Source organism: Saccopteryx bilineata, unplaced genomic scaffold, assembly GCF_036850765.1.
Source record: "Saccopteryx bilineata isolate mSacBil1 unplaced genomic scaffold, mSacBil1_pri_phased_curated manual_scaffold_38, whole genome shotgun sequence".
NCBI lineage: Eukaryota > Metazoa > Chordata > Mammalia > Chiroptera > Emballonuridae > Saccopteryx > Saccopteryx bilineata.
In genome coordinates, this window is record NW_027095464.1 from 30890 (window position 1) to 102978 (window position 72089).

The 72089-nt window shown below is 44.7% G+C and overlaps 1 protein-coding gene across 1 annotated transcript; it reads left to right on the top strand.

The window, feature by feature from the left end:
• Positions 1-30402: 30402 nt before the first annotated feature.
• LOC136318327 (phosphatidylinositol N-acetylglucosaminyltransferase subunit A-like) lies at positions 30403-43242 on the top strand. The gene is made up of 5 exons (XM_066250685.1): positions 30403-31627; positions 36136-36268; positions 37083-37215; positions 37367-37573; positions 42667-43242. Exons 1-5 carry the CDS (start codon positions 30451-30453, stop codon positions 42919-42921), a joined length of 1905 nt encoding a protein of 634 aa, XP_066106782.1. The 5' UTR covers positions 30403-30450; the 3' UTR covers positions 42922-43242.
• Positions 43243-72089: the final 28847 nt, after the last annotated feature.

The window sequence follows — 72089 nt, forward strand, 5'->3', positions numbered from 1 at the left end:
TCCTCGGTCATCATTTTGTAATGCCGAACAGGTCACTGCGGGGCACGGCCCACTGTCTGCCTCTCCGGGGATGGCATGCTCTCTGTGCCAATGGACAGCTCCTTTTCCTGGTCCCAGCTGATCTCGGCGTGTATTTAAATGTGTGTTAACAATAAATCCTTGTTCGTCTGAAATGGATGTATTTGTTCTGGGATGATTTGGTCATGGCTGGCTTTGTGCCAGTTTTTGCAATTAAAAAAAGGTTTTTTTATTGATTGATTTTAAAGAGAGAGGAAGGGGGAGAGAAAGAGAGAGAAGCATCAGTCTGTTCCTGTATGTGCCCTGACTGGGGATCGAACTCATGACCTTTGAGTATCGGGATGATGCTCTAACCAATGCAACTCTTAGACCATGACCAGTTCTTGTGATTTTAATGGTAGCAAGAGAGAGAGGAGCAGCTGAGCATCAATCATCTCAAAGAGTGCCCCGAAGGGAGGGGACAAGGGAGGGACACAAAGCCCCAAACCTCCTGCTGGGGACAGAGGACCTTGGGCTTTCTCCTGTGGGGTGATGACAGAATCTGGGGGCTGCACCTGCCTGCTGCAGGTCAGGGAGGTGACATCTCAGCCAGGGACAGGGATGAAGAGGAGGTTTCCAGAGTTCAGATGAAGGCGCCTTGGGCTAAGAGGGTGACCTCCTAGGACATGTCTGGGAAACAGGTTTTTTGGTGCAGCTAGGACATGGGAAGATGCCCAGGGGTCAGGGGCTGGCCTGGAGCACAGGACAGGAACCAGCTAGCTTATTTATTAATGACTCAGATCAGCCCGACCTGTGGTGGCGCAGTGGATGAAGCGTCGACCTAGCACACTGAGGTCACTGGGTTGAAACCCTGGGCTTGCCTGGTCAAGGCACAAATGGGAATTGATGCATTGATGCTTCCTGCTCCTCCCCTCATCTCTCTCTCTCTCTCTCTCCCTCTCCCTCTCTCTTCTCCCTAAAATGAATGAATAAATAAATGACTCAAATCAAGTCACTTGGTCACTGGGTCCCCTGAGGAACAGCTACGATGATATTTTGAATGGGAATAGAAACTAAATTTTCCGTGATTTTTCCAGCATTTTTATTGCTGGCTCCTGTTTCCGTCTTCTGGTTCCCGCTTTTTACCGAGTAGCCTGTGACTTCTCGACGGCTCTGGTTCCCAGTGGCTCTCTGTCCCCAGACCGCCTTCGTTTATTGCCATGTGTCCACTCCACAGCTGCCCCCTGGGCACCTTCGCCCGGCTCACTAAGGGTGTTGTAAGTAAGTGACATCAGTCGTGTCCCGGGTCTTGTGGTCGGCTGTGGCTTTTTATACGTGGGACATCCGACCCTCGTTAGCTGTATGATAATTAGGGAAATCTTGACCCTTGGGGGTCGTTATTTTATGGCTGTTCAAAGAGAGGACCCAGGAATTATGACAACTCTCACGTCCAATCACATATTCATTTCTTTTTTAATTGTGATAAAGTAGACGTAATGACATTTTAACCGTTTGTGAGCACACACACAGTTCAGTGGCATTAAGCACAGTCACGCTGTTACACAACTGTCTACACCTCAGACGTTGTCATCTTCTGCACCCAGAAAACTGACCCCATTAAACAATAATTCCCACTTGAAAGAGGAACCCACCTCTGACTCGGACTCGCCCACGTCCCCTCCCCCAGCCCCTGGTAACCTCTGTTCTGCTTGTCATCTCAGTGAGTTTCCTGTTGTAGGTCCCCTGTATATGTAGATTCATGCTGTATTTTTCCTTCTGTGTCTGGCTTATATCCCTAAGCATAATGTTTATCAGGGCTGTCCATGTTGTAGCATATATCCAAATTTCAGTCCTTTTCAGGGCCAATAGTCCATTATGTGGTCGTATAGATTTTTTAGAGAGAGAGGAGTGAGAGAGAGAGAAGGGGGAGGAGCAGGAAGCATCAACTCCCATATGTGCCTTGACCAGGCAAGCCCAAGGTTTCTATCCGGCGACCTCAGTGTTCCAGGTCGACGCTTTATCCCACTGCGCCACCACAGGTCAGGCCATATAGATTTTTTAGAATAGTGGTAGGTACTGTGCCCATGTCGGGATGGTGGAGGGGTATGGTGTCCACACTGGATCTGTTTGATGTGATGTACCATGTGGGGGCGTGGCACTTTGTCCCTTTGGGGGCCATCCGATCGTTCCCGTCCAGCCAAATGAATGACCGAGTGAAGGCATTCATTCATTGACCCGTTATCAGCTATCGTTTACTGTTACCAGCTAACGTTTACTGAGCGTGTACTGGGAGTCAGGCCCGGGGTGGGTGCTGGGTGTGCACAGCGGACGGAACAGGGCCAGTCTCCCGGCTGGACTCGCCTCGCCCACCTTGCCGGTCACTAAACTCAGCTGCATTCCCTTCCTGCACTGGGTGCTGGGCATCTGCCTTTCCTTACCAGGACGTGGTAACAGTCCTGAGTTCAGCTACAGGGGTCTGATACTTGCTTCTGTGTCTCTTACCCGGCACCCCTCTGCAAACCCCCGTTTCCTGTCCTCTCTCTGACAAGAGAGCCGCCACAGCCGTGAGAAGAGATCGTTTGGAGAGCGATTCATCGCCAGCATTCGGAGCTCCTTTTTAAGTGGGATTTGTCTGCTTCCCTGATGGTTGTGATGCAATCAACACAAATCCTCCACTGGAGGCGGGAAATCAACGCGTGTGTCTCTGGTGCCAGGTGGGTGGGCATCTTCTTGGTTTCCGGGGGTCAGTAGCCACTACACACCCCATCCTGGTGTTGTTCATGTGTGACTGGGAAATGAAGACACGTCTCTCAGAAAAGTGGTGATGGATGAAGCTGTGATATATCTATTTCAATGTTCTGTGTTGTAGAGCAATCAAGTGCATTTTTAGTCTAAATGGTTGGTACGTAGGCAACAGGATGGTGGGTGAGTGCTCAGCGGCTGAGCTCAGGAGAGCACACAGCTCTTCCTGGGGTCTCCTGAGTCCTGCTCAGTGCCTGGAACCCGGACCCCACCTCTGAAGCCCAGCTCTGTCCGCGGGTCGGGGGGATAGACCTGCATGGTGCAGCCTGGGTTCCCGTCTCCATGTGTGCTGAAGCCCTCTCGAACACCGTGGAGTGTGTTCAGATATACTCTGCCTGTAAGATGTTCAGGATGCGTGGATGGAAGGGGTGCTGGGTAATCATGCTCCCTTGTGGGAGCCATCACCCAGATGGACATTCATTGAGCAGATGGACCCGCCTGTGACTGCAGGCATCACCTGCCTTGACTTGGCCCTGAGGTCTGGGGAGAGGAGGTGTGGAGCCATGTGGGGTCCATGGCACATGCGCACCCTTGGTCTACACTAGGGCTTGATGGGTAGGTCCTGCAGCTGCCGGGCTAGCGGTCTCTCCTACTGCTTCCCGGCCCACCTCCTTCCTCTCACCAGTCCCGCCCACCAGCACCCATTCCCCACCTGTGCACTCCTCCCTCCGCCCCCACATCCAGTGTCCTGTCCTGTCCCTTCATACCCACCCTGTGCCCAACTCCACCATCTGTCTCCCTCCATACGCCCCGTAGTCCCCTCTCTGCCCCCCCCCGCCTGCCCCGTGCGGGAGATGGTGGCTTTGTGGAGCCCCTTCCCACACGGGGCAGTCTCTCTGCAATTTCCCACCCACGCCCCGTGGTGCAAAGCAGGCTCTGGCTGGCCCGACGTCACCAGGGACATGGTTTTCGGAGGGGGAGGCAGATAAGCAGGAACAGACGTCCAGTTACAGAGCAAGTCCCAGTGATGTGATCGTGTTCACGTCGTCAGAACTTTGCAGGGTGGCTGGTGGTCATTGCATGGTGAGGGGCAGAAATGTGGGATTGCTGTTGTGCACCTGGAAGTAACCTCATGTTGTGTGTCCACTCTCTCTGTGAGGGAGACAGGCACCATTTCTGGGGGTCGAGCTGTGCTGAAGGTGCTGTCCTGTGCCCTGAAGCACCAGGGAGGAGCTGTTCCCTTGGTGAGCAGGGCAGCTTCTGGCACGGACTTGTTCATGATTCCTGTCAAAAAACCTTAAAACAATTTGTTATGTCGGTGCATGACATTGTAATCACCTTCCCACTCTAAGTTGTCTTTCTTTTCAAAGGAGCACAGTCGGACCTGACCAGGCGGTGGCACAGTGGATAGAGCGTCAACCTGGGATGCTGAGGTCCCGGGTTCTAAACCCCGAGGTCACCGGCTTGAGTGTGCGGTTGTCAGCTTGATTGTGGGATTTTTTTTGTTTTTTTCTTTTTACAGAGACAGAGAGAGAGATAGGGACAGACAGACAGGAACGGAGAGATGAGAAGCATCAATCATTAGTTTTTCGTTGCATGTTGCAACACCTTAGTTGTTCATTGATTGCTTTCTCATATGTGCCTTGACTGCAGACCTTCAGCAGACCGAGTAACCCCTTGCTTGAGCCAGCGACCTTGGGCTCAAGCTGGTGAGCTTTTTGCTCAAACCAGATGAGCCTGCACTCAAGCAACAACCTCGGAGTCTCGAACCTGGGTCTTCCGCATCCCAGTCCGATGCTTTATCCACTGTGCCACCGCCTGGTCAGGCATTTGTGGGATTATTGACATGATTTCAGGTTTGCTGGCTTGAGCAAGGGGTCACTGCCTCGGCTGGAGCCCCAGGTCAAGGCACATATGAGAAAGCAATCAGTGAACAACTAAAGTGATGCAACTATGAGTTGATTCTTCTCATCTCTCTCCCTTCCTGTCTCTCTCATTTAAAAAAGGAAAAAAAAAAACAAGCTTTCTCGCCTCCTTAAGTCACAAATTTCCTAAACTAAATCAGATATACTTAGGATTTACATAGTAAATTGACAATATTAGGTAGGAACTTTCTTTTCCTCTAAAATGAAAACAAGAATCACTGTTTGTACCATTTGGCCATGGGACGGTTTAGCCAAGCGGAGCCGTGGTATTTGCTGGGGGTTTCCGGGAAAAACACCAGCCTACTTTCCAAAGCTGCTTGAGTCTGGGAGGTAAATGATTTACCCCACAGACCCAGCTCTTACTGGAAGAGAACGATTTGGTGGTGGCAAGAGAGATCTGTGTGGGTTGCTGGGCGTCTTGCTTGTTGGCACGCCTGCTTTAGAGAAAGGTGGTAATCTGATAAGTTCCAGTGAATGGCCTCCACCTGGTGGCTGAGGCTGATTTTTGGATGAATTGAGATTTGCAGCGGGGAAAACTCGCTCCCGGGTGGTTTGACGACAATCACAGCTGTCGACCCAGACAGGGTTGGTTTTTCTACCCAGGGAAGTGAGTCACCACGTATGTTTTGTGACCCTGGACGTCTGAAGGAGTCCCGGTCGTGAATTTTGTCCACCGCCTTTGTTTGGGCTGATGTTTGCACAGGGTCAGACTGCGGGGAAGAGTTCTCGGGACGGAGACCGCAGAGGTCGCAGGCCCTGCTGATCATGTCACGTTGGGGTGTGTGCTGTCAGTGGGACGTGTCGCTCACGAGCTATACCCCATCGCTGACGTGCAGCCATGAGCTGTGGGTTTCACCGATGTCAAGGTGGTGGTTTTGCCTTTCCACGCGCTCCTCCCTCAAAGCGGGTGCTCGGGATGGTGGGGACATGCCAGTTTTCTCCTCCCGGACATTGATTCTGTTTTCCCCTAGAGGGCATCAGGGCAGGTGACCTGACCAAGAGCTCTTCCTTGGAAGAGGGTCCGATTGTCCTAGGCGGGACCAGCTTGCCTCTTCTTCCCCACCCACAGTGCACCCTCTGCGATTCCCGGTGTTGGTTTCGGGAAAGGGGAGTGGGAATTTAAACATTTGTGAGGCCATCTTAGGGTGGAATCGTAAGTGTAATGACAGTTTACATAAGCTTGGCACGGGCAGGTTTGGGACCCGTGGACACCTTGCATACCAAAGTACGCAGATGACCAGATCGAGCAGAAAGCACCTCAGCTCACCGGGAAGGGAGGAGGCACCAGCCCATTGAGCCCGGGGCCCAGTAGGCAGCTGTCAGCACACCCACAAAATAGACAGGCTGTTAATTCAGCGAGAAGGTCAGGTGGAGGCCTTGTTAAGAGACACCCCCACACACATGTATTTTTAGAAGCAGCAAATCCCAACCATAGATATTGAGTGTTGTGTTTATGGATGTGAGCATCATAAAAGTCCCGACAGGTGATGCGGAGGAGGAGGCTGGTGAGCGCCTGCTACCTAGAGGAGGGAAGAACTTCCCAACACGTCGCCCCGTGCAAGGGGCACCGTCCTGGGCATCCTTAGAGAAAAGCACAAATATGTAGGTAAACGGCTTTCTTCGTGATCCTGTTACCACTCAGCAGAGGACGAATGCCTGATTGATTCTTTGCTTGCTGGGGTTTTCGTGACTTTCCTGGTTTTAAAAATAATGTGCCGTGAGCAGTTTGAAAAAAATAACAGGAAGCATGAATAGCAAATAAACAGCTGTACACCGACCCATAGAAATTCCCCATTGGTGTTTTGGTATATTTAGTGTGTGTATGTATGAGACATATACGGTATGTTCATCTTTGTGACACGTGTGTTGCACTTAACCTCACAGAGTCTGCATATTATCACCCGCCAGCGTGTATGGAGGTGTTTCTGAGCACCCACCCCATGATTCATGTAATGTTATTGGAGGGTTAGACAGCTTCCTGTTTCTGCCTTAGGCTGGATTGTTGGGAATCAAGATTGATGGCCACAAAGGGTGTTCCTGAAAGGGGGGGGGGCAGTGGCATAGAATCCCTGGGGCTGGTGGGGCAGATTGGGGAAGAGAGGACAGCCCCTGCAAATAGCTCCTGAGACTGTGCCTGGTGGAGCTGAGACGCTGGGCGTCTTTCGTGCCCCGGGTCTTTGGTCACTAACGAGATAGACTATTTCTTCTCCTCAATCATTCACATTTCTTTTTCTGTGAATCAGACCTACCTCTGCTGGTTTCGCCAAAATGCTGGTTGTTTTGAGGATGGCCGTGCCGGAGTTTCCAGGGGCGTTGACCTCCTGAGGCTGGCCACGCTGGGGCTGCGTATCAAACCAGGACTAGCTCCAGACACAGGGAGGTGGGTTTGCAGAGGGACGGCTCAGACTGCTCTCACACCTGACCTGCTGTTCACTCTCCACCCGCCGGTCCTTGCAGGCACCGTGGGCATTCAGAGCCGCGGTGGGCTTGTTAAGGAGAGTTGGCGTGTGTGTTTGTCAGGAGGCTGCGTGGGGTGGGCTCATGTCATCTTTTCTAGGATGCTTCTCAAAAGATGGTGTTTTTCTATAATGAACCACTGTCAGGAAGGCACAGATTCCTGTGTTGGCCAATAAAAGATTGTTTTCCCCAAAAACTGTATAAATTAGTGTGTTTCTCCTTGTCAGTAGCCAGAGTTCAGTGTTTCCTAAGGATGTGTGTACGTGTGTGAATGGATGTGTGTGTGTGAAACATGTTTTACTGTGCAATGAATATCTGTTGTGTGATAAGCATGGAGCTATCTCTGAAGTGGGGGGGCTGTTATGTAACCCCCCCCCTGACAGGAGGGAGCTGTTTGTGGTCTTTCTTGCTCTGAGGTTGTCACTCAGACGTCTCTGTCTTAACCGCCACCTCTCCCTCCCTCACTGTTTCCTAACATGGCTCAGAACCAATTCCACGTCCTTTCTTACAGTGTTCCGGTATTGCTTTTAATTTTTTTATTATTCTCTAAAGGACGCTTTCCAAACTTGGAAATGAAAGGAGTAGGGGAAATGATGCAGAAGTTATTGACAGTTGCTAAAAAACAAAGAGCGCCGTCACCTGGGGGCGGAGCCGTCGATTATTTTACAACGTAACAGATGTGGCTTCCTCACGGTGCGGTGCGTGTATATTTTTGCTCAGAAGCCTGTGGACGCGGTTGGTCGGAGTCTAGGCAGCACTGAACTGAATCATTCCCGGCCAGATATCGGGAGATGAGCTAATCCGCGGAGGGATGGCCGTATTTCTTCCATACCAGGCATCGTCTCGGGACCCAGGGTTCGTTTTGCCCCGCACACTGGGCGTTCTCTTGGGTCTGCCCCATGCCGGGTGCGCAGAAAATGGGGCAGAGGAGCAGCGGCGCCCGCTGCCAAGTTCATTTCTGAGTTGCAGCTCTGGTGCAGTGGTGTCAATTTCAACTCCATTCCATGAGGTGCTGGGGTACCCACATGGCTCCAAATTCTTTTTCCTTTTCTTTTGTATCTATTAGGGCGACCGGTGCCAGTTTCCACGCTGGACAAACAGAATCTGTATTCTCTCCGCCTTAATCATAAGAGAAGTTAAAAAGTGCTCTTGCCATGTTACATAAGATGAGTGGCTGCCTCTAAATGACAACCCATCTTATGGGTGGCTTGTCAGTTAGTTCAAGATAGAACTTAAATTGGCCATAAACTCTCTCTTGGTCAAACAAGGACACAGTCAGGCACTGCATTTATCATCGTTGGTGAGATGCACGTAGGTGTTGAGGCTCTGGTGCTTATCATGGGCAAGGCTCAGTTAAATCTTAGTGACAGCCGAAATGGCCAGGTGGGATGTCATCGCTACAAGGAGATGTTCCCTCACAACAGTGGCAAGCGTCACCCGGAGCAGTCCTGGCTGAGATACCTGTTCAGGGTCACCCAGTCCCCATGAGAGGCACACTGGGGTTTGAGCTGTACTGTTGAGCATCGCATGAAGCCCGTCGGTGGTGTTATCACCTTTGAGGTCCCGCGGCAACTGGCAAGGAAGGGTGGCCCAGCTATGGTAATGCCACCCGGTTTTCCAGATGGGGCAGTGTCACCCGGAGCTCCGCAGCGAGCACCATGAGTCCACGGGCCACCCTGCTGCCTCAGAACATGGAAATCGCACAGAGGGGACCGGTGGGGTGTTCGCTCCCCACGTGGGCTCTCTGATGATCTATCACCTTGGCATTCGGAGACCCACACACATTCACCTGGGCCTCGCCCATGTGTCTAACGGAACTTCTGATAGTTCACTACAACAGAAAAATAACCTCCGCCCAGGCCAGATAGCTAGCTCAGTTGGTTAGAGCATGGTCCCAAAGCAGAGGTTGCCGGTTCGATTCCCAGTCAGGGCACATACGGGAACAGCTCAATGTTCCTCTTTCTCTCTCTCTGAGTGCAGCACGTGAGCCCTGAGTGAGGGGCGGTGTCGCTTCCTGGAGGAGTGACGTGTCTGTGTGGGAAGATGAGTGAAGGGCTCCAGTGTTGGCATTCGTGATTGAAGTGCCGGCTGCATCTCCAGATGGACACGTCCTGCAGGCTGGTCCAGGGAGGAGTGTGCAGCTGGGAGGAGTGGGCTGAGCTCACCGGGCAGGTGCATGGCACAGTGGTCCTGCCCACAGACACACTGCCGTCCCCGGGATGTGCCCTGCAGCCACCAAGATGCCTCTCAGGCACCTTAAGGTGCCCCAAAGTTTCCAAAGTCATTTGATAACAGCTTGTATTTTCTTTTTTTCTTTTTCTGAAGCTGGAAACGGGGGAGACAGACAGACTCCTGCATGCGCCCGACCGGGATCCATCCGGCACACCCACCAGGGGGCGATGCTCTGCCCCTCCGGGGCGCAGAAGCCAAGGAGCCATCCCCAGCGCCCGGGCCATCTTTGCTCCAGTGGAGCCTTGGCTGCGGGAGGGGAAGAGACAGACAGAGAGGAAGGAGAGGGGGAGGGGTGGAGAAGCAAATGGGTGCTTCTCCTGTGTGCCCTGGCAGGAATCGAACCCAGGACTTCCGCACACCAGGCCAACGCTCTACCGCTGAGCCAACCAGCCAGGGCCAGCTTGTATTTTCAAAGGGATTTACACACCTCTAGGTCAGAATTCAGTGAGCCTGCCGTGTGGATAATTTGGGGGAGAAAATGCATTAATGTGTTGTTAAACACCACCCCACTTCTGCCAAGAATGACGCTTAGATTTCCTTCCTTTCTGACTCTGTGGCTTTGGCCTGTGGTGACTCAGCCTCGAGCCGGTCACCTGTCATCTTTCTCGGGCTTGCAGGGTTCGTGCTGACAGTCCCAGCTCCAGTCCTGAACATCCTGTAACAGTATAACGTGTTCACTTTGTGAACAACTTGTTTGATTAACTTTGATTCAGCAGGAACATCCGACCCGCTTCCCAGCCGCCGAGATTAATGTGGAGGGAACGAACCGAAATGTGTCCTCCTGCCGCCGTGCAGCAGGATTCTCCAAGGTCAGGAGCTGGTCTGGGTTTGACTCACCCTCAGATACTCCAGAAGCGGCCAGGATTCTGGGCTTGCTTCTCGGGGAGGCCTCTGCTCCACGGAGAAGATTCTCAGACCCTCTCCCATGGGGTAGGAATATTTCAGATGCTGGCTCATGGAAGGACAGTGGCCATTTATTCTTGACTTGCTAGCTGCAAAGTGAATGGCAGACACCCTTGTGAACTTCACAACCAGTTTCATCTTTCTGGGTTCTTTTTGTTTAAAAAAATAGTATTATTATTTTGCATATTGATTTTAGAGGCAGAGAGGGAGGGGGAGAGAGACAAAGAGAGATCAGTCTGTTGTTCCACATCAGTTATGCATTCATTGGTTGATCCTTACCTGTGTCCTTACAGGCTATCGAACCTGTAACCTTGCTGTATTGGGACAATGTTGTAACTTATTAGCTACCTGGCCAGGGGTCTGAGTTTTTCTTTAACCAACAGCAGGATCTTTGGGGGGAAATGCATCTGTATTAAAAGTTCATTTGAATTCTTTGTTTTGATTATAGTAAAATATACATAACGTGAACTTTACCATTCTTCACCATCTTTTACTGTACAGTTCAGGGGCATTGAGTACATTTGCCAACCATTTCCAGAACTTTTTCATCTTCCCTAATAAAAAGTCTGTACTTTTTCAGTAGTAACCCTCTTGTGGACGACTGTAGGAATGTTGTATAACCGGGGTCTTACGAGATTGGTCCCTGCCCTGGCTGGATTGCTTAGTTGATTAGAGTAGTGGTCCCCAACCCCCCAGGCGCGGACTGGTACTGGTCCGCAGAGAAAGAATAAATAACTTACATTATTTCCGTTTTATTTATATTTAAGTCTGAACGATGTTTTATTTTTAAAAAATGACCAGATTCCCTCTGTTATATCCATCTAAGACTCACTCTTGACGCTTGTCTCGGTCACGTGATACGTTTATCCGTCCCATCCTAAAGGCCGGTCCGTGAAAATATTTTCTGACATTAAACCAGTCCGTGACCCCAAAAAGGTTGGGGACCACTGGATTAGAGCATCATTCTGAAGCACAGAGGTTGCTGGTTTGATCCCTGGTCAGGGCATGTACAGGAGCAGATCAAAGTTTCTGTCCCTCTCTCCCTCTCTCCCTTCCTGTCTCTCTAAAATCAATATAATAAATACTTTTTGAAAATAAAAGATAATGCCCTGGCCGGTTGGCTCAGCGGTAGAGCGTCGGCCTAGCATGCGGGGGACCCGGGTTCGATTCCCGGCCAGGGCACATAGGAGAATCACCCATTTGCTTCTCCACCCCCTCCCCTCCTTCCTCTCTGTCTCTCTCTTCCCCTGCCGCAGCCAAGGCTCCATTGGAGCAAAGATGGCCCGGGTGCTGGGTATGGCTCCTTGGCCTCTGCCCCAGGTGCTAGAGTGGCTCTGGTCGCGGCAGAGCGACGCCCCGGAGGGGCAGAGCATCGCCCCCTGGTGGGCAGAGCGTCGCCCCTGGTGGGCGTGCCGGGTGGATCCCGGTCGGGCACATGCGGGAGTCTGACTGTCTCTCCCTGTTTCCAGCTTCAGAAAAATACAATAAATAAATAAATAAATAAATAAATAAATAGATAAATAGATAAATAGATAAAAGATAATGTTGGTCCTTTGTGTCTGGTTTACTTCACTCAGAACAATGCCCTTGAGGTTGGTCCCCGTGGTAGCAGGTGTCAGAATTTCATTCCTAAAGGCTGAAGAGTATGTCACACGCGCACACCACACTTTGTGTATCCCTTCACCCGTCGGCGGACACCTGGGTTGCTCCCATCATTGACTATTGTGAATGATGTTACTGTGGACCTTGGGTGCACCTGTGTGGTATTTGCACCTGTTTGACTCTTCTTTCAATTCCTTGGGCTCTATACTAGAACTGTGATGGATGGATCACACGGGAATTCTGTGTGTAATTTCTTGAGGGACAGTCGGGGTCCCTGTTAAGCAGCCTTTGTGAGCTACGTTAGGAATGGAACCTGACCCGACTCAAGTTCTCTAACACAGGCATTTGCAGACTGTGGCCCACAGGCTCGTACACTGGCAAGTGCCCACCTCCCTCTCCTTTGTGGGCCGAGGAGCTGGACCATGAGCTTCTGTGTCCCCAGGTCCCTGTCTTCTCAGATCACAGCTTGTTCTGGGTTGGAAAACACCCCCCCACCTGTCCTGTTTGAGTCCTTCAGTGCTGGAGAAGGAGCTCAAGGCACACGATGCAGTCCTCCCCCCCAAGATGTTACCCCAAGGGGTGGAAAATGGGCTCCAATGCCAACTGGTTCACAAGTGACCATAGGTAGCAGCGCCACTCACTGTAGCCGGACGGTGGTCACGAACCAAATGCCCATTGACTGGTGCTGGATAAACAAAGTGGTCTGTCTATACAATAGAATATTACTCAGCCATGAAAAAGGGGTGAAGTGCTGATCTATGCCACATCGCGGATGAGTGCCCGAAAGAGACAAGCACATAGAGACGGAATGCAGAGGGGTGGTTGCCGGGGCTGAGGCGGAGGGGTAGGGAGTAACTGCTTCATGGGTACGGGTTCCCTTTTGGAACAACGGGAATGTTTCCCACCTTGACACGGGGGATAACCGCAGAACCGTGTCAAGGTACTAAGGAGTCTATAGTCTCGACGTGGAAGGATTGTTAGTATATATTCGTACCACGCCATGCCAAGACCTGATGGCAACCAGAAAATCAGTCCCTCTTACATTTAATATGCTTACACATAAAGGATGTATTACATCTGTGCAAGTTATTTGTGTTTCACACAAATATTTTGCAAACACGTAAATTTATTGCCAGGGCTGTTTGGGAACTAATAGCAGGGAAATCGGTGATGACTGATTGGAACGTCATATTGCTTATTTTAACTTATTATTTCTAGCAACAAACTAATTAATTTTGATGTGTTGCGTAACCGGATGCATGTTATTAACCAAAGTCACATTCCCCCACCCTCCTTCTTTCTGTTTGGTGTTTATAAAACACGGGTGATGTTAATTACCCTGAATGAGTTTAACAACATATATAAAAGATAATCAACTCCAAGACTCTTCATTTGTGAGTTACCATTTGTTTTGGGGCCAGAGAATAAGAACTTGATTCCATAGCCCTTTTTTTTTTTTTTTTAGTTTTATTTATTTATTTATTTATTTATTTATTTATTTATTTATTTAGAGAGGAGAGGGAGAGACAGAGAGAGAGAGAGAGGAGAGGGAGAGACGGCGAGAGAGAAGGGGGGGAGGAGCTGGAAGCATCAACTCCCATATGTGCCTTGACCAGGCAAGCCCAGGGTTTCGAACTGGCGACCTCAGCATTTCCAGGTCGACGCTTTAACCACTGCACCACCACAGGTCTCCATAGCCCTTTTTTTTGGAACAGCTTGTAATAAGAGCTGTTTGTATATTAATTACATATTGAATTATTATGGATTTTAATGTTTTAACTTCCAAGCAATTTGGGGCTTATTTTGGTGACATCTGTTCATAGTTTGACACTTTATGGTATTTAGCAATTTTATGATAAGGCTACCCCTCCTTCAGTAATTCACAACCCAATCCTGAAAACAGTAATTCTGCTTTGGTTTACTGTGAGGACTATTGTCATACTCTGTCTCCACAAGTGGAATTTTTTTCATAATGAAGTGTATTTTTATTTTATAAGCAAAATCTGTGTTCCCTTGTGTCTGCTCTACTCTGGTGCCCTTTAATTTCTGTTCCAAGAGTTGTTGACAGATGTTTCAATGTCATTGGGGTTCCCCGCCCCAGTAGTAGATTAAAAAAAAAAGTCACCCTGGAGATTCTTTTATCCCATGTCCTTAAACGATATTTTTATTTTAAATGTGCTATAATGAACCTGCGTGTGGAAACTTTTTTGATCTCCTTTCTTTAAACGGCGTAACTGTAGAGGTGACTCAGTGAGAATTACTTGAACCACCTTAAAAATATTTTATGAGTTTCTGTGCCAGTTCTCTTCATATAAAAGACACCTTCATTCATAGCTTCCTGTGTGGATTTGAATTTTATTTATTTATTTATTTATTTATTTGAGTGAGAGAGATAGACAGGAAGGGAGGGAGATGAGACTCATCAACTCATAGATGCGGCACCTTAGTTGTTCATTGATTGCTTTCTCGTCTGTGCCTTGACCTGGAAGGGCTCCAGTCGAGCCAGTGATCCCATGCTCAAGTCAGCGACCTTTGGGCTCAAGCCAACGACCCAGGTGGGATCATGCTCAAGCTGCCTACCCCATGCTCAAGCTGCCTACCCCATACTCAAGCTGACGACCTCAGGGTTTCAAACGTGGTTCCTCAGCATCCCACATCGACGCTCGACCCACTGTGCCACCGCCTGGCTCCGGCACCGGCACCGTTTTCATCCCTTAAGGCTGTTGGAGGAGAACTTGGAGAAAATGGCGGGTGTTATGTGTCTTGAGTTCTTGCACTGGTACGGGAGCACACACAGATCGTTTAAACTGCAGGCGGCTGGGTTCCCTCACTACTGAAAACATTGTAGAAGGGAAAAGGTGACCGTCACTGAGAAAATGCTGATGGACTGCTTACTGTGTCTGCTGGCTGAAACGTAACTGTAACGTAAACCCAAGTTCTGGGTAGGCAGGACTGTCATGGGATGCAAGCCTGGCATCCTCAGAAGTCAGGGCGGACAGAGACCCTATGAAAGGGGAATGTGTGGTTCAAGAATGCAGAGTTGCTTGACCAGGCGGTGGCGCAGTAGATAGAGCGTCAGACTGGGATGCAGAAGACCCAGGTTCGAGACCCCGAGGTCGCCAGCTTGAACGTGGGCTCATCTGGTTCGAGCAAAAATTCACCAGTTTGGACCCAAGGTCGCTGGCTCAAGCAAGGGGTTACTCGGTCTGCTGAAGGCCTATTATGGTCAAGGCACATATGAGAAAGCAATCAATGAACAACTAAGGTCTCACAACAAAAAAGATGATTGATGCTTCTCATCTCTCTTTTCCTGTCTGTCTGTCCCTGTCTGTCCCTCACTCTGACTCTCTGTCTCTGTAAAAAATAAAAATAAATAAAATAAAGAATGCAGAGTTGAGACACAGTAGTGCCTCTTTTTTCTTTCTCCGCTTTATTTTAGGGACGCCAGGGGGAAACAAAGACTCGAATGCAGCTTCTGTGCTTTTCTGAGCATGGTGTGTACACACAGACATGCCTGTCGTCGCTGCTATTAACGCCGCCCGAGCGATGTCTACAGTTTCTCTCACGTGTGCTTCCCTGTCTCGAGGGTGTGCATGGTTTAAATTATCGGTGGCAGATGGTCCCATTCTGTGTCTCACTGAGGATGTGCCGATATAAAGAAACAGTCTCAACAACAGCAGAGGAAGCACATGGCCCCTCTCAATAGATGACAGCCGTCTTCAGTGACCTTGCGCAGGAAAGGGACATAAGAAAGAGTGACATTGCTTTAAGAGAAAAAACCAGATTGGGGTCATTGTCAACCAGAGCCAAGCAGCGTCACGTGAGCTCGGGTACACCTCACGGCGAAGCGAAGCTCCCAGGCACACGCACACCACACAGGAGAAGGGCTGTGTCTGGGGTCTCTTTTATAATGTCACTAATCCCACTCGCGGGGGCACCACCCTCATGACTTCATCACTTCCCAAAGCCACCACCCCTGCACATGAGGTTCCCATGTGTCAATTTCGGGGACACACAGCCCTCCCACTTACAACGTCCCCGGAAGGGCTGTAAGCCAGCAGTGGCCTCAGTGCAACCCCAGCAGCACTTTGTTACTGACAGCACCCCCAGCGGGAAAGACCCCACCCACAACTTCTGAAAGGTAACAAATGATTTAGAAGTTGTCAGACTGATCACCTGTGCCTGGGTGTGTATTGCCTGGAAAGTGGTTTTAACAATACATGGTTTCGGTAGAGAATGAAATGCAATCTTTTTAAAAAAAATTGTTACTCGTAAACTCATTTGCATTACTAAGTATTCTGTGTGTTGTCTATGAGCAGAGGTTTTTGTATGTTGGTACGAGTCAAAGGCTGCTTTTCATGATGAAATCGGTAATATGTGTAACGGCCTGACCCGAGTGCCTGTCACACAGGGCTGTCCCCGAAATCTGACTCAGTTTCCTTCCAGTACAACATCTAGGTAGTTAATGGGGAGCAGGACATGGACCGGATGCCCCCACCTGGGCATTCATGTGAGCAGGCCATCCCCGGCTGTCCCCACAGGCTGTCAGGTTGTCCATTGGAAAGGGCTCCCATGACCAGCCCAGCCCAACCCCACCAGAGAGCGCACCCACCCACTTCAGCCACCCCGTCAGCAGCCGCGGAATCACCTTTACACGTCCGCTCCGAGGGGACCAGTAACGACAAATGCTGAAATTCAACTTGAACGCGGGCACTCCGGCTCGAGCTGCAGACGACAGGGCTGAGGGGGTGGGAATTATTGCGGTTTCCTCCACACCGGAAGGAAGAGTCTGAAACAGGTCATCAAATCCAACTCTGAGCGAGACTGCTCCTGGGAGCCCACTCTGGCCCGTGACTTTTCTGTTCTAAGCCACCCTCCTCAGCAAAAATCATCCAAGCATCGCATTTCTGTTCTAAGCCACCCTCCTCAGTGAAAGAAACATCCAAGCACCACATGCAGATGGTGTGGGAGGCGTTCCTTCCCACTTCTGAGCACCTGGGAATTGGCGACTGGTCCAATTCCCCAGCCCACGCCCCAAATATATATTGATATATCTGTACCTGATGCTGGGTTTTTTTAATGTGACCCTGAACAGCTCTGACAATTCAGGATCTTTCCCAATCACCTGGAAATCACGCCTTTCAAAGGACGTCACACCACACTCCAACAACACATTTTAAGTGGGTAAAGACAGCTTCGCGACTCCAGCACCTCATTGGGAAAATTCCATTGGGTCCACCGGCATCACAGCCCACCCCATACCCCACCTCTGTTCCCATCGCTCACCTCTGGAACATCTGTCGGCAGCCTTGCAGTTAGATTTCCAGGCGGATGGTGTGGGAGGCGTGCCTTCCCACTCCTGAGCACCCGGGGCACAGCGTGTCTCCGGGTTCTCTGCCTCCGCAGGATGGATGACAACCCCCATATGGTTCCCGGTGCATGTCCCCAGAGGCTCTGACACAGGGCAGGACCCACACATGGGTGGCCATGCTTGTTCTTTTTCTCCTCCTTTAGCTAAAAACAAACAAAATAAATCAACGTCCCATCAATACTTTCCTAATTAGTAGCTGAACCATCCTGAGAAAGGTAAATTATCCATTTACAGAGACTCTCTTGGTCTGTCCAAATCAACGAAGCTAAAAGACACAGAGACAGTTCATTTAAAAATTGTAAACAGAAACACAACATCTTGCAAGCAGTGATCAGCAAACGACACCCGTGGGCCTAATAAGGCACTTTGGGGTTTTTTATAAATAAAGTTTTATTAGCACACGACTACACCCATTTGTTTACTATTGTCTCTGGCTACAAGAACCACGTTGAGAAGTTCCACAGGGATCCTATCTAGTACAAAGCCCAAAATATAGTAGTTACTATCTGGCCAAAAAAGTTGCCAATTCCTGCTCTAAAAGAGTGTCCAATCCCTGCTCTAAAAGAGTGTCTAACAGATACAGTGTAGGCTACATATGCAATTTCAAATTATTTTTAGTAGCCATATTAAAAACAAAAAAGAAACAAGTTAATTTTAATATCTTTTTAGCCCAGTATATGCAAAGTAGTATCATTTTGACATATGATCAGTCCTTAACCTTAAGCTATTAATACGTCTTGAAAGTCTTACATGACAATTCAGACTAGTCCCAGTCCAAGAGCGGGAAAGCCACTTGTGGCCGGTGCCACCACACTGGTCACTGTAGGTCTACAGGGCAGGGTGAGTGAGAAGGGACACAGCAGAAAGAGAGTGGAGTTGTCAAAGAAGGCTCCGGCTTCACACACGGGAGATGTGGGATCACAGCCATCCTGCTGATGCTCGGTCTAACATTCTCATCCTAAAATACCGTTCACTGTGCACCTAAACTCTGAGAGGAGCCGGGTGTCCACATTTCATCTGGCTGCCCACAACTCAGCCTCTGAATTTCTCCACTCAGTAAAAACTCAATTGGGAGGTAGCAGAGGGCAGGGCACGGGGTCCCGTTCCTCTGCTCGCTGAGCCACAAGTCGCCGATGAATCGATTGTAAAAGTGCTGGTGTGTGCACACCCATCCACCTCGGCAATCATTCACCGCAAGAGGCATCCAGTCCAGGTCCCACCCTGACGCCAGGGACCCCTTTACACGGGAAAGAAAAAGGCCTACTATGAGAAGTCACACTAAGAGTGAACTATGCATTACTTCCCTTATTCCTCGGAGGGAAAGTGTATAGCTGTCTCTTTCAGCAGCCTTGGAGGACAGAGCTACGGATGGGCAGTGAGGTGAGCAAAGGGACACTTCAGAACGGGAGACACATTGGGAATCCACGCAGAAACGCAAAGTGTGCAAACCAACCTTTGTGCTGTTTCCTGTAGTGGGGGAAAAAATTGGTGGCAAGATTCAACTTCCTCTACCACAGAGCCTTGCGATCTGCCCTCTTCTTGGTTCTAACATTCTAAGCCCGGGCTGCACCTCTCAGACGGTGGGGAGCCCGGGGCCGGCAGGGGAGAGCAGGGCTTGGTGAGGCAGTCTGGGGCTTGGTGAGGCAGCGCGGGACTCGGCAGGCGAGGGTGTCATCGGGCAGCGGCAGCCTGATCGAAGCTGTCTACACAACGTGAACGAGAGGGACCCGAAAATGATGGAGAAGATGATGCTAGCAGCTACACAGCGTCCTTTCCCTGAAAGATCATTTGGGAGAATCTTCCGCACAGAAAAGACAACGGAGAGCCTTCACGTCACCCCTTTCCAAATCCACTGCCTCGCGGAGCTCAAGGCTCGCGGCCCGTCCCCATCCACCGGCCACGGCACCGTGGCGCCCAAGCTGCTGCCGGGAAGGGCGGGGCTCACCGCTTCGAGGGAACAAAACTGTGCTCCAGGCCGCGTGCCCATGAACGCGGGCGCGCGGACATTCACGAAGACAGAGGAACTGTCCGAGTTTCCACGTTTCCCCTCGTTACATGTTATTTGAGCTGATAGGTCCTCCCACGCGCACGCAGGCCGCCGGAGGAGGGCTTGTGGACAGGCCAGAAGGGCGTGCACACCCGCCGAGCTCCCTCAGGCTTGGACGGGGACCTTGTCTTCGTTTTCTTTTCCTGACGGCCTGCCCACTGGGGAACTGAAAGCCCTTCTATCCTGCCAACCGGAGAGCTCCGTCCAACACAGCAGGCGCAGAATGCACCACCAATACAACAGCCTGCATCGTCCAGGGGCTTCTTAACTATCAATAGTTCCCTTCCTCTCTGGGCAGGGGTGGGGTCCAGAGAACAGGCCGCCTCCTTACAGGAGATGACAGACCAGCTCCTGTGCGGTGGGAGGCTTTTAAGCCCCGGGGGGATTTTTCTATCTGCGCCATCTGAGAAGCGTTCCTTTAGACCAAAGGTGTCCCCTGGGGAACCGAGAGGTAAGTGTACCTCTCGGACTGCTGTCCAGACTTCAGCAAGGACTGCTGCAAAGGGCTAGAGCCATGGGACGAGTGCCTGGCGCCGCCCTGCTGGCCAACAGGGATTCCTGCCCCCGGACTTTCTGAGAGGTTCAAGGCCGCTGGTGACGCACGCCAACCTTGTCGGGCTCTCACGGAGCCTGAAAAAGACCAGTGGGCCCCGCCTTGGAAGTTTAGAGTAAAGAGATATTTAGTAAAAGTAAATGAATAAAGTAAAATTAAAAAGGAAAGGAAACAGTCTGCCCACGAGATTCTCGGTCTTCTTGGACGGAAGGGACTGTCCAGTGCCCGCACCTCCACGCCACGTGTGAGCGACAGGGTATTCGTTCTAGAATTCTCAGCCAGGTGTCCCCTTCACAGGGAAGAACGGGGGGGGGGCACAGAGCAGGTGACGCAGCGGAGGGACTGTAGGCTGGAGAAAGTCTGGCAGGTTAAGGGAGGTAGGTCAGGCCCTGAAGGGAAACAGGGCACCACAAGAGGATCTGAAGCAAGGGAGCATGTGGTGGGATCACAGAGCAGCCCCAAACACTTACACATAAGTCCTAGCTCCTGGCACCTCAGAGTGACCTCATTTGAAATAAGGTTCCTTTGTGGACAGAATTCAGGTAAGGATCTTGAGATGAGATCATCCCAGTTTTTGGGTGAGCACTAAGTCCAACCACCAGTATACCCTTTTGAAAGAGAGAGAGAGATTTACAACAGAGGACAAGAAGACCATGTACAGATGGAGACAGAGATTGGAGTGGCAAGTCCACAAGCCAAGGACGGCTGGCAACCACCAGGAGCTGAGAGAGAGCATAGGGCCGATTCTCCCCAAGAGTTTCCAGGGGGGATCAACCCTGCAGACAGCTTATCACAGACCTGTGGCTCCCAGAACTGTGAGAGAACGCATTTCTGCTGTTGTAACGCCCCCGCCCAGTCTGTGGTGGCGGGGGCCCGGGCCCTGGGAAACGAACACAGAGTCCCAGGATGAGATCGGCACTTTGGAAACATCATTGTGGCTTCTTCCGTGGGGAGACGGGGCTTGAACCATGAGATCGGGTGTTGAAGGGAGACCCGTTAGGAAGCCCGCTGCCATCAGGAATCCAGGTGCGGACTGAAGAACCAGCACTGCGGCGGGGAGGCCAACAAACGTGATGTTATCGATGCAAAGGCCCGTCACCGACATCGTCACTCTGTTCCACACGGCGAGGAGGGAGGCGTGATTGAGGAAGGAAGGGGGTGCAGGTGGAGGTGACACCCGGGAAAGAAGGGCAGCTGGACCCCAGGGACGAAAGGGGACCAAGGTGCTGATGCGGGAAGATCCATCGTGGCCAAGTCGAGGCATGAAGGGCCGTCTGCCGAGGACCTTCCCCCGACCAGGTCATCTGTGCCGGGAGGGGCTGGCTCTCGCTCTCGCTCTCACTCTCGCTCTCACTCTCGCAAGGGCCCCGCTGGGTTTGGAGAGCGTGACGTGTAGGACAGGCACTCACACGGCTGCGGTCTTCCCTCAGACGCCACGGGCAGCTTGGACGGGGACCAGGGGTGGCAGATGGCAGTGCGAGTCCAGGACCAGGCTTCTTCAGAGAGTGGTATGTTTCGTTCGGTCTGTTTCCCCGGAGAGCTCTGGGCTGACTTTAATAGATCCTCGAATGTAAACACCGGGCACAACACGTCCTTCCTGATGGAGAAATACAGCATTGTGGGGCCGTCCCACGCTACGCTGGCCGGCAGTACACACGGGCTACAGTAACAGCTGATAGGACTGTCACCGAATGGGGGGGGGTGACAGAGGCTAGGCCCCCCAGGACACATGCTGTGTGAATCCATGAACATAAAATTCATTCTGGCCCTGGCCGGTGGCTCAATGGATAGAGCGTTGGTCCAGCATATGGACGTCCTGGGTTCGATCCCCAGTCAGGGCACACAGGAGAGGTGACCAACTCCTTCTGTCCCCATCCCTCTCCCTTTCTCTCCCTCTTCCCCTCCTGCAGCCCGTGGCTCAATCAATTGGCGCATCAGACCCAGTAGCTGAGGATGGCTCAGTTGGTCCGAGCACATCAACCTCAGGCATTAAAATAGCTCAGTTGATTCGAGCATCGGCCCAAGACTGGGTTGCCAGGTTGATTCCGTTTTGGGCATATGTGGACATCTGTCTCAAAATTCATTTTGTTTCAGGGCACAGACATGAAGTAAAACTATAGAGAAAATCAAGAAGATGATTCCCCCAAAAGTCAAAATAGTGGTAACTTGCCCTGGCCAGAGAGTACAAGTGGTTTGAGCGTTGTCCCAGTTTACAGGGATTGCCGGCTCAATCTCTGCTCAGGGTACATGCAGAGGCACATTCTATATCGCTCTCTCTCAAACGTCAATACATTTTTTAAAAAGTTAAAAAATAAATAGTGTCGGCTTCTAGCAGGGTAAACTAGGTGGTGATCATGAGAGTAGCTGGCAACAGCCTCCTTGGCCTGGGTGACTCATGGCTGTCCCTTTCCGAGTATTCATTAAGATGTGTTTATTTGAAGGCACTTGTGTGCCCACGGATCACACGCCATTATAAAAGATGAAAGGAAATGAGGGTAATTCTCTGTGAGTCTAGTAGCACTCAACAGTCTTTTTAAATTCTCTACAAAACACAGACTAGTATTCTAATAAGCCATGAAATGTTTTTCAGTGGCAAGGATTAGCAACCCAAATCAAATCTGGCAGAAAGAAAGAAGGGAGGGAGGGAGGGATGGAGGGAGGGAGGGAAGAAAGGGAGAAGTAGAGAAGGAAGAGAGACAAAGAGATGAAGGAAAGGAGGGAGGGAGGGAGGAAAAGAACACATTGGTTCATATAACAATAGTTTTATGCATGGCCTTCAGGCATGGCTGGATCCAGGTGCTCAAATGCTACTGAATGGCACCTGTCTTTTGGCACACCTTGGCTCGGAGTTTCTCAGGGCCCCAGTTCTATCTTCTGCATCAAGGATAAAAAATGGCTTTTGTCATCATTAGGTTCACATGTGACCAGCTTAACGAACCCAGCAAGCAAATAAGCAAACAATCCTCTTTGTCAATAACCGTAGCAGAAGTCTGCATCTGGCTGTCTCTGTCATCATGGGCTATGGACTCTTCCCTAACCAGGCACTTGTAGCCGAGCCTGGTCGAGTCTCCCCCTGGAGCTCCGTATCACAGGGCCTGTGAGTGAGTGACAGCCAGGTACTCCTGAAAGCAAGCTCCACTTGTCCGAACCAAAGGGGGGGGGGTGAACACAGGGGCAGACAAACGCCAGCGCTGTCCACTACAAATACTTCCAGTGCGCTGTGTGCCTTCACGCAGAGACTTCATTTCCTCTACTCAAACCCCTCCCTCTCCCAAATAAAGAGCAAAGTCCAACAAAACAATGAAATACATACAGAGAGAGACCCAAGCATTCAGAAGGAAACCAAGGGACTCAACAAGCGAAGGATCCTGTTCTCCTCAACCTTTGACCTCTCATGAAGCACCTACTGGACGTGGGGGCCAACGCTACACATCGGTCAGAAGGTATAATTCCCAGGGGTGTGCTGGTGACCAGCGTCCTGCTGGCCTGGTTCAGGCGAACAGATGGTGACCTGGTGACCGGACTGACCCACGTCCCTCAGCTGCTGCCCAGGGACCAGGAACTTCTGCCCCACAGCCTCAGGGCATAAACGGAAATGAGTGTGCCCCCTTGCAGTGAGCAAGGACACAGATTTCCCCCAAAGGGAGAGGACAAATGTTGCTTACAGTGACCTGGCCAGCCAGGCACCAAGGCAATCGGCAGCCACAACACCTCCTTCATTACAACGGTGGTTCGCTGAATTCTCCGTGCTGCTGTTGACTTCACTGTCAAGCGAGGACTTCCGGACGGGTCTGTGCCAATTTAAAAGCACCCGGAGATGCCAACCCCCACAACTCCTTCTGGGTTAGAGCATCGGCCGGCTGGGAATGCTGAGGTCACCGGTGTGAAACCCTGGACACGGCTTGCACAAGAAGCAACTACTTCCCACTCCTCTCCACCATGCCCCTCCCTCTCTCCCCTCTAAAATCAATTTAAATATTTATATATATATATATATATATATGAAAATTAACTCCAACACATCAGCCTCAGGACATCTTGTGTCTAAGAATGGCTGCAGGAAACCCACTCTATCAGAACAGCCCCAGCTGGAGAGCTCTCCCCAAGCAGAGTGACGAAAAAGAAAATCATGTCTCTTTTTATCATTACCAGTAATCCTTTCACAACAAAAGGCTTTGCAGTTTCTGTCACATTCCCAGATCAAGATGGACTGATGACATGTAGATTAGCACCTAGCTCCCCCCACCACCACCCCATTACTCATCAAGCATACCTGAGGCTCCCTCCCCGGTGCAAACCCAAAGCAGCCCCCACCAAGATATTTCTCAGGATAATTCCCCCCAGTGGCATTTTCGGATGACCCTCAGGCTGCAAGGAAGATGAAACACAGAAGTCATCTCTTTAAAATCTCTCCTCTCCCAGAAGAGAGAATTCAAGATGCAGGTGGCAGTTAACAGCTGCCCTGGAGGACCCTCTCCCACCAGACCTGCTTCTGTCCCCCGAGGGCACAGCCCAGGGGCCAAGGGGCACCCCAGGCCGGGTCTTCTTCCCCACCCTGCTCCCTTCTTGATAGGGACTGAACTATAACCCCACCACCGCCCACCACCACCACCACCACTGCTCAATCTGTATGTTGAAACCCGACTTCCAGTAGTTAGGAATAGAGTTGGTCACATTAAAATGAAGTCATTAGGTCCCTGGCCAGCTGGCCCAGTGGATACAGCATTGGGGAGAGCCCTGCTCTTTAGCCTGAAGTACACAGCAACTATAACCTGACCACGTGCAGGACCACCCTGGGCCGAAACTGACCCCAAACCCTGTCTTTGCCCTGTTTGGTGCCTCCTCCCTCTATAATCAAGCCCCCAGACCCTTTCTAGACACCCGACTGGACCTGGTTTCCCTTGCCTGTAACACGTGGTGACCTATGCGTTTGCCAAGTGTTGGGCAGATAAAATATATTATGCTCACTTTGTTAAAGATGGCGCTGCCCACGTGGAGGCTGTTGCCCAGGTGATATTAATGTGTGTCTCTATGGGCTGTGGGCAGGCAGAATCCTTGTAGCCTGGGGCTTGGTTTTGGGATTACTAGAAAGCCTGGCAGTCATATGAAATGACCGCTGTTCTAGATATTATAAATTGTAATTAAAATGATTTGTGCAAAGGTGTCTGCTAATTCAAACTGAATTACCCAGGGCAGGCGGCGAGGACGCCCCTTTGCTTACTGCTCCACAGGGTTTCCCCCTTCTACTTGCGTAATTGCTTAAAGTAGAGTGCAATGAAGGAAACCACTGGCGGTACATTTCTTAAGAGCCACCGCTTGCTCAATAAATAAAGGTGACTTAAATAATAAAATGTTAATTCACATGTCAAAGATCTCTTTGTACACAACATTTCTTGTGTAGATCTTTCCATCATTTTTAAGCTCGCCTTGCAGAGGACCATCAATTATTTTTAATTTTACGTCCGTTCATTCACGAACTCTTGAACAGGCAACATAAAGTTGACCATGTCCAAATGCAGGCTCAGGTAAAAAAAATGCCAACACACTTAAGAGTTTGGCCCTGAGACTTATTGATGGTCATAGCAAAGGCAAGTTTTACAGGAAATTGTCTACGTCTCAATTGAAATGGCAACCCTGTTTGAGATGGATCCAAATCAATTCTTGGAATGACATGTATTTCACCTTTAGAGGAGCCAAAGACTTAGCTATTATGACATTATTTTTCAATTGGAGAACCTCTAGTCTTGTACCATTGCAAAGACCCCTTCTGGTGTTAAGATTTCTTAATAGCATAATAATTGCTCTAATCTTTAATTTCAATTTGTGAGGTGGCATGCCAGAAGGCAGGACTATTTGAATGCCGTGGCAACTTCACCCCGTTGGCTAGTACAGTTCCGCAAGCAACCAATAAGCTATCGGTGACAAACAGACACTTAAGCTGCATATAATAAGCCTTTCCCACCCTTTTTGATGTGGGGTGATACAATCCCATCATGTCTCTGATGGGTGACTTTGTATTAGAGCGGTGTTTCCCAACGTGGGGCCCATACCCTTAGGGGGGCAATTTAATAGTTAAGGGGGGCAATTTGAAAATGGACTCGACACGACTTTAACTCTTTCGCCCCGGGCCATTTAAATGCAATGCTAGATCGGTGCCAAATTTAACAAAAAATGCAATTCTTAAATAATTGCGGTAAATAATTATTAAGTATAATTTCGTTTGATGAGACCAAAATATCAACTGGGTGATTGGCGTCGTCAAGTAAATTTCGTCCTGGGTTCACCCTGGAGCGTGCCATCTGCTGCTGGGAACCCCGGACGTTTTAAAAACTCGCTAAACAACGCAGTTATTCTCACCTAATTGGCCCAGCACAACTTCTGTAGTGTTTCACATCATTCAGTTGGTGTTAATTTGAAATAAGTGTCAGTCAAAACTGTTGTAAAAGCTCGTTGATTTAATAAATATACATATATATATTGTATAGATATAATTGGTAAGTATTTGATTTTATTTTTATCAATATTAAACTATTAAGTACTTCTTGCATCGGGGCTAGAAAGCACTAATATTTTATAACTATTACTGGGGTTATAATAGTGCATGCACAACAATTTTAATTTTAGAAGCCTAACTTTCCAGAAAATTTTGTCAAGTGGAAAAAATATAGATACCTTTTGATTTGCGGTGGTAGTGTAGTAAATGTGTTATATACATTTAAATAAATATGAATTTTTAGTATACATTTACTCTATGTCACATTAAATATATTTTAACACATTTTAATATTAGTTTTTAATTGATCTTATTTTTATTATAGCCCATAGTAAAATGAGTGGTGCAAGCAAGAAAAAAACTTGTCAATATTTGGAGGAATATTTAAAATTTGGGTTCATACCCGCTGTTCACAATGAGCGGATTCCTCTTTGTCTTTTATGCCAGCAATGCTTGACCAACGAATCAATGAAATGAGGTCATCTTGAGGCGCATTTGAAGGCGAAACATAGTGCTCATATTAATTCAGATTTGAGTTACTTTAAAACTTTAAAGAAAAATTTTGAAAAAAGAACAACATTAAAGTCTCTATTTACCGTTCATACTTCAACTAATAATCGTGTTCTTGAGGCTAGTTATCAAATTTCTTTATTCATCGCTAAAACTGGAGAAAATCACACTATAGGAGAGAATTTAATAAAACCGTCAATATCAGCATTTCTTAAAACGGTTCTTGAAAAAGATGACAAAGATGTAAAAGCTATGTCACTCAGTAATAATTCTGTTAGCAGAAGAATAGACGAAATGAGTGAGGATATTGAAAAACAACTTATTGAAAAGCTGAAAACAAGAAAATTCTCCTTGCAAATGGATGAATCAACTTTGAGAGACAGGCAGTATTGATAACTTACATAAGATATATTGATAAAGGACATTTTGCTGAAGCAATGTTGTTCTGTAAAAGATTAGAAAGCACCACTACCTCCAAAGATATATATAATAAGCTAAAAAACTACTTAGATGTCAATGATATACCAATGAAAAATATAACATCTTGTGCTGCAGATGGTGCTCCCAATATGATGGGCAAGAAAAATGGCTGCTTAAAATTGATGAAAGATGCGAATCCAGAAATGATTCTTGTGCATTGTGTTATTTATAGGGAAAACTTGGTAGCTAAAAACATCTCGCCTGTTCTGAATGAAGTATTACATACAGTAATAAAGTGTGTTAATGCTATTAAAGCTAGTGACAAATGTGAGTGTCTTTTCAAGCTATTTTGTGAAGAACAAAATGAAGACCATGTGAGACTTTTACTTCATACTGAAGTAAGATGGTCCTAAAGGAAACTGTTTGAAAAGATTTATGGAACTGTTTGATACTCTTAGGGATTTTTTAAGCGACAAACCTGAAATGAAGTATCTGTTAACAATAGATGGTAAAGCATTTGTGAGTTATTTAGTCGATATCTTTGAAAAACTAAATATATTAAATAAGCAACTTCAAGGAACAAATAAAACTCTTGTCGATGCAAAAGCAAAGATATTTGGTTTCATTACCAATATTGAGTTATGTCAGAAACATATTAACAACAAAAACTTGAAACAATTTCATTGGCTCCAAAAATGTGAAGTAACTGATACCGCTTTACTTGTTATTGTCAATCATTTGAATATGCTATTGGCTGATTTAAAAGAAAGATTTTCTGATTTCAAACAAATTGATTTCCCAACATGGATGATGCAGCCAATGTTAGTGGATTTGTCTGATATATCAAATATGCAGTATCAAGAAGAACTCGCAGAATTGCAAAATGATGAGTCAGTTAAAGCTTTATTTAATATCAAAGGAGCGATGGCATGGCTTTGTGAGGAAACAGAAATCAAATACCCAAATACAACAAAATGTGCAAGAAAACTATTGCTACCATTTCCATCTTCATTTTTAGCTGAATGTGGATTTAGTGCTGTAAGTGATTTACTGGTAAAAGAAAGAAATAGGCTGGATATAACACAAAGTGGAGACTTGAGACTAAAGCTAACCAAATTGGAACCTAATATAAAATCTCTGTGCAGCAAGCATCAAGCGCGAGGATCTCACTAAATTAAAATAATAGATTAATATAGAAAAATCTATTAAAATTATTTGGAATTTAAATTTGTTTTTCATTATGTTTTGAAATTTTACTTACTGTGTTTTGTTAACAATTTCATAGTGATTTCTTCCTAGAACCTATCATTTATGTTTATTAAGTGAACAAATCAATTTATTAATGTTAAAAATTATGTATGTTACATAGGGGGGCATAAAAATTTTAGAAAGGTTAAGATGGGGCATGGCACCAAAAAGGTTGGGAAACACTGCTTTACACCATGATGATGAGAAAACCTGGTGGAAGTAGGCAGACTCCTCGCCGAACAGTGAAGGTTGAGGGAAAACTGATTTCATTTGGTTCATTACGCACTGTTTTCATTATCATTGATTTTTTTAAATGAACTAGAATTGGAAATTTGGGTTTACGTGACAAACCACAGTAAAAACGTTACCGAAGACCCTGGCCGGTTGGCTCAGTGGTAGAGCGTCGGCCTGGCATGCAGGAGTCCCAGGTTCGATTCCTGGCCAGGGCACACAGGAGAAGCGCTCATCTGCTTCTCCACCCCTCCCCCTCTCCTTCCTCTCTGTCTCTCTCTTCCCCTCCCCCATCCAAAGCTCCATTGGAGCAAAGTCGGCCTCGGCACTGAGGATGGCTGCATGGCCTCTGCCTCAGGCGCTAGAATGGCTCTGGTCACAACAGAGCGACCCCCGGAGGGGCAGAGCGTCGCCCCCTGGTGGGCAGTGCGTCGCCCCTGGTGGGTGTGCCAGGTGGATCCCGGTCAGGCGCATGCTGGAGTCTGTTTGACTGCCTCCCTGTTTCCAACCTCAGAAAAATACCAAAAAAAAAAAAAAAAAAAAAAGTTACCGAAGCTTCTTAAAAGTATAAATTTGAAGAATCTCAATATATGATAACATTGAATATTAATTAGTAAATTCAGGTGAGCAAACTGTTCTAGAGTATTTATGAACATATATTTAAAATATAGATGAATTTGTTAGACAGAAGAGATAAGACTTTACACCTGCAGTGAATATGCATTTTCTGAGTTTGCAGGAGACATTGTTAACTCAGATGGTCAGAATGGCTTCCTGTTGTATAGCTGAGTTTCTGAGGGCATGGAAATATCATTTGTAAAGCTCGGGAAGAGTTTCACTGGGTTTCCAATGCTCTTTAGCTTTAAAAGTCTAAGACTATATAATAGTACTGAATATTGAATGGACATTTTGCGCTAATAAGGGTCTATGCGTCCCCTGGGATAAATATTTCCTACTTTAGAAGTAGAAAGTGGCCCCGTAGAAGTAGGAAGTGGCCCCAGATTCAGCCCGTGTCTAGTTTAGTCTTTATCTTGAGACTCCAAACTGAAGGGAGGGACACACTCATGGCAGAAAGCTCTGCATAACTGAAAGAAAGTTAAGAAGATGAAAGTGGTAGTTTATTGTCATTCTTGTGTAAGGAAAGAGGAAATGTGGATGTCTGCAGCATGTGCTGCCATTGGCACTTGGAAAAGCTGCTTTCAAAAAGACATTTCTAGCTCCAGGTGTATTAATATGTGAACCCCACAGAGTCAATACTAGCAAAACTTTCTGAGATTGGTTGAATCAGTGGCTAAGCTCTCAAGTGGGGTTGGCACCTGTTTTCTGTAAAGACCCTTGATCTGTAATTATTGGAATGAAGTGGTTTGTTCCTATGGTAAATTATTATATACTATAGTGTAACAAATTTATTTTTTGAAATTATGTCTAGCAATCTTTTTCAAGTAAAATTACAATGTAAGGTCATTGTAGAATGTAGTTTTGTTTTATGGCACGTAGTAAATGCTAAGTGGGTAAATGTCGAGTGATTAATGATATGATTTGTTTTACTTCTAGGAGAAAGCTAACAAATTTACATTAACATTAAAACCCTATTTATATCTGGATTTGGAATATGGGATGTATTTTGTCTGAGCTGAGATCTGCTTTTACTCTTTCTTTCAGGTACTGAGACATACCTTAATTGGGTTACTCAAGGACTAATGACTAAACTGTCTCAGCATGACCTGTCGAGGAGGAGATGGACTTGGCCATGACCCCTCAGGAGATGGACTTGGCTGTGACCCCTCAGGAGATGGACTTGGCTATGACCCCTCAGGAGATGGACTTGGCTATGACCCCTCAGGAGATGGACTTGGCCATGACCCTGCAGGAGATGGATTTGGCTATGACCCCTCAGGAGATGGACTTGGCCATGACCCTGCAGGAGATGGACTTGGCAATGACCCCTCAGGAAATGGACTTGGCTATGACTCCTCAGAAGATGGACTTGGCTATGACCCCTCAGGAGATGGACTTGGCTATGACCCCTCAGGAGATGGACTTGGCAATGACCCCTCAGGAGATGGACTTGGCCATGACCCTGCAGGAGATGGACTTGGCTATGACCCCTCAGGAAATGGACTTGGCTATGACTCCTCAGAAGATGGACTTGGCTATGACCCCTCAGGAGATGGACTTGGCTATGACCCCTCAGGAGATGGACTTGGCTATGACCCCTCAGGAGATGGACTTGGCTATGACCCCTCAAATGCACTCGACCATGTTAGCTCTCATCCCCATAGTATATGCATGGTGTCGGACTTTTTCTACCCAAATATGGGAGGCGTGGAAAGCCACATTTACCAGCTCTCTCAGTGCCTGATTGAAAGAGGACACAAGGTCATAGTTGTCACCCATGATTATGGAAATAGAAAAGGCATCCGTTACCTCACTAAAGGCCTCAAAGTCTATTACTTGCCTCTGAAAGTGATGTACAACCAAACTACAGCCACAACCCTCTTTCACAGTCTGCCATTGCTCAGGTACATATTTGTGCGGGAGCAAGTCACCATAATCCACTCCCATAGTTCCTTTTCCGCCATGGCCCACGATGCCCTCTTCCATGCCAAGACAATGGGGCTCCATACAGTCTTCACGGACCATTCCCTTTTTGGGTTTGCTGATGTCAGCTCGGTGCTCACAAACAAGCTTCTAACTGTATCTCTTTGTGACACAAATCACATCATTTGTGTCTCTTATACTAGTAAGGAAAACACTGTGGTAAGAGCAGCACTGAATCCTGAAATAGTGTCCGTCATTCCTAATGCTGTAGATCCTACTGACTTCACTCCAGACCCAGTTAGAAGGCATGATAGTATAACTGTTGTTATTGTCAGCAGACTTGTTTACAGAAAAGGTAATGAAACGATAGCTACGATTGCGCCGCGTAGACTTTGTTCTTATAGAAAGCTGTTAAATACTTGCATATAATTGTTTGGCTTTTATTGTGTTTTATGGCTTTATGACTACTTCTGCTTTAAATATAACAAAGAAAGGTCAGATGTTGTTTTATACATTCAAAAAGAAATTTTTGGAGCGGTGGTGAATGCCACCTTCTTCCCAACCTTTGATTTTTTTTTTTCCCTTTTGCATTTCTCTGAAGCTGGAAACAGGGAGAGACAGTCAGACAGACTCCCGCATGCGCCCGACCGGGATCCACCCGGCACGCCCACCAGGGGCAACGCTCTGCCCACCAGGGGGCGATGTTATGCCCATCCTGGGCGTCGCCATGTTGCAACCAGAGCCACTCTAGCGCCTGAGGCAGAGGCCACAGAGCCATCCCCAGCTCCCGGGCCATCTTTGCTCCAATGGAGCCTTGGCTGCGGGAGGGGAAGAGAGAGACAGAGAGGAAGGCGCGGTGGAGGGGTGGAGAAGCAAATGGGCACTTCTTCTGTGTGCCCTGGCTGGGAATCGAACCTGGGTCCTCCGCACGCTAGGCCGACGCTCTACCGCTGAGCCAACCGGCCAGGGCCCAACCTTTGATGTTTTAATAGTTGCTTAAAAATAAAACCAACCTGATGCCATTGAATAGATAGGACTTTTTAAAAGTTAAAACAGCCCTGCTAGTGTGGTAAGAAGTACAGGTCCCAGCCCACCACCAATTTCTAATTGCAAAGGTAATGACTTTTCTTCGCAGATATTTTGAAAACAGAAAAGCACAAGGTAAAAACCTAAAATCAGCTGTACTATTCAGGGGTAACTGTAGTGAATATTTTAATTCAGAGCTTTCTTGTGTTTTTTACACCTATATTCAAAATCATTGAGCTTGTTCCACACAAGACTGTTTTGTTACTTGTGTATTTCATTTAAGTATTTTATTTAATCGTAGATCAGACATTAGTAACATTGGCAGGTAAGTGAAAGCACAGAGCTCACTCTGTCCCATTGTGCGATCGAGGACAAGCCTCATAACATCTCGAAGTCTCAGTTTTTTCATTTGTGTCATTTGGGCAACAATGGCCTCTTGTGATGGTTCCTCTGAAGTACTTAACTCAGTTTGTACTTGAGGAGTGTTCCTTGTTATCAAAGGAGACTCTTAGTGTCCCGTGTCACTTAACAGACACTGAAGTAGAATTTGTCGCGCCTCAATCACTAAGCCTGAAACTGTCTGGCTAATCCAATCATAATGGTCTCCTGCTCTTTGAAAACCTATGCAGTAATCAAACTTAAAGCGGGGAATCATTAAAATGATAATATATATTACCTCTCCTTAAATATTTGAATTCAACTCAAAGTATTAATGTGCACTTGAGTTGCCAATAGTTTGATGTAGGCTTGCAGGCTTAAGAGGACTGGTCCAGTGATTTGAGCTGCATCTTTCCTGCACGGTTACCTTCAAACAGCATCATTTACAATCGCCAATTTGGTGTCTTTTTAAATAGGATAGAAACCTAAAAGCATATGAAGTAATGTGTTTCCCAGATTTTCATTTGATTTTATACTGTGGTATAGGGTACCCCTTAATCTGACAAGAGCTTTTTTCTCCGAGTTTATTGAAGTTTCCCACAGTTCAGCTTGGTTTCATAGAAACTCATTTTGTCAGTTTTTGTGCTTTTTAATTACATTACCCAACGCAGTAACAAATGCATCTGGCAGCAAACAGATTTGGGGCAGCACAGCGGGTTCTTGGTGTAAAGCTTAGCTGTGTGAACAGCAGTGTTTGAATGTACTAGGGAGAGTGGCACCAGATCCGCTATGGCCATTGTCATGGACAGCCATGGGTGATCAGGCTCTTATGCAGAGGTTGAGAAAACCGTTACTGAATTCTTTTCTGGGGTGAAAGCAATGACATGCTCTCATCCTCTAATCAAGAATATGTAATAGGACCAGCATTCTGTATTCTGAATACCTTGGGATATTGCTAATGTGTTTGTTGTAACTTAAAATGTTAAATACAATGTATTTAAAATGTTTTTTAATCAAATAGTATATACCTTTGTGAGATAGATAGCTAAGAAAGTATGATGCATCCATGGTCAAGGCTTAGAGCAAAATTAACTGTTTGTACAATGATTAAGCCTGTAAGCTGTACTTCACTAATTATGGTATTTTAACCAGCTGAGCTAACCACCAGTAGGGTGAACTTACAGCCTTTCCTGTTTTCAATAATTTAACAAATACTTATGGAACCTTCTCCATATGTCAGGCATCATACAAAAAGTAATATTCTGAGAAGAAACAGACACATCAGTAGCCCAAAAGTGAGTAGTTATATTAATGATCTGTTAATAGTTAAATTAATTTCCTTAGTTTATTAGGACCAGATATCCAAGATCCACTGAAATGTATTAAGTAAAGGACAGGATAAATCAAAACCCTTATCAGCCAGGTTTCCTGGCTGGCTTTTTCTCTCTTTTCTTGAGCCCCTTTTTGCTCCGTTAGAGTTTCGCAGGCACCCCCCACATGCTGTGGTGGCAATGACAACTTACGTTTATGTTCTGCGGCTGGTAAAGCCTGTGCATGGTACACTGCTCCACTAGACCCTCCCAGCGGTAGGGTATGTGTTATCTGCATGTAACAGGAAAACTGAGTCTCAGAGAGGGTAAGTAATCTGCTCAGGTTACACAGTAAGTAATAGAGATAACAAGCATGAGTTCAAGTCTTCCTGAATTAAGATCTCCAGTTCCCTCCAGCCCCCTCCCTCTACCATTATCTTAGGTATAGATGCTGTAGACTCTTCAAAATACTGAACTTTAAAAGCAGTTTGAGTCACAAACTTCCCTGTCCATTTTGAGTAACTGGTGATTGAAAGTCCTTTCTTATGTTCCATTGTGTTAAACTTTTCTTAGAGGCACAAGAACATTTTTATTGGGGGGGAGCAAAACCCTTTGTTTTTAGAGTAAAAATATAGATAATTGACAGTTTTCATGCCATTTCTTATAAGGTAGTCAGGATTACTGTATTTAAAGTATATTGCCTGACATTAAGCACTCAGTAAATGTTAACTATTACCAGCAATTATGATTATTACTCTATATATGGTTTTTATTTTCATTTGAAGAGGATTCTTACCCTTTGTTTTCAAAGGCAGAGAGGGAAAAGGAACGAAACAAAAAATTACAGGTTAGATGTTAAAAGTCATTAAGCCACCTTCTGATTTATTAGAAATCCAACTGAAAGATTTTATAATAGACTTGAAACAAAGGTAGCTCTAAGATTTTAATGAGAAGCCATAAGTCAGAAAAGCTGCATGTGAATTTATGTTTGCTAATGCAATCATCTTGAAAATACAATCAGAATTACTTAATAGAAATGGCCTGTCTATATCTATCTCCCACCATCTTTTTTTTAACATAATGAGTCTGCCTGTATTTGGGGAGTTAACAGTGTGATTCTGGTGTGTGTGTGTGTGTCTGTGTAAGCATTTAAATTGGTAAAACAGGTTTTGCATTTTTACTTGGCACAATTTGTGACTGTTGAGTTAACTTCTCAAATATTGTCACCATACCTATCACTTTGGCTAGACACTTTCAGACTAGTAGAGCATGATTTGTTTTACTGCTCCACATCACCTGCGGTTGTGTTTCATTTGAGAAAAAAACAAAGATGAATCCTTTTGTTCTATGGCAGCGGTAGGCGACCCCTGTGCTTTGGTTGTTCGACCCCTGCCGGGGTCGCAACCCACAGGTTGAGAACTGCTGTTCTATGGGATGTAATGATCTGGCAGTTGATGGGTCCTGCCCTCTTCATCACTCTCCTTCAGGGAAGCGGGCTGTAGCGGGCTTAGATGGACTATTTTAAATTTGCTAATAGCATAGTATTCACTGTCGAATCCTTTGTATAAATTGCATTAGGTACAAAGTGGGGACAGCAGTTTATTGCTTAGTCCTTTCCCGTGTCAGGGCGTGGAGTTAGATAATGGACTATAACTGAAAGAGACATTGGACTTTAGGTACGTAGGTCTCTTAATACCCTGTGTCGGGAAACTCTCATCAAAGAGCTCACTCACTAAAAGGCTGCGACAAGATCTAGATCTCCTCTCAGCTGCCCTGCAATGTAGAATACTTGAACTCAAATGTCAGCTACCTCAGATACCTTCTGCAGAAGTAGGCAATATGTAAACACAAATGAAGAATTTAAAAGGACATTGTGCGGAAATGAAATTTCAGTGGTATACATACTGGGTGTATGACAGGCAACAATGAATCAGTGTGTACATGTTCACGAAAGGCAACGCTTGGGGGACCTCTGGCAGTTTGGGGAAGGTCCCACCCTCCCACAAAAGCTTTAAGAAAATTTGTGTCTCTACTTAAGGAGGGCATAGCTAATCCTTTTCAAAGTGAGTCAATTCTCAGTAGTTGTGATGATTTTTTTTAAGCTTAAATAATAGTATGTCCAACATTTAACTTCATTTTCTATTTCCAGGGACTGATTTGCTTAGTGGTATAATCCCTGAACTCTGTCAGAAATATGAAGATTTAAATTTCATAATTGGAGGAGAAGGACCAAAGAGAATCATTTTGGAAGAAGTACGAGAAAAGTACCAGCTACATGACAGGTATTGATGGATTCCATATGGTCTTAGGCGAGGAGACTATCAGTTACCTAAACTTGGTATTGGCTACATTCCTGCATTAAGTGAGCTGCTTCTCCTCCATATGTTTGATTTAAAATGTAATTCAAGGCCTATTTAAAATATTTCATATAAAATAGGAAACCCTAGTTGGAGAATTCACAGTTTTAGTTTTTTCGTGAGCCAACTATTACTTAAGTTTATGGGACAGTGATAGGAGGCATTGTGGAACGCACAAAAAACCAACTGCTTGGATTGGAAATGCGTGCAGATTTTCAAGCCATACTGAGTCATGATGTAAATAGCTTGGCCCCAATCATGTCAGTTCCGCTACACATACAGATTTGGACATTTCTGTTCCTCAGTAACTTAGATAACATGTGAGGGCTGTGCTTGTGAAACAACAGTTTAAAGGGACATTCTCCTGTTTAGAAATAGCATGTTAACATTTATTCAGCAAAGGATATTAATATTTTCATTAAATGCAAACTCATTTTGGAAATGATGGCATTTGATATGTGGATGAAAGTTAGAAGTGTGTACCCTGAAAATTAATTTTCTAAATAAAAAATAGATAGAAGAAAGTTAGAACTATGTTAGCTCTAAGAGTTTTAACCAAACAGCTTAATAAGACTGTTTCTTTTAGGTCAGAGTTTGGCAATATTAAGCTTATGAAGTGGAAAACATTAGAACCAGTAAGATTCGAAGTATAATATTATGAATAGCACACTTGGCTTATAAATTATATATTGTAGCATGATTTTCACTGTCCTCTTTCTTCTCTCATTTCAAAAATCAGAGTGCGTCTTTTGGGAGCCTTAGAACACAAGGATGTTAGAAATGTCTTAGTTCAAGGACATATTTTTCTTAACACTTCCCTTACTGAAGCATTCTGCATGGCAATTGTGGAAGCAGCCAGTTGTGGTTTACAGGTAAAAAGCTTTGAGGACTTATATTGTTGGGGTTTCTAAACATGTATTAGAAAACTACTCAGACACATTCTGTACTACTTTTTAAGTTGGTTTTGCTAATTTTCCTTAGATATGAATTGTGCTGGATTTTATGTTCTTTTTTGTCTTTAAGGTTGTAAGTACCAGGGTTGGTGGAATTCCTGAAGTACTTCCAGAAAATCTTATTATTTTATGTGAGCCTTCTGTAAAATCTTTGTGTGAGGGATTGGAAAAAGCTATTTCCCAGCTGAAGTCCGGAGCATTGCCAGCTCCAGAACAAATCCATAACATAGTAAAGACTTTCTACACCTGGAGGAATGTGGCGGAGAGAACTGAAAAAGTATGTCATCTACCAGAGGAAAGGGTATTTGGAGGCTCTTTCTGAATCGCTGATGTTTCACATACTGGTTGACTCTTTCTTATACAGGTTTACCATTTCTGTTCTGTTGCTTAAATTTATGAAGTCTCTTCCCAATGACAAAAAGTGAACCATGCACTTTTGGTATGTGCTGGACCTTATGTTTCTTGTCAAAGCATTGCATTTGACATCTGGAAGCAGCAGTAATGCAATCGACATCTTTCATTAAACAGGCATAACGAAGTTACAGAATTTTTTAGAAGTCACTGCCATTAGAGGCAGAACTAATATTAACATCTCCTGTGAGACATTTTCTTGAGACTGTTTCTAATTCTGAAGTGTATAGGTCTATTAGAAAAATATATGGTTCTACTTGGACTGATTGCAGCAACTCTGTAACTTGCAAATACTATTTCAGGCTATTTCCTAAAACTCTTGGGTCACTTTTTGCTAACTGCTGTGATTTTCTACAGGAAAAGGATTTTTGCATCTTTGGGCTGATTGAGAACATAGTAAGTTAGAATTCAGAATGCACCTGACAAATGTCGGAAGTATGATCACAGATAAAAGGCACCAATAGAGAGAGAATTTCCAAAAGGACAGATACAGGACAGATTAATTCCCTTAGGTGGGAAAGGATGATTGTGGGGAATGCTTCCTGCTTTCAAGTTAGGGACTTCATTTATTCTGCTCAGTTTTGTCCTTCATTGAATCTCATTCCTTTGTGTGCTTCATGCCTCTTATTCCCACATAAAACACTAGGTGGAAACAGTCTGCTTTCTAGTATGTAGAAATGATGACCAGAAGGTCAGTCAGTTGGGAGCAAGGAGAAGATAATAGTTCAGACGGGTGCTCTGTGCTTTCACTGTAGTCGGTGGAGCAGCTAGTTTCTAGCCAGAAAAAGCAACATGGAGCAGCAGACTGAGCTGAACAGCTCTTGGCTGTAGGGCTCTCTTATTTGGTTTACGTGATAAATTCCTGGACACAGGATGAATTCCTTTGAATATAAGTGCAGAAAACCTCTTATCTCTAAAAATCGTCATACACATTTTCCATTGAAATGTGCCCTGGCCGGTTGGCTCAGCAGTAGAGCGTCGGCCTGGCGTGCAGGAGTCCCAGGTTGGATTCCCAGCCAGGGCACACAGGGGAGGCGCCCATCTGCTTCTCCACCCCTCCCCCTCTCCTTCCTCTCTGTCTCTCTCTTCCCCTCCTGCAGTGAGGCTCCATTGGAGCAAAGTTGGCCCAGGCGCTGGGGATGGCTCTGTGGCCTCTGCCTCAGGCGCTAGAATGGCTCTGGTCACGACAGAGTGACGCCCCAGATGGGCAGAGCATCACCCTCTGGTGGGCAGAGCATCGCCCCCTGGTGGGCGTGCTGGGTGGATCCCGGTCGGGCGCATGCGGGAGTCTGTCTGACTGCCTCCCCATTTCCAACTTCAGAAAAATGAAAAAAAAAAAAAAAAAGAAACGTGAGGTATTTGTGTTAACACTTTTTTTTTTTTTTTTTTTTTGTATTTTTCTGAAGCTGGAAACGGGGAGAGACAGTCAGACAAACTCCCACATGCGCCCGACCGGGATCCACCTGGCACGCCCACCAGGGGCGACGCTCTGCCGCGACCAGAGCCACCCTAGCACCTGGGGCAGAGGCCAAGGAGCTATCCCCAGCGCCGGGGCCATCTTTGCTCCAATGGAGCCTTGGCTGCGGGAGGGGAAGGGGGAGGTGGAGAAGCAAATGGGTGCTTCTCCTGTGTGCCCTAACCAGGAATCGAACCCGGGTCTCCCGCACGCCAGGCCGACGCTCTACCGCTGAGCCAACCGGCCAGGGCCTGCGTTAACACTTTTGATGGAAATGACTGAAATACTCTCACCTTCTAGAGGTTTTACAGTATCTCCACCCTTATGAAATAACTACTATTTTCCTTTGGAAGTGGGAGTGTAGTACTGATTACCTGCTGGAAGTACAGGTCAGAATCACCCAGGAAACCTTTCCAGGAGCTGTTTATTCCATCCCCCCCCCCCCGTCTTCCTTGATTGTAATATAACCCGTTAAGAGCTAGGAGCAGAGGTAGAATTGGGGAATGGTTGGCAGGGACATTTGGTTAGACAGCTTTTTTCAGTGATATGCTACTCTGCTTGAGAACCATGACTCTTTAAGTCAGGGGTCCCCAAACTTTTTACACAGGGGGCCAGTTCACTGTCCCTCAGACCGATGGAGGGCCGGACTATAAAAAAAACTATGAACAAATCCCTATGCACACTGCACATATCTTATTTTAAAGTAAAAAAACAAAACGAGAACAAATACAATATTTAAAATAAAGAACAAGTAAATTTAAATCAACAAATTGACCAGTATTTCAGTGGGAACTATGCTCCTCTCACTGACCACCAATGAAAGAGGTGCCCCTTCCGGAAGTGCGGCGGGGGCTGGATGAATGGCCTCAGGGGGCCGCAGTTTGGGGACCCCTGCTTTAAGTTGTGACTTCACCCTCCTTGACCAGAGTCATGTAAACCTCAGAAGTCTGAGCTACTGTAGGTATTAAATTTGGGTCAGAGCAAAGAACTCTGGTGACAATGTGTCAGCATATGTTAAAGGAGCTAATTAGGACTTTAAAAAAAATTTTTTTTTTTCCTGTATTTTTCTGAAGCCGGAAACGGGGAGAGACAGTCAGACAGACTCCCGCATGCGCCTGACCGGGATCCACCCGGCACGCCCACCAGGGGGCTACGCTCTGCCCACCAGGGGGCGATGCTCTGCCCCTCCGGGGGGTCGCTCTGCCACGACCAGAGCCACTCTAGCGCCTGGGGTAGAGGCCAAGGAGCCATCCCCAGCGCCCAGGCCATCTTTGCTCCAATGGAGCCTCAGCTGCAGGAGGGGAAGAGAGAGACAGGGAGGAAGGAGAGGGGGAGGAGTGGAGAAGCAGATGGGCACTTCTCCTGTGTGCCCCGGCCGGGAATCGAACCTGGGACTCCTGCACGCCAGGCCGACGCTCTACCACTGAGCCAACCGGCCAGGGCCTAATTAGGACTTTTTTTAACCACAATTTTTTTTTTAGTTTTGCTTAAATTAATAGTAAAACATCTGTATTTTTTAGTTTTATAATCTATGGTGACTTATAGTAGTGTTTTTCAACCACTTGTTCATGGCCCAGTCTGCCGGGAATTCCGTGCCAGTCTGCGAAAGAGTTAACCACCCTGATGTTGTATGAAAACTAAAGACCCAGTGATCTTAGTTGAATTTGTTTATGCTCAGGGTGATTTCTGCTTTAGTGGTCCTGGAAATAATTTTTCTATTTATACCAGTCCCCAAGTGTAAAAACGGTTGAAAACCACTGATTTATAGTATACATTCAGAAAAAAGTTGCCTGACCAGGTGGTGGTACAGTGGATAGAGTGTCAGCCTGGGACACAGAGGACCCAGATTCAAACCCTGAGGTCGCCGGCTTGAGTGCGGGATCATCCTGCTTGAGTGTGGGGTTACTAGCTTGAGCCCAAAGGTCGCTCTGGCTTGAGCCCAAGGTTGCTGGCTTGAATAATGGGTCACTCGGTCTACTGTTGCCCCCCAGTCAAGGCACATATGAGAAATCAATCAATAAACAACTAAGTATCACAATGAACACTAGATGCTTCTCCTCTTTCTCCCTTCCTGTCCCTATCTGTCCCTCTCTCTGACTCTCTTTCCCTCTGTCTCTGTCAAAAAATAAGAAAAGAAAAATAAAAAAGTTAATCCTGGTCTGTAATTGTTATACCTAGCATTCTCTTCACAGTAGTAAATTACTTGTCACTTAAGATCATAAATTGATTTAGAAATACAGGTGGGCACACAGGACAGTTTGTTGTGCCCTTTTATTTCTACCTGTCCCCCACAGGACATTTTGATCCCTTTCAACTCCTCCATCTTAGTTTCACTGTGCTTTTTGGGAAATTGAACAATTATGATTCATCTGTCTCAGCATAATTGTGATTCAGAGCTATTCCAAATGTCCTCAGAGGAGAAGAGCTAGATGGAAACATCCTGTGTCATTTATTTGCCTGTAGAACTTGTACTGTGTGTTTTATCTTTCTTGAATGCAGGAGACTGTTTACAGATCTGATACATGAGAATGAGCCAAGTAATTGTCAAATGCAATTTAAAAAATGAATGCTGCCTGACCTGTGGTGGCGCAGTGGATAAAGCGTCGACCTGGAAATGCTGAGGTTGCCGCTTCAAAACCCTGGGCTTGCCTGGTCATGGCACATATGGGAGTTGATGCTTCCAGCTCCTCCCCCCTGTCTCTCTTTCTCTCTCTCTCTCTCCTCTCTAAAAAATGAATAAATAATAAAAAAAATTAAAAAAAATGAATGCTGACTCATTTGATGTATTCAAAACAAGTATGTGTAAAGATTTTTTTTTTAATTTCTGAGTTTAGTGCTTAGCAGTACTTTAAAAAAGAAGCCTCCTACTACCATTCTCAGCAATAAACTTTGTTTTCTTTGCAAGTGTTTGACCTACCATCTACTAAGATTTCTCCCATCTATTTTCTTTTATTTGGAATCCATGAAATGTTTCTGTATATTCTCATCATCTGTGCTCAGCAGCACAGTCTCATGTGGCTATGGAAGGAAGAGCCACTCTGTACCTAGAGAGAAGCACACTAGATTGTCACTGTCTGAGTGTGATGTGATGTGATTGATGTCTACGAGATAGCAGGGAGAGCTTCTCAGCCGAGCCAAGGAATCTTAGAAGGCCATTTCTGCTGAATTAAATGTATGGCCTCCACCAAGGTGATCTAAGGGCAGTTCCAACTTCTCAGGTCTTTAGAATCTTGTAGTTGCATTAACAATGATGGTGATCTAGGAGACAGGAGTCGTGGCATATTCATCTTTGTATCACGTGGTGTCTAGCCCAGGGTTTTGTCCAAAATAAGCACCCCATGAGTGTTGGATCAAAAGACAGTAATTACTGCAATGAATTTCATTAGCCACATAATTCCTATAACAACAACAAAATGTAAGCAACTTCTCTTTACATCTATTAAACATTCCTGACCGTGTTTATTGTGGATCAGAGTGCTCATTCTCATCCTCTCTCCTACCAGGTGTACAACCGCGTGGCAGGAGACATTATGTTACCCATGGACCAACGACTGGAGAGACTCATGTCTCATTGCGGCCCAGTAACCGGCTGCATTTTTGCTTTGTTGGCGGTATTCAACTTTCTTTTCCTCACCTTCCTGAGGTGGATGATTCCAGATTCTACCATTGATGTTGCAATAGATGTCACAGGGCCAAAGGCTTCCTGGCCTCATCAATATCCTTACAGCAGTAAACAGGGCAGGGATGAAGACGTCTAAATCCAGGCAGAAGAAATCCTGGATCAGAATATTTTAAACATTTATAATAGTTCTATTAAGACTGTTGAAAATAACCTTGCTTTTTTCTTTTTGGAAATTAGTAAGTTGTGCTACCTCTATATCATTCAGTGTTTTATTCTGAGAACAGATAACTTATGCAACTCCTGAGTGTAGAAACTCCTTGCACTTACATAACATTTAGGAGAAAGCATATGTCACTCAGGTATCGATTTTTTCAGACTACTGAAATCCCTATAGCAGAGATGTTTTCACATGTTCTGGGAGCTTTGGGTGCTGAAGGGCCAAATGTTTTCTGGGCTTTTTTTTTTTTTTTTTTCATTTTTCTGAAGCTGGAAACAGGGAGAGACAGTCAGACAGACTCCCGCATGAGCCCGGCCGGGATCCACCCGGCACGCCCACCAGGGGCGATGCTCTGCCCACCAGGGGGCGATGCTCTGCCCATCCTGGGTGTCGCCATGTTGCGACCAGAGCCACTCCAGCGCCTGAGGCAGAGGCCACAGAGCCATCCCCATCGCCGGGGCCATCTTTGCTCCAATGGAGCCTTGGCTGCGGGAGGGGAAGAGAGAGAGAGGAAAGCGTGGCGGAGGGGTGGAGAAGCAAATGGGCGCTTCTCCTGTGTGCCCTGGCCGGGAATCGAACCCAGGTCCTCCGTTTCTGGGCATTTTTTTGGCCAATTCTAAATGTTCTTCCATTAGATATTCACCAGATGTTTACAAGTTTTCTTTAGGGAAGTACAATAGGACTATGAACTATAAGTCATGTCCATACACCTTTATAAGATATTTAAGTCATATTCTTAAACATTTACTGAGGACACTCAACAAGAGTTACATATAATGAGCAGGCTTCTTGAATAAAAAGGTCTGTCAGTTATCAGCTTTAAGCACCTACTCTGTGTATTAAACTGGATATTTCCTCTATGAAGGACCATGGCGCATGCATTGTTTATCACTCAAATGGCTCACTTCACTGTAGTCGCAGTGGACGTGAAGTGGTAAAACATCCAACATGCCAAAAATGCTTGTGCTTTTCATGCCAGGGAACAGTTGCTGACGCTTCAAGTACTTCTTTGAACCTGTTATACTCATTCTTCTAGGTAGATCCTTCATGTCCAGTTGTGTATGAAAATGCTTTTTGCTTTTTAATCACTACGGACCGATATCACTGTTGACACAAGTGCAGAGAAGACCTCCATATCTTTCAGTGCTTAATTGAGTTCTCTGTACATACCTTTGTGTTTTCCAAGCAGAATATATGAGGCGTGCCAGCTCAAACTCAGCTGCTATCCCTGTACCTTTGAGAGAAGTCACTCCCTTCAGTTGTGGACTAGCTGATGTCTGATGAGTATTGTCAGTTTGCAGAAAAAGTCTTTATCTCTGAATGTTTTATTCATAGTGAATTGAATTTGAACCTTTTAGAAATACAAATCACTGTGGATGAATGTGTTGTTAACTGTAATTGTTGTCCAGAGCCAAGGGTTTTTAAACCCCAAATTATCCACATGGTGTGTCTCATTGAACTCTTTCAAATAAGTTTTTTACGATAAAGGACTGACATGGAAAGAATGTAGTGTGTATGAGTACACTCAGATTCTGGCAGTATTGTGATTGTGTACAGGCTTTTTTTAAATGACACTATTTACAAAACTTTTTGGAAAGTATCTTCCCATGCCTATTAACCAGTTGCCACTGCTATAAAAAATGTTTATGTTTCATACTAAAACACAAATGCAAGGGTGCAATTTTTAAAATCTAGAAGTTAGAAGTTTTTTCATTAAAGAAAAATGGACTGATCCAAACCGTTAAATCTTATTGGAATTTACATGCACAGAAACTGACATATAATTATGGAATGAACAGTGCCAAATATTCATGATAAAGCAAGAAACTAAAAATTGTTTTTGTTCAACGGTTTTGAAAGGCATACTATTTTTTCCTATATTTTTGGTTTTGGGCAATTTTTCTTCCAAATCGTCATTATTGAGTTGTCATTTGTTTCAGATGGATGCAGGATTTAAAGTTTTTCTTACTTGTAAAATATATGATATGCAAATTAAACTTTTTATTTATTTTTTTAATAAATGGAAGTAAATTTGCTTGTTTGAGTAAATCTTAGCTTTCAGGCTTCCCGGATACTTTAATTGTAACTGTCAGTGTTGCACTGGTCAATATGTGGAAACATATAGTTCTATCCTGCTATTTATATTTATTTGAAAAGGAACTTGCAGCAATGAGGAGTTTATGAAAAATGTATTTCCGTTGATGTTACAAAAAGTTGCACATGTAAAACTGATTTATGAAAACGTGCTACGTGTTCTATAAAAATAAAGACCAAAATGACATTTTTGACAATTTTCTGAGTTTGTCTTATGACCGAAATTTTATTTACTAGTCAAACAGCTTCCCCTGCCCCCTCCCTCCTATGCTTTCTTTTAAAAAAAAAAATTATTGAATTTTTTGGGGTGACATTGGTTCATAAAATTATATAGATTTCAGGTGCACAGTTCTACAACTCGTCATCTTTTCAGTATAATTTAACGCATTGTCGGTCTCTTAGTAAAACAGGAAATATCCTTCCAATGATGAATCACTCTGCTGTCTTTTCTTTCTGGAGTACTCTTTACTCGTGGAGCAGCAAATTCAATGTGGTTTTGTTTGCTGGTCCGCACAAATCCTGTTTTGCTCTGTGCTCGAGTTACTGCATGAGACAGATGGATTCATCTATTAAGTATTGTGTTTGTGAACTATATAATTACACTTTATCTTACAAGTTATATTAAAAGAAATTTGAATTTTGGTTTCATTTACAGGAACCTAGCTTCTCCCACCTCTTTTGTTGGAAGCAGTAGAAAGCAGCCCCCTATGTTGATACAATACATTTTTTATGTTTTGTTTTTTATTTTTGTACTTTTCTGAAGTTAGAAGAGAAGCAGGGAGGCAGACAGACAGATTCCCGCACTCGCCTGACGGGATCCACCCAACAAGCCCACTAAGGGGCAATACTCTTTCCATCTGGGTTGTTGCTCCATTGCAATTGGAGCCATTCTAGCGCCTGAGGCAGAGGCCACAGAGCCATCCTCAGTGCCCGGGCAAACTTGGCTCCAATGGAGCCTTGGCTGCGGGAGGAGAAGAGAGAGACAGAGAGGAAGGAAGGGGGAGGAGTGGAGAAGCAGATGGGCGCTTCTCCTGTGTGCCCCTGGCCGGGAATCAAACATGGGATTTCAACACGCTGGGCCAATGCTCTACTGCTGAGCCAACCGGCCAAGGCCGATATGTTCATTTACACTGAAAAGTATTTTTGCCAAAGTCAAGGAATCATGGTCTGTGTTTACGTTTGTGAAATATTTTTAAAGCCCCCTTTATCCTCTGCATTCCCAAAAGAAATGCTCAGATGAAGTTATATCATCTTGTGAATGGATTTTTAAAATATGATGTTCTGAAAATTAAAGTTCTATTCAGCATTGAATAGACTTGTACTTATCAGTACTTGGGTAAGTTGATTTTTCTTTATCATTTATGCTTGGCTGTGGCTCTGGTTCTTAGCTGGGTGTGGGAGCGGTGAAAAGCATGGCGATTTGGTCCCTGTGGGGACATCTGGTAGTGAGTGTCTGCAGGAGATGGTTGCTTCGCCTGTGTGCCCTGACTGGGAATAAAACCCAGGACATTCACATGCCAGGTCAATGCTCTACCACTGAGCCAACCAGCCAAGGCCCATAATCAAACATTTTTATATTCTTATAGCAAACATATAAATATTTACACCAAGTAAAAATACAAAATAAAAATAATGTTGCTTAAAATGAGTCTTGGCCATGTTTTGCTGAAAAGAGTTTGTGTCAACCTTGGGGAAAACTTGGTTTTTAGAATTTGGAGAATTTATACAATGGCAGATAAGAGATTGTAGAACTATTGCACCCCCTTTTTATTTTTATTTTATTTTTTAGTGTGCACATGAGAGAGACAGGGACAGACAGACAGGTAGGGAAAGAGATGAGAAGCACCAACTCATAGCTGTGGCACTTTAGGTGCCCATTGATTAGTTTCCCATACATGCCTTGACCTGGGGGTTCCAGCCAAGCCAGTGACCCCTTGGTCAAGCCAGTGACCTTTGGGCTCAAGCCAGCAACCATGGGGTCATGTCTATGATCCCATGATCAAGTCGGCAACTCCACGCTCAAGCCAGCAACCTTGCATTCAAGCTGGCGACCTCAGAGTTTCGAACCTGGGTCCTCAGTGTCCCAGGCCAACACTCTGTCCACTGCACCACTGCCTGGTCAGGCTGCAGCCCCCCTTTTAAAGGGATGTTTTGAGCTAAGTCTGAAAGGTTGATTCTATTCTAAGTGCTACACTTAAAATTAGTTGTCCTTGTTCTAAATACAAAGGGCTGACCTTGATTTGATGGGCACGCCTCTGCCTAACTCATCAGTCTGACTCCTTTCTTCCTGTTTTTCCCATTTGGACAGGATTTTTCTGTTTTAGGTGCATTCTTGCCCAGTCCTCTACCGAGCCTTCTACTCTTGTTTAGTTGTGCTGATTGTTTCCTCAGCTTTGGCCTGACCATCCTCTGAGTGGTTATATGTCACAGATGCCTGCTGGCTTTCCCTAGTTGGGGCAGCCAGTCCTCAGTAGGGACTCTGCTGCCCCACTTGTCATTGACTCAGCTCTCCTGTTCCTGGTGGGTTCAGAGGAACCTTCTTTCTAACACACCACAAAAAGATGTTCATTGACCATGGTTCATTCCTGACCAGAGCTGAGTGTTCTAGAGAGTGTGCATTTCAACTCAATTATCTTTTTTTATAATTACCTTTGTGTTACTTTAAAGTATCATTAATTCCTCTAGATCCTTGCCTAGGTTTTGGTTCAAAGTTCCTTTTGAATTTTCTTTCCTTTGATAAATGCTGCAGGAGAAGAGATTGCTTCATATGATTTTAAAACTTGAGTAAAGAGAATAAAGATTGTTCCATATGCACTAGAGATTATAACTAGGTGGCTGGTTTTTAAAAAGTAACAAACCAGTAATCTCAAGTACTTGTTGGAATTAGGATAAAAATTGCAAAAACTTTAAAATATTTTTAAAATGTTTATTTTATTGATTTGAGAGAGAGAGAAAGGGGGAAAGAGAGAGACAGGAACATCAATCTGTTACTGTATGTGCCCTGACCAGGGATTGAACTGGCAATCTCTGAGCTTTGCGACGATGTTCTAACCAACTGAGCTATCTGGCCCAAGCAATTGCAAAAACTTTAAAAAATAATTGATTTTTATCTTGAATACTTAAACTCCATCTGAACCAAATTTCCATCTGAACCAATTTTGTTATTGAAATCTGTGGTTTTCAAAGTTTTCATGAAATTGTTATTCAGAGTCTGAGAAGTAGAGATATAAATCCTATTCTGAGAAAAAGTCAAGGGGAGGATGAAAAAGTACTTGAACATTTTCCGTACACTTCTCGTCAGGAACAAGTAAACATATTTGTAGAGTAAATGATCCTGATAAGGGGTTTGCAGCCCTGTGACACAGGCATTCTGCTAAATAATTAAAAATAGACTGCCTTAGAAGAGAGTGACTTGACTCCTAATTCAGCATTCATTTATTTGGAAAGCTTGGCTGCATATTTCCTAAAAGGAGTGGAAAAGCTCCCTAGCTGCCAAAATTACTTTTATCTTTAATTTCTCACAATTAGCTCTAATGTGCAAAATGAGAACGATAAGAGTGAGAGGCTATGTATTGGGAATAAGAGGAGAAGAACAGGAAAGCCCACCTTGTCAGTTTTCTGGAAAAGAGTTGTGAGTGAAAACTCTTCAAGGTCCCGAGCAAGAGCTGGAAAATAATGGGATTGGAAAGGTGACTTCCTTAAGAGTGGTTTTGTTACCAGTTGGGAAACAAAAATGATTTCTACATTTAAGGCAATACAAATGGTTTAATGCCCATTATCTATAGAGAGAAGGTGGATGTTAGCAAAGCACTCCAGACAAGTCAGCCCACCATGAGGACAGGCAGGATTTAAACACAAGTGCTTCTTAAAACCAGGACAGGATGTGTTCTGAAGTCTCAAACCTTGGATTTCAGTCCTATTTTTCCCACTTATTAGAAGTGAGATCTCCATATGGGGCAAGAGGATTGTCATACATTTGGAGTTATTCGAGTTCTTTTTTTTTAAACGGTTTTATTTTTAGAGAGAGAGAGAGAGAGAGAGAGGGAGGGGGCAGGAGCGGGAAGCATGAACTCATAGTTCCTTCTTTTATGTGCCCTGACCAGGCAAGCCCGGAGTTTTGAACCAGCCTCCTCAGCATTCCAGGTCGATGCTCTATCCACTGCACCACCACAGGCCAGGCAGTCCTCCAGTTCATGATGGAAGGCTCTTTCCTCTCTCTTGAAAGCCAAGAGATTGGGGCTCCAGGAAAAGTGTAAGTTCAGATAAGGGGCATCTGGCAGGAGGGGAGCTTGGTATTTACTCTCACATTGGAAATCCGCTTAGGCAACACGCTGAACTGCTCCCTGTCCTACCTAGTTAGGAGACAAGAGGTTCGGAAAGCAGTGGTGGGTTAGTGAGAAACCCAGGACAACCTGCTATTCCATCTTTCTTGGTGGAATGGAAGATGGCTCCACAGGCTTGCCATGATCTCAGAAGCAAGAGGTAGCAGTAGGGGGCATCAGTACGCTGCACTGATGTGGGACACTAGGAGAAGTGGTCAAATGCCCATGCATAGAAAACGGGCCAGGGAATGTGCCCTTCTGTTGAGGCCAAGTGAGTAGGACTGACCTCCTCTTCCAATTAACCAGGAAGACATCTTCCTTGTCCCTCTCGCCTTTCTGCACTCCCAAGCCACCAGAGGAGCTAGCACTTAGAACAAAGTGGGGACATGTGAGGGAACATTGCTGATTTTCTGCCTCTAGCTGCTGGAGTGGCAGAGTGGGCCACCCCTTGCCCAGGAGTTGGCAGAGGAGTAGAGAGTGCAGCTTTAAAGTGGTCTGATCAGTAGACTGGTCATTTTTAAAATCTCCAGATTCAAGCCTGATGTAAATACAGACAAGCACATAAACCCTAAGCAAACAATTGGATGAATTTCACAAAGCAGACACAATCAGCTGTACTACCTCCTGAGAGCAAGAAACTGCGTGTTACCAGCATGGCCTGCCCCCGACCCTCTTCCAATCAGCCCGTGCCCCTCCTCAGGGTACTTTGGAGTCTTGACACCCAGGGTGAGTTTGGCCCTTTTTTCCACTTGCTAGAAAGGACTCACACTTCCTCTCCTCAGCCTTTGGATTGGCAGGTCTCTCCGGGTTGTGCACAAAGGTGTTATGGGACTGAAGAGTAACAAAATTTCTAGAAATAGGATGCAGATGTGATGGTTCCTGCTTCCCAGGGAAAGGGGCACCACAGCCCACTTGGAGGCAAGTTTTAGAAATAATAAAGCTATTTTGTGTTGATATTCTCAGTTAATAATAGCAAATTTACTATTTAAATGTTATTTTTATTTTTGAATCAAATACTTATAGTAACTTTAGATGACGTTGGTTGACTGGCTATTGTTAGAACAAAAGAATAACAAATAGCTGTGTGTTTGCTTCTTACATTGGTGAGGGTGCTGCGTTGCCACTCAGGGGTGAAGACTGTCCTTGAATGTCACTGCCAGCATCCATTTCCAAGTGGTTAGGGAAGAGGGCAGCATGTAACGATGATGTAGGCTTCACTTTGAATGACATGGAGATATATGAGAAGAAAACCAAGGCCAAATAATTGAGGATTATATGCATACATTATCTCATTCCCAGTTTCTGCAAATTATAAATAAATGTCCAAAAAATACCACCCATTAACTTTTAACTGATTCAGGAACAAGTGAAGATGCAAACAATTGTATCTTTTTTTTTTAATAAAAGCATTACTGCCTGACCAGATAGTGGCACAGTGAATAGAGAGCATTGGACTAGTACCCAGAGGACCCAGGTTTGAAACCCTGAGGTTGCTGGCTTGACTGTGGGCTCACCAGTTTGAGTGCAGGGTCATAGACATGACCCCATGGTCACTGGCTTAAGCCCAAAGGTTGCTGGCTTGAAGCCCAAGGTTGCTGGCTTGAACCTAAGGTCACTGTCTTGAGCAAGGGGTCACTCACTCTGCTGTAGCCCCCCAGTTAAGGCACATATGAGAAAGCAATCAATGAATAACTAAGGTGCCTCAATGAAGAATAGATGCTTCTCCTCTCTCTTCCTGTCTGTCCCTATCTGTCCCTCTTTCTGTCTCTGTCACAAAAAAATAAATAAAAGCATTACACATTCATATGTGAAGTATGAAAGCACTAGTGATGTTATTTCTGTATTATATATACACACATTTTAATTTTATAAGTTATTTCAAAATGACAGAAAAGTTATGAGTGGTATGAAGAATTCCTACTTTTCTTCACCCAGAGACCTCATTCGTGCTTACCCAACTCTCCTAATGTCCTTGTTAGCAAAAGTTCTAATCCAGGTACACATGTTGCCTGTAGGTGTTGTGTCTTGTTAGCCTCCTTCAGCCTGGAACAGTTCCTCAGTCCCTCTGAACTGGTTACAGGCCAGTTGTTTCGTAGAATGTCCGTCTGGTTGAGTTGGTTCACAGTGTCCCTATTAGATTCAGGTTTTACATTTTGAGCAGGAATATCATAGGTCGATGGTGTGTTCTTTTTTTTTTTTTTTTTTCATTTCTCTGAAGCTGGAAACAGGGAGAGACAGTCAGACAGACTCCCGCATGCGCCCAACCGGGATCCACCCGGCACGCCCACCATGGGGCAACGCTCTGCCCACCAGGGGGCGATGCTCTGCCCATCCTGGGTGTTGCCGTGTTGCGACCAGAGCCACTCTAGCGCCTGAGGCAGAGGCCACAGAGCCATCCCCAGCGCCTGGGCCATCTTTGCTCCAATGGAGCCTTGGCTGCGGGAGGGGAAGAGAGAGAGAAGAAAGCGCAGCGGAGGGGTGGAGAAGCAAATGGGCGCTTCTCCTGTGTGCCCTGGCCGGGAATCGAACCAGGGTCCTCCAATGGTGTGTTCTTTCCATTGTGTTCCCATTCATGGTACATGATGTTGCTTGTTGCATTCCATCAGATGGCACATTGGCAATTTGTTCCCATCACTTCTGATGTTAACTTGGTTTCGGTCGTATCTACAATTTTTTTTTTTCCCATTTTTCTGAAGCTGGAAACAGGGAGAGACAGTCAGACAGACTCCCGCATGCGCCCAACTGAGATCCACCCGGCACACCCACCATGGGGCGACGCTCTGCCCACCAGGGGGCGATGCTCTGCCCATCCTGGGTGTTGCCATGTTGCGACCAGAGCCACTCTAGCGCCTGAGGCAGAGGCCACAGAGCCATCCCCAGTGCCTGGGCCATCTTTGCTCCAATGGAGCCTCAGCTGCGGGAGGGGAAGAGAGAGACAGAGAGGAAGGAGAGGGGGAGGGGTGGAGAAGCAAATGGGCGCTTCTCCTGTGTGCCCTGGCCGGGAATTGAACCCGGGTCCTCCGCATGCTAGGCCGACGCTCTACCGCTGAGCCAACCGGCCAGGGCTGTATCTACAATTTTGTTTTGCTGTATAGTTACCTCTGTTCCCTTTAAACTAGTAATTATTATTTTTTCAGTGTTTTGATGAGTTTTATTGGTGGTGAGTGCTTAGTATCTTTCCTTTTCTTCTCCATTTTATCAGTCTCTTCCTTTTTTCTATCTTATTTTTATTAATTTTAATGCAGTGACATTGATAAATCAGGGTACATATGTTCTCAGAAAACATCTCCAGGTTATTTTGACATTTGATTATGTTGCATACCCCTCACTCAAAGTCAAATTGTATTCCATCACCTTCTATCTGGTTTTCTTTGTGCCCCTCCCTTGCCCCACCCTTCCCTCTCTTTCCTCACCCCCTCCCCACCCCCCTGTTACCATCACATTCTTGTCCATGTCTCTGAGTCTCATTTTTATGTCCCATTAAACTAGTAATTATTTTATGGGGAGATAATTTGAGGCAGATTCTATTATTTCTTCTACATTTCTAAGTTTGAGTCCTACTCTAAGGAAGAACTTTCTCGTGTCACAATTTATATAATATATTCATTTATATCACTGAGGACTTACAGATTCCTATTTTATTAATGGGAATTAAATTATTATTTAATCTCTTACTATCATTATCCTGATGGCTATATCGTTCCATATTTGGCCAGGGGAAGCCCCTTCATGCCAGGGTCCAGCCCCGGGGGGATCCAGGGGTCCCACAGGAGGAGACGGCGTCGGCGAAAATCGAGTGAGAGAGCCGAATTCTTTATTCTCTGGTTAGCATTTACTGCCAGGCATCTCCACTAAATGCTAGTACAGCTCCTTTTTTATACACACACACTAAGTTACAATCACATGGTATTTTGAATACATCATTGTTCTAATTTCACTGTGGTTACATATTTCCAGATAACAGTTAATTCATATCTATAAACTACAAATCAGGTGGTAAGTTATTCAAAGTACAGTTATACAATAACTTGAATAGTAATAACAATATTGGTACAAACTTCTAAAAGATTAGTACTAATTAATAACTCCATTTTACTGTTGTGAGTCGAGGGCGCAGAAAGAGATAGCAGACGAAATCATCAAGGGCTAGCAAAAGGACCACCGCTTGCTCAGGCAAATAGCCTTGAGTTCATGCAGTGTCCTAATTCTTTTCCCACGAGACTAAAAAAGGTTTGCTATTTAAGAAACTGACATAGTATCAAGAGTAACTTTCACCCAAAGATACATAGAGCACATCTGCAAGATAGCTAGCAGCAACACAATATCAGAAGGCATTAGTTGCTACTGCTGCTATGAATCCCACCACATTCCTCTCCTTATTCTTGGCAAATACAAAAATCTCATGAGAACGTTCCACTGAGAAAAGCCTAGCAACTGCCTTCAGTGACAAAACAAGTCTTTTAACAAAACATTCTTTACTAGCCAGCTGCACTCCTATCCAAGGCCACGCAACAGGCCACTCCACTCCACTTTACCTAAGATTCTAATGTCTAGTTAAACTTTATTCATTACTATATTCATACACTAGTTAAGTTCTAACTTTATTCTTTCTAACATGATTAATAAGAAGAAATTCTCCTACAAACTTAACCCTTTATGAGGGATATCATAGCCAGCCTCTTATGTTTATGAGCCCAGTTCAAGGGGCTTACAGGCTTTTCTGTGGAACTTACACCTTCTGTCTCATTTCCAAAGAAATTACTACAAATCTACAGGGAAAGCACGGTACTATTATCCCTGTGCTACAAATAATAGCACACACCCAGAAAAGGGGGGATATAAGGCCAGATTAATTCAAAAAGGTCAAAGAGGGGAGTATCGTGCCTTTCCTTTGTGGTGACTTTGTCACCCCACAGCCATTGGTCTTCACTGCAGTGACTTTGTCACCCCGCAGCCATTGGTCTTCACTGCAATGACTTTGTCCATCAGCAGTTTTTGATCTTCTTCTGCTGTGACCTTGTCAGCCAGCAGTTGTGGGTCTTCTCCTGCTGTGACCTTGTCAGCCAGCAGTTGTGGGTCTTCTCCTGCTGTGGCCTTCCAGCCAGCAGTCGTTGATCGGCTCCTGACACCTTCAAGCCAGCTTCTGTGGCTTTTTGACATTTCCCATCATTCATTGAGCACTTGCTTAATTTCTGCCAAGGTGTTTGAGGCCCATCTTATATTTTTCCTGGTCCAATCCTAGAATCAGCCATTTCTCCAAAGAGCCCTAGTTTAGGTTTTCACATTTTTATGCTAGTTACTCCAACTTCAATCCAACCCCGTAGAGTACATTCTAGCTTTCCCCCTATTCATACCCCAATGGGTTAGAAATGATAAAGATTGAGTTTCAACATAAGAAGAAAGTTTACTGCCCAGCTGGGTAGCTCAGTTGGTTAGAGCATCCTCCCACTACACCAAGGTTGTGGGTTTGAATCCCAGTCAGAACACATACAAAAATAATCAATGAATGCATAAATAAGTGGAACAACAAATCAATGTTTCTTTCTCTCCCTTTCTCTCTAAAATTAATTTTTTAAAAAGCAGAGAGCTTCCCGGACTGTTCATAGCCATGATTCTCATCAGTTGGAAAAGTTGACTCTTTGAGGCCTCAAGCTATTTCAAATCCACATTAATTCCATCTTTGGTGGGGTTGTTCTTGCCAAGGTTGCAGGTATGAGGGAACCTGAATTCTTTTATTTTTTTATTATTTATTTTTATTTTATTGACAGGAGAGGAGGCAGAGACAGACTCCTGCATGCACCCTGACTGGGATCCTCCTAGCAAGCCCATTAGGGTGGCAATGTTCTGCCCATCTGGGGCCCTTACTTCATTGCACTGGAGCTATTTTTATTTTATTTTTGTGACAGAGACAGAGAGAGACAGAGGGACAGGTAGGGACAGACCGACCGGAAGGGAGAGAGATGAGAAGCATCAATTCTTTGTTGTGGCACCTTAGTTACTCATTTGATTTCTGTCTCATATGTGCTGTGACTGGGGGGCTACAGCAGACCAAGTGACTCCTTGCTCAAACTAGCAACCTTGGGCTCAAGCTAGTGAGCTTTGCTCAAACCAGATGAGCCTGTGCTCAAGCTGGTGACCTCTGGGTTTTGAACCTGGGTCCTCTGCATCCCAGTTCAACACCTATCCACTGCGCCACCGCCTGGTCAGGCTGGAGCTATTTTTTATAGCACCTGAGGCAAACGCCATGAGCCATCCTCAGCGCCTGGGGCCAGCTCGCTGTAATCAAGCCATGGCTGCAGGAAGGGAGGAAAAGAGAGAGAGAAGCGAGAGGAGGAGGGGTGAAGAAGCAGATGGGTGCTTCTCCTGTGTGCCCTAGCTAGGGATCCAACCCAAGACTTCCACATGCCAGGTCGATGCTCTATCACTGAGTCAACCAGCCAGGGCTAGGAACCTAAAGTCTTAACACCATCCAGATTATCTTGGAAAGGTTGGTAAGATAGACCCTTTGTGTTAAATCCAAACAGTATTACATGCTATTTAGTGTTTGAAGAGCACAGTTATAATTTGAAAAATGCCCAAATTTTTAAAACTGGAATTGGTTTTCTTTTGAAACACATGATTACCATTTGCTGACTAGGCCTGTTTGCTGACAAATTTATGAGAAAAATATGTTTCTAAGGCAGTTCTGAGTCTGTTCCCAAGAGCACTGTCTTACCATGTGTACTGATTAGTAAATTGTCTTGAGCACCTACCATCATGGGTGTAAACTATTGGTTTACTTAGAGACCAAAGCTTTTGCTAAGTACTGCATTACTATACCCTCATTTTATAGATCAAGAAATTGAGGTTCAGGCCCTGGCTGGTTGGCTCAGCGGTAGAGCATTGGCCTGGTGTGTGAAAGTCCCAGATTTGATTCCCAGTCAGGGCACACAGGAGAAGGGACCGTCTGCTTCTCTACCCTTCCCCCTTCTCTCTTTCCCTCTTTCTCTCTCTTCCCCTCCTACAGCCATGGCTGAAATTGTTTGAGCAATTTGGCCCCTGGCACTGAAGCTGGCTCTATAGCAGGGGTCCCCAAACTATGGCCTGTGGGCCACATGCGGCCCCCTGAGGCCATTTATCCGGTCCCGCCACACTTCCAGAAGGGGCACCTCTTTCATTAGTGGTCAGTGAGAGGAGTGCAGGGCATCCTGTGCTCCTGGAGTACTGTATATGGTGGCCCCGCAAAGCGCAGCATCGCTCACGTACAGTATTACTTCTGGTGATGCGGAATGCACACGTCAAAGCTCCAGAAGCACATCATATCACCTGTTACAGCTAGCAGTGACAAATATGGAACTGGACATTGGCCATCTCATTAGCCAAAAGCAGGCCCATAGTTCCCATTGAAATACTGGTCAGTTTGTTGATTTAAATTTACTTGTTCTTTAAATATTGTATTTGTTCCCATTTTGTTTTTTTACTTTAAAATAAGATATGTGCACTGTGCATAGGGATTTGTTCATAGTTTTTTTTATAGTCCGGCCCTCCAACAGTCTGAGGGACAGTGAACTGGCTCCCTGTGTAAAAAGTTTGGGGACCCCTGCTTTATAGCCTCTGTCTATTCTATTTCAGCTAATGGAGCTGAAATATAATAGCTCCATTCTGAGCAAGGGCCCCAGATGGGCAGAGCATCGCCCTCTAGTTGGCTTGCTTGCTGGATCCCAGTCAAGATGAATTCAGGAGTCTTTCTCTTTGCCTCCCTGCCTCTCTGCCTCCCCACCTCTAAATTAATAAAGAAAAAGAAAAAAGAAATTGAGGTTGAAATAATTTTAGTAACTTGCCCATTCTGGCAGAAAAAGTGGTCAAGGTAGGACTTGAACCCAGGCAGTGTGGCTCCACTGGCCCCATGCTTAGCCATCACAGTCAACTGTCCCTAACAAAGCTCTTTAGGGAAAAACTTGAAGAATTATGTCATCTGAAAAAAGGACATTCTGCATTATGAAAATAGGCTTCATTTTAAAAATGAAACAGATGGCCCTGGCCGGTTGGCTCAGCGGTAGAGCGTCGGCCTGGCATGCGGGGGACCCGGGTTCGATTTCCGGCCAGGGCACATAGGAGAAGTGCCCATTTGCTTCTCCACGCCCCCTCCTTCCTCTCTGTCTCTCTCTTCTCCTCCCGCAGCCAAGGCTCCATTGGAGCAAAGATGGCCCAGGTGCTGGGATGGCTCCTTGGCCTCTGCCCCACGTGCTACAGTGGCTCTGGTCGTGGCAGAGCGACGCCCCCGAGGGGCAGAGCATCGCCCCCTGGTGGGCAGAGCGTCACCCCTGGTGGGCGTGCCGGGTAGATCCCGGTCGGGCGCATGCGGGAGTCTGTCTGTCTCTCCCTGTTTCCAGCTTCAGAAAAAAAATACAAAAAATAAATAAATAAATAAATAATGAAACAGATAATTACCTAAGGAATTTAGAACAAGACCATTCTCCCTGACCTATTAGAATCTCCATAGTGTGTGACAAACTGTCAAGTCTTTAGGGTAAGGGCAAGGGTGAGAGGCAGGGGGAAGATGAACTTTATTTACTTATTTAGAGCTATTGATTCAAGCACTGGACTACATCTACTGTTTGTTAAAACTGCCCCCCAAAGCCAGAGAGAGTGTGCGCTCTCTTCGCACCCACCAACAAACTAATGGACTGTACATTCTTGTGGCTTGTCACCCTGAAAGTAGCTAACAAGAGAGCCTGCTGCTTGGTACATCTCCCCTCCCCTTCCCCCCAAACCTCCTCTCCTAATGGGTGGGCAGCATGACTGAGCTGCAGGAACAGGACTGCAGGCCTTGACTCTACGCTTGATGTTTTTCAGACTGCTGGGCTGATCGATCCCCACTTCATAAAGCTGCAGCCCAGGGACGCTTACTGGCTCTTAAAACTTTAATTGCACAGGTGAGGAAACTGAAGACTCGATCCTTTGTGCTTATGTTCTAAGCACACACCTTCTTTATTAGCTTTCCCCATAGCAGAGGTCTTACTTGTCGGGTCCCAGCATGGTCATTCCAGGTGTGTGTATCCTATTACAGCTCACCATTATTCCTGTTGCCTCTCTTTTCTTGGGAAACTGGTTCATTTTCTGCCTATTTTCATCTTTCCCCTTCTGGGCCTTCCTCTACCTCATGGAAGTTTCCATATGAGGCTGATGCGGAATGCTTTCAAATTTATTTTGCACTAACTCACTTGATAGTCTCCCAGAGTGCCTTAGAAAAAGCATCCCCCAAGTTGCATTAGTCAGCTATTACTATGTTCCAAGTTGTCTCAAAACACAGGGACTGAAAACAAACAACAAACTAGATTCTCAGTCTCTGTTGGCCAGAAAGCATCTTAGCGGGGTGGTTCTGGCTCAGTCTCTTGTTGTGAACCATAAATGGCAAAAAGCCATTTTAGATTCGAGGCTTAGCAAAAGGCTAAGTTTTCCCCCCTCCGTCTCCATATTTGGCTATGATGCTGAGTATTTGCACCCACTCCACTTGCTTCCTTAAGTTGCTGGAAGCAATATACATGCCCTTCCTCTGACTCTTTCTTTGTTTCAGATGTTGGCAGATTTCAGTAATGTATCCTGTTTTTGCCTTGGGAGAGTTCCTGTCTTAGCCTTTGATGTGCAACTTTGTATCAGGGTCCTTGATTTGCATATGTCTATATAATAAAGTGAACTGGGGCTATGAGGCACTCAGATACTGCCAGGCATTTTGAAGAGTCCTCCCAGTCCCATCGTTTTTGTTTTGACAAAGTGAGTTTCCTAATTCTGCACCGTTATTAGGAGCCGCGCTGGTCCGCGGCAAGTGGCGCCCGAACAGAAGAATTGAGTATGAGTACGAGGAAACTAAAACTGAAGGAAGGTGATGGAACTCCCCAAAGTGAAGTGCGCACAGTGAGTAAAGAAAGTTTTTGGGGAAAGTGTAGTTGGGAGTAAAAGATTATGGGACAGATAGGGTAAAAAATAAGGGACCTTTATGTAGAAATGTTTCCGTATGAAGACAAATCGTTGTCTGAAGAGTATCAGGGTGAGCTGGAAACAGAGGGATGTGAATATGAGGATAACGTGGAGTCTGAGGATGACTCGGGGGATGAAAACTCCGTGGCTATGGCTGCCTTAGCCGCGGGGCCTCTGCTGTCCTCAGCTTCTTCCTACATTCAACCCTCTGCTCCTCTGTTCCCTTATCGGGCTGATTGCGGAGTCTATACCTCAAAATCTGGGAAATCCCCTCTCCAACAATCTATAGACCAGGCTCGAAATGTAGGGGAAACAATAGATGATGGCTTTACCTGTTTTCCTATTGTGGAAAGACAGGATGGTACAGGGAGACTAGTGCAAGAACATGAACCTGTACCTTTTACTCTGAAAGAGCTTCAACTTGCTTGTGTTTAGTATGGGTCTACTGCCCCTTTTTCACTTGGTTTATCAGAAATTAGTGCAAAAACTCTTCCCCCAAATGACTGGAAGGTGATTGCTTGTGCTTGTCTCTCCGGGGGTGATTATTTGCTGTGGAAGTTGGACTTTCATGAAGGGGCTGTTGAGGTAGGGGAGAAATCTCAGCATAGTCAACCTGAGCTGCCGGTTACAGCAACTATAGAATATGAGAATGGATAAGAGACACAGGTATTAGGAAAGTTACAGCTTTTCCTGTCATGGTCTGATTTTCTTTAATGTTTTAACTACAATCTTCTGAGCTATCATTTTGTTTCTTTCTTATTCTTTGCCTGGAAATTGAGGCAGGGACCTGTGTTGGATCTGACTATAGAAAATATTCCAGCAGCTGCTGAAAGCAAATTTTTGGGGGGAGATTTTGTTTAGTCACATCCTTCAGTCCCTCTGACAGAAAATGCCCTGACTAATATCAGGCAGGCATCTTTCTAATCTGGATGTGCTCTGAAATCCTGGGTTTCTCTCTGGTTTGTCTAATTCTTGTTTCTGTTTAGTTTTTGTTTAATGTTGTCAAAATGTGTCTGTTTTTAAGGCCTGAGTTAAGCGTTTTTTTTGCATGCAAAAATGCTGGCTCTAATATTTAGAAAAAATAAAATGTTTTTAGAACTTGTAAGGAGTGCTCATTTAAATTTAAATAGAATAGAATGTGGATCCTTAAGACTTACTGATTTGGTTAGTGCTTTGTGAGGTGTGTTCAGAGTCAGGAGCCAAATAGGCAATTTAAGTATTAGGATTAATCAAAGTTATATGTTATACTTGTGTTTTTTGTGCAATAATTGTCTTGTTTATGTGTAAGGTTATACTCAGGAAAAACAAAGGAATTGAACAAAATTAAGCAGGGCCCTAATAAGTCATTTCAAGAATTTGTCTCACGGCTAATTCAGGCAGTTAGAAGAATAGTATAAGGATGTTAATTCTGCTTCTCAGGCCACATCCTGCAAAGGAGGCTCCAAGGAAACCGGTAATTTGGCTCCTCTGATTTTGCCAATTGGATTTAAAAATAATAGGTCAGGAATACCCTGAAATGGAACTAACAATACAAGGACATAAATTCAAAGCACTATTAGATACTAGAGCTGATGTATCTGTTATTGCTAAGCTACACTGGCCTTTTCCCTGGCCCACTCATGCAGCAGCCACAGAATTACAAGGTATAGGGCAGAGTAAACCCCCTCAACAAAGTTCTAATTTTTTTTAGCATTTTTTTTATTATTAAATTTAATGCAGTGACATTGATAAATCAGGGTACATATGTTGAGAGAAAATATCTCTAGATTATTTTGACATTTGGTTGTGCTGTATACCCCTCCTGCAAAGTTAAGTTGTCTTCTGTCACCTTCTGTCTGGTTTTCTTTGTGCCCCTCCCCTCCTCCACCCCCTCTCTCCTTCTTCACCCCATCCCCCCTCCCCCAACCCCCCGCCCCTGTTGCCATCACATTCTTGTTCATGTCTCTGAGTCTCATTTTTATGTCCCTTCTATGTATGGACTCATCTTAGTTTTTTTTCTGACTTACTTATTTCACTCCGTATAATGTTGTCAAGGTCCATCCATGTTATTGTAAATGATCCGATGTCATCATTTCTTATGGCTGAGTAGTATTCCATAGTATATATGTACCAAAGCTTTTTAATCCATTCGTCCTCTGACGGACACTTGGGCTGTTTCCAGATCTTCGCTATTGTGAACAATGCTGCTACAAACATGCGGGTGCATTTCTCCTTTTCGAGCCGTTCTATGGTGTCCTTGGGGTAAATTCCTAAAAGTGGGATAGCTGGGTCAAAAGGCAGTTTGATTTTCCGTTTTTTGAGGAATCTCCATACTGTTTTCCACAGTGGCTGCACCAGTCTGCATTCCCACCAGCAGTGCAGGAGGGTTCCCTTTTCTCCACATCCTTGCCAGCACTTATTCTGTGTTGTTTTGTTGATAAGCGCCATCTGACTGGTGTGAGGTGATATCTCATTGTGGTTTTAATTTGCATTTCTCTAATGATTAGTGATGTTGAACATTTTTTCATATGCCTATTGGCCATCTGTATGTCCTCTTTGGAGAAGTGTCTATTCATCTCTTTTGCCCATTTTTGGATTGGGTTGTTTGTCTTCCTGGTGTTGAGTTTTATAAGTTCTTTATAAACTTTGGTTATTAACCCCTTATCAGACGTATTGTCAAATATGTTCTCTCATTGTGTAGTTTGTCTTTTTATTCTGTTCTTGTTGTCTTTAGCTGTGCAAAAGCTTTTTAGTTTGATATAGTCCCATTTGTTTTTCCTGTCTTTTATTTCACTTCCCCATGGAGATAAATCAGCAAATATATTGCTCCGAGAGATGTCCGAGAGCTTCCTGCCTATGTTTTCTTCTAAGATGCTTATGGTTTCACGGCCTACATTCAAGTCTTTTATCCATTTTGAGTTTATTTTTGTGAGTGGTGTAAGTGGTGTAAGCTGGTGATCTTTGTCTCATGGCTAATTCAGGCAGTTAGAAGAATAGTATAAGGATGTTAATTCTGCTTCTCAGGCCACATCCTGCAAAGGAGGCTCCAAGGAAACCGTTAATTTGGCTCCTTGATTTTGCCAATTGGATTTAAAAATAATAGGTCAGGAATGCCCTGAAATGGAACTAACAATACAAGGACATAAATTCAAAGTACTACTAGATACTAGAGCTGATGTATCTGTTATTGCTAAGCTACACTGGCCTTTTTCCTGGCCCACTCATGCAGCAGCCACAGAATTACAAGGTATAGGGCAGAGTAAACCCCCTCAACAAAGTTTGTGAGTGGTGTAAGAAAAAAAAAAGTTTCATTTTTTTGCAGGTAGCTGTCCAATTATCCCAACACCATTTGTTAAAGAGGCTGTCTTTACTCCATTGTATTTCCTTACCTCCTTTGTCAAATATCAGTTGTCCATAGAACTGTGGGTTTATTTCGGGGTTCTCTGTTCTGTTCCATTGATCTATATGCCTGTTCTTATGCCGGTACCAGGCTGTTTTGAGTACAATGGCCTTGTAGTATAACTTGATATCAGGAAGTGTGATACCTGACACTTTATTCTTCTTTTTTAAGATTGCTGAGGCTATTCGTGTCCTTCTTTGGTTCCATATAAATTTTTGGAATATGTGTTCTATATCTTTGAAGTATGTCATTGGTATTTTAATTGGTATTGCATTGAATTTATAGATTGCTTTGGGTAATATAGACATTTTAATGATGTTTATTCTTTCTAGCCATGAGCACGGTATATGCTTCCACTTGTTTGTATCTTCCTTGATTTCTTTTATCAATGTTTTGTAATTTTCCAAGTACAAGTCTTTAGTCTCCTTGGTTAAGTTTACTCCTAGGTACTTTATTTTTTTGGTTGTAATTGTGAAGGGGATTGTTTCCTTAATTTCTCTTTCTGACTGTTCATTGTTGGTGTATAAAAATGCTTCTGATTTCTGAGTATTGATTTTATATCCTGCCACTTTGCTGAATTTATTTATCAGGTCCAGTAGTTTTTTGACTGAGACTTTAGGGTTTTCTATATACAATATCATATCATCTGCAAACAATGATAGTTTTACTTCTTCTTTTCCAACTTGAATGCCTTTTATTTCTTCTTCTTGTCTGATTGCTGTGGCTAGGACTTCCAGGACTATGTTAAATAAGAGTGGTGAAAGGGGGCACCCCTGCCTTGTTTCTGATCTTAAGGGTATTGCTTTTAATTTTTTCCCATTGAGTATGATGTTGGCTGTGGGTTTCTCATAGATGGCTTTTATCATGTTGAGATATGTTCCCTGTATTCCCACTTTGCTGAGAGTTTTGATCATGAATGGGTGCTGGATTTTATCAAATGCTTTTTCTGCATCTATTGAAATTATCATGTGGTTCTTCTCCTTCTTTTTGTTTATGTGATGAATCACATTGATTGATTTACGAGTATTGTACCAACCTTGCCTCCCCAGAATAAATCCCACTTGATCATGGTGTATGATTTTTTCCATATATTGTTGGATCCGGTTTGCTAATATTTTGTTGAGGATTTTAGCATCTATATTCATCAGAGATATTGGCCTATAATTTTCTTCCTTTGTGTTGTCTTTGCCTGGTTTTGGAATCAGAATTATGCTCACCTCATAAAAGGAGCTTGGAAGTCTTCCTTCCTCTTGAGTTTTTTGAAATAGTTTGAGAAGGATAGAAGTTAGTTCTTCTTTGAATATTTGGTAGAATTCCGTTGTGAAGCCATCAGGCCCTGGACTTTTCTTTGTTGGGAGTTTTTTGATAACTGTTTTGATCTCCTTTGTTGTAATCGGTCTGTTTAGGTTTTCTGATTCTTCCAGATTGATTTTTGGAAGATTGTATGTTTCAAGGAATTTGTCCATGTCATCTAGGTTGTCTAGTTTTTTGGCATACAGTTCTTCATAGTATTTTCTTACAATATTTTGTATTTCTGTTGTATCAGTTGTTATTTCTCCTCTCTCATTTCTAATTTTATTTGAGTCCTCTCTCTCTTTTTCTTGGTGAGTCTATTTAAAGGTTCATCAATCTTGTTTACCTTTTCAAAGAACCAGCTCCTAGTTTCATTGATCCTCTGTATTGTTTCTTTAGCCTCTATGTCATTTATTTCTGCTCTGATCTTTATTATTTCCTTCCTTCTACTACATTTGGGCTTTACTTGCTGTTCTTTTTCTAATTCTTTTAGATGCAGGGTTAGGTTGTTTATTTGAGCTTTTTCTAGCTTCTGAAAGTGTGCCTGTAGTGCCCTGAACTTCCCTCTCAGCACTGCTTTTGCTGTGTCCCATAAATTTTGAGTTGTTGTATGCTCATTGTCATTCATTTCTAGGAATTTTTTTATTTCTTCTTTGATCTCATTCTTAATCCATTCATTATTTAACACCCTGCTATTTAGTTTCCATGTGTTTGAGAATTTTTGAGCTTTTCTGCTGTGATTCATTTCTAGTTTCATGCCGTTGTGATCGGAGAAAGTGCTTGATATGATTTCAGTCTTCTTCAATTTGTTAAGAGCACTTTTGTGCCCTAGCATGTGGTCTATCCTAGAGAATGTACCATGAGCACTTGAAAAGAATGTATATTCTGCTGCTTTAGGGTGAAAGGTTCTGAAGATATCTATTAAATCGAGTTGATCTAGTGTTTCCAATAAGTCTGCTGTTTCTTTGTTAATTTTCTTTCTTGAGGATCTATCTAGTGATGTTAGTGGGGTATTGAAATCCCCTACTATTATAGTATTGCTGTTGATCTCGCCCTTTAAATCCATCAAAATCTGTTTTATATACTTGGGTGCTCCTATATTAGGTGCATAGATATTTATAATAGTTATATCTTCCTGTTGGATTACTCCCTTTATCATTATGTAGTGGCCTTCTTTATCTCTTACTATATCCTTTGTTTTAAAGTCCAATTTGTCTGATATAAGTATTGCTACCCCAGCTTTTTTTTCATTTCCGTTTGCATGAAATGTTTTTTTCCATCCTTTTACCTTCAATCTATGTGTGTCTTTTGTTCTAAGGTGTGTCTCTTGTAGACAACATATGTATGGGTCCTGTTTTCTTATCCACGCAGCTACCCTATGTCTTTTGATTGGATCATTTAATCCATTTACATTTAAGGTTATTATTGATATGTAGTTGTTTATTGCCATTTTCTTCTTTAAAGGTGTATTCCTTTTTTTTTTTTTCTGTATTCTTTTCCCACTTTAATCTGTTTACACCAGGCCCCTTAATATTTCCTGCAGCATTGGTTTGGTTGTAATGAATTCCTTGAGTTGTTTTTTGTCTGGGAAGCTTTTTATTTCTCCTTCGATTTTAAACGATAGCCTTGCTGGATAAAGTAGTCTGGGTTGTAGGTTCTTGTTCTGCATTACTTTGAATATTTCTTGCCATTCCCTTCTGGCCTCAAGTGTTTCTGTTGAGAAGTCAGATGTCATCCTTATGGGGGCTCCTTTGTAGGTGATAACATTTTTTTCTCTTGCAGCTTTTAATATTTTCTCTTTATCGCTTAGCTTTGGTATTTTAATTATGATGTGTCTTGGTGTAGGTTTCTTTGGGTTTCTCTTTAATGGAGTCCTCTGCGCTTCTTGGATTTGTGAGAGTTTCTCTTGCACTAATTTAGGGAAGTTTTCAGCTATGACATGATTGAACAAAGTCTCTATCCCTTGTTCTTTTTCTTCTTCTTCAGGAACCCCTATGATGCGGATGTTATTTCTCTTCATGTTGTCACAGAGCTCTCTAAGAGTTTCCTCTGACTTTTTGTGTCTTTTTTCTCTTTTCTTCTCTGCTTTCATGCCTTCATTCCAGTTGTCCTCTAACTCGCTGATTCAATCCTCTGCTCTATCTATCCTGTTTTTAATTCCTTCCATTGTGGTCTTTATTTCTGATATTGTATTTGTTGTCTCCAACTGATTCTTTTTTATACTTGCTATTTCTTTATTTAGGTTTTCAAACTGCCCCTCCATTGTTGTTCTAAGATCCCTAAGCATCCTTACAATCATTATTTTGAACTCCGCATCTGGAAGTTTGATTATTTCCATATCACTCAGTTCATCTCTCGAAGGTGTCTCTTGTGGTTTCATTTGGATTGCACTCCTTTGTCTTCTCATCTTCTTTTTTTGTTTGTTTTATTTGTAGAGTTGGTTGAGTCTAGGCTTGGTGTTGTCTGCCTCCAGTTTTCAGTTGTGTTATTTCTAGGTCTTCTTGGGTTGGTATCAGCTATTATTTGTAATCCACTTTCGGATTTGGGCAGCTTTGAAGTCTTGATTTGTTTGTTTTCTTAACAGGTGATAGTCTTGTTAACTGATCTCAGCAGGGGGCTTCCTTGAAACTGTAAGCAGGAATGCTGTGGGTGTAACCTGAGACGCTGAAGGTCTCTTCCACCAACTAATCTCACTGGGGGCAGGGTTTTTTCTCAGCTTCAGTAGGGGGAGGTATATCTCAGATCTCCATGGAGACCTGAGTTACTGCCCCTCCTCCCCACTTCTTGTTTTCAGCTGTGTCTTGTTGCGCTGATTGGAGCTGGATAGATGTCCGGAGATCTCTGATCCAGAAGCACTTCAGCTCTGTTTTGTGAAAGGTTCAGTCCCTCCCCCAGCTATGGCCGCCTCCAGCACGAATGAGTCAGCTTTTTTATTTCATTTCTTGCATACCTTAGCCCCTCACAGTCTGTCCCTCTCCCTGTCCTTTCCACTTGGGAGATAAGCTGGTCTTTTCAACCCACCTTGCTCCCTGGTTGCCAGGTAAGTGGCTGTGAGCAGTAGTTTCTGCTCTTTTTCCTCTGTGAAATCCTCTCTGGGCTCTCAGCCTCACACCACCACCCCCCTTCCATTCCTGTAAGCAGAGGAGATTCAGGCACTCCTTACCAGGATTATTGTGACTTCCTCTTTACTCCTTGGTTTTTGAGAGCTGTTCTTGCAGTTCAGTGTTGGTTTTTCATGCTGATTTTTCCTAAATTGATTTGTATTCCAGTTTGGTGTTGAGATCTAGGCGTCTGTGCGTCTGCCTACTCTGCTGCCATCTTGGACCTCCTCCAAAGTTCTAGTTTTTTACAATGGGAAGATAAAGAAGGTTATTCTGGATTTTTTCAGCTTTATGTGCTCCCTGGATTGCCAGTTAATTTGTGGGGTAGAGATGTTTTGAAAAATACGGGAGCACTGCTTGTTAGTTCTAATAGTTTAGTTAGCACTCAAATGCTTGATCGGGGATTTTTCCCCACTAAGGGTCTAGGAAAAGAACAGTGGGGAATTCTCACCCCCATAGAAGCAACACTCAATACTAGAAGGCATGTATTAGGATATCAAAATTTAGCATAGGGGCCTTGGTAGCTCCAGCTTCCCCAATAATGCATTGTGCAGACCCAATTACTTGGAAATCAGATAATCCTGTATGGGTAGACCAATAGCCCCTTTCTCAGGAGAAACTTAGGGCAGCTGCTCAATTGGAACAGGAACAGCTACAGCTTGGACACATTAAACCATCTAATAGTCCATGGAATATGCCTATATTTGTCATTAAAAAGAAATCAGGAAACTGGAGGCTATGACAAGATTTGAGAGCAATAAATAAGACTATGGAAATTAAGGGTCCTCTCCAGCTAGGACTTCCTTCACCTAGGAAGGAATGGCATGGAATATTCCATGCCATTCCATGGAATATTCACCTTGTAATTATTGACCTGAAGGATTGCTTTTTTACTATTCCTTTAAGCCCTCATGATTGCAAGCGTTTTGCATTCAGTGTTCCTTCACTTAATTTCCAGGATCCCATGGAGCAATACCAGTGGAGAGTTTTGCCTCAAGATATGGCTAATAGCCCTACCTTGTGCCAAAGATATGTTGCTGAAGCCATCTATCTCTCCAGTACGAAGGCAGCACTCTAGAGCATACATAATTCATTATATGGATGATATTCTTATTGCTCATCCAGATAAAGACACTGTGTTGACCATTTTGCAACAACTAGAATATTCTCTGAAAGAATCAGGACTTTATATAGCTCCTGAAAAGGTACAGCAATCTTTACCTTTTTCTTATTTAGGCCAAATTATTGAGGGACAACAAATTCTCCCACAAAAATAGAAATCAGGACAGATCATTTTCAACTTTAAACAATTTCCAGTAACTGTTAGGAGACATTAATTGGCTTAGACCTTCCTTGAAATTAACTACTGGAGAACTGAAGCCGGTTTTTGATATTCTTAGAGGCTCAGCTGAACCAGCTTCTCCTCAGCTACTTACACCTGTGGGATAACAAGCTTTAAAGCTTGTAGAAAAAGCCTTGCAGCAAGCACAACTAAAATGCATAAATCCTGAAGAATCAATTGCCTTACTAATTTGTCCCTCAAGTTACATTCCAATGGGACTATTGTGGTAAGCTTCACATCCTATTGAAAGGATTCATTTAGCTGCTCTCCATATTTTGATCTTGTCACCTCCTTGATTATCAAGGGGTATAGGCGACCCTTACAGCTTATAGGTTTTGAGCCTCAAAATTATTGTTGTTTCTTTTTTCAAAGGATCAACAACAATGACTCTGGGAAACTTCCACTAAATGACAAATTGCTTTTGCAAATTTTACAGGCCGAATTGATTCTCACTAGTTACTTATGGTTGTTTCCACAATAGAGACTGCTATCTTAGGGACAACTGCTGATGAACTATTTCAGCAATTTCTCCGTCTTCAAAAACTTGTACGTCAACATAAAGCTCCATGTTTTATAGGACATACTTGAGCTCACTCTACACTTCCTGGTGCTTTTAGCACATGGGAATGCCCTTGTTGATCAAGCTACCCAAAAGAAAATTATTGGAGCAACCATGACAGATCAAGCAATTCAGTCTCATACTATTCATCACCAGAACGCTGCAGCCCTACATAAATAGTTTCAACTTTCTTGGGAAGCAGCACAGCAGTTTGGAAAATCCTGTCCAAGGTGTCCTATACTACAATCTGACTCTTCATTTGGAGTTAACCCTCAAGGACTCCTACCTATTAACTTTGGCAAATGGAGGTTACTCATACACCTTCATTTGGCAAACATTCCATTGTCCATGTTACAGTGGATACTTATTCTGGATTTATGGTAGCCTCTGCTAGGACAGGAGAGCCTGCTATGCATGGGATAGCTCATTGTCTGTATGTATTTTCTATTATTGGACTTCTTGATGTGATTAAAGCTGACAATGCTCCTGAATATGTAGCAAAAGCATTTACTGTATTTTGTCAAATCTTATGAATTATGGGTATTTCTTAAAATCTATAAAGTCAAGGTGTTATTAAAGTGTATCCAGCAAATATTTAAGGTCAATTTAAAAAAATATAAAAGGGGGAGTCATATCCTGGAATTCCTGCAAATCTACCTTATCTTTAAAAAATTTCTTTTGAATGCTGATGAACAGGAGATGCCAAATATTTTTCTCCTGCAAAATTCTACCCTCTTTTATCTGATGCAGCTAATAACACTGTTTTGTCTTTTTCTTTTTTCTTTTTTAATTTTCTGAAGCTGGAAACGGGGAGAGACAGTCAGACAGACTCCCGCATGCGCCCGACCGGGATCCACCCGGCACGCCCACCAGGGGCGACACTCTGCCCACCAGGGGGCGATGCTCTGCCCCTCGGGGCATCGCTCTGTCATGACCAGAGCCACTCCAGCGCCTGGGGCAGCGGCCAAGGAGCCATCCCCAGCGCCCAGGCCATCCCTGCTCCAATGGAGCCTTGGCTGCGGGAGGGGAAGAGAGAGACAGAGAGGAAGGAGGAGGGGTGGAGAAGCAAATGGGCGCCTCTCCCATGTGCCCTGGCCAGGAATCAAACCCGGGTCCCCCGCATGCCAGGGCGACGCTCTACCGCTGAGCCAACCTGCCAGGGCCCTGTTTTGTCTTTTTCTAATAGCTCCAGATATATGGAAAAGATTTATATAGGCAGATGGGGATCCTCAAACCCCTCAGCGAGATCTTCTGAGCATGGCTTTTAAGATACCTAGAGGCAGAAAAAGCCCAAAAAAGATCAGGTGAAATAATAGCTCTTGGCATATACCCTCAAAGGCTCCAACAATCCAACAGGGCCTCATAGGACTCCATCTGGGCCCTGCTTCAATAGTGGAAAGAAAGGTCATTGAGTCAAAGCCTGCCAGACTTACATGCCTCTGCTGTGAGGTAGAAGGGACACTGGAAGGTAGGCTTCCCCCTCGCTCCTCTAAGGGAGGGCTCAGTCTCTTCCAGCCCTGCTCCAGCCACCTGTGGCCTAACCTTGCCCAGAATGCTGGTATTTGCCACTGAAGGCTGAAGGTGCCCAGGGCCATCGGCCCCATCTACAACACTGTGGACGAGCCTGGGGTATTTCTTCCAAGAAGCAGGTAAACTGATCTCATTTACACAAGGGCCACTTAACTATGTCTTGCCTGAATATTCAGGTTTCTAATTCTTCCCTCAAAGATCTCTGTTGTGGGTGTTGATAGTCCTATTTTCTGCTGCTTTGTTTAATATATAGTTTTCCTTTATTCCTCCTGCCTCAATGCCCCACCCATATTTTAGGCTAGGACCTACTCCTAATTCAGAGCTCCTTTTTCCCTTTTTTGCCAACTTACAAATTTACCTTTGCCACCCAGATTAGTGTATCCCAAGATTCTCCTCACCACCCCATGACTGTAAAGCTCCAGTATAGGACCCCTTGGTTCATCTTTCCAGTTTAAAGAAAATGTAAGCTCCGTCTTCATGTGTGCTGCGGATGGCTTTTTCAGTCTATGTGGGTCATTACCAGCAAGAAGCAGCGGTCATTGGGACTTTGACACTAGCTGCAGAGTGTAGAAGTGTGACAGCAATTCCAGTGCCATGTGGACTTCTCCTGGATGTGTTTCCTGGACTCCTGCTCCTGTGACAGCTTTTGATGGACTGGACTGGGGTTGGGTTGCATTTGCAGAAATTGACATGTTGTTGGTGCCAACTTGGCCTTGGTGAACATGTTAAGGACACTACTCTTTTATGGATTCTTGTTGTATTGGCCAAGACTTTGCTTAAAGGCTTTAATCACTGTAATGTATTAGAATGTTTGTTTGGGTATCTGTTAGCATTGACTATACTAATTTTGTGTTTGTTCTATATTTTTTCAATCTGCCTCCAAATTAGAATCTGGGAAACTAGGAAATCAGATGAGTACAAATCTCAGCACACAAATTAAAAATAAAAAAGAAAAGGGGGATATGTTGTGGACAGTTAATGGCAAAAAGCCATTATAGATTCGAGGCTTAGCAAAAGGCTAAGTTCTCCTCCCTCCATCTCCATATTTGGCTTTGATGCTGAGTATTTGCACCCATTCCACTTGCTTCCTTGGGTTGCTAGAAGCAATATACATGCCCTTCCTCTGACTCTTTCTTTGTTTCAGATGTTGGCAGATTTCAGTAATGTATCCTGTTTTTGCCCTGGGAGAGTTCCTGTCTTAGCCTTTGATGTGCAACTTTGTATCAGGGTCCTTGATTTGCATATGTCTATATAATAAAGTGAACTGGGGCTATGAGGCACTCAGATACTGCCAGGCATTTTGAAGAGTCCTCCCGGTCCCATCGTTTTTGTTTTGACAAGTGTGTTTCCTTAATTCCGAACCATTATTAGGAGCCGCGCTGGTCCGAGGCAGTCTCGGCCGTCTTTCGCAGGCTGTGAAGTGTCAGCCAGTGCTGCAGTCCTCTCATTGCTTGACTAGGGGAGGAGCTGCTTCCAGCCTTACTCATGTGGTTGTTCAGCTTTAGCTCCT

Excerpts from the sequence above, each read along its gene's own strand:
- LOC136318327 (XM_066250685.1), top strand. The coding sequence starts at position 30,451 with ATGACCTGTCGAGGAGGAGATGGACTTGGCCATGACCCCTCAGGAGAT. Across the intron at positions 36,269-37,082 it reads AAGTACCAGCTACATGACAG|AGTGCGTCTTTTGGGAGCCT; the intron begins GTATTGATGGAT and ends TTCAAAAATCAG. Across the intron at positions 37,216-37,366 it reads CAGCCAGTTGTGGTTTACAG|GTTGTAAGTACCAGGGTTGG; the intron begins GTAAAAAGCTTT and ends TTTGTCTTTAAG.